Here is a 60948-nt window from a genome sequence, read left to right on the forward strand (position 1 = left end):
GCAATAAATTATTGAAAATTTATTGCATTTTCTGTTTTTTTTTTAAATTTATGGAAACTGCCCCCTACCTTAGCCACCGCTGCGTACAGTCACGGTCTAGTGACAAAGCAATGGCCTCATAACTGTGAGTCCCCAGGATCAAAACCGTGTCGATGTGCTATATTAGTGCCCTTTTGTGGGGCATTAATCCTCATTACTGTCATTTATGACTTGAGGGCATAGGTCCCCTAGTTGATAAGCATAGTAGCATACACATGCTTTAGCAGTCACGCAAAACACACATTGGCAACTTATTATTCAATAAAATCTGAGAATGTATACTATTATCTAGATCTATTATTTTTAAATTATTTTTTACATAATTCCATAAATTGGGATTAAAAAAAAATATTCCACCTTTATGAGCGAAAGTGTATATTTAAATAAAAATCACAGCAGCATGGGGAATTGCAGATGCCCACTAAATTTTTTGAAAGAGAGAAGTTTTCAGAAGTCGCAAAATCTGATTCGTCGGTTTTGTCAAACCTAGGAAATGTAGTCATGTGATACACGAAAGCGGCATTTAGGTTTCGCGCCCTTTTGTCTCGAGAACCCTCAAATATGTCATAAAGCCCACAAGGCCGACGTTGTAGGTATATTGAACTTGTTGGTTTGAAGGGTCATAATATAGTTTGTTGGTTTCACCAGCCACCTGTCAAATAGTTACTTGTCTATTGCCACAAATGAACGCACATTTATCACGTGATAAAATATAATTTACTATTAAAAACAAATGTCTGCCAGAGCGCCGAATATTTATCACTTTTTTTCCCTGGGCAGAACAGCGCATGCTCTCTTTGATATTTTCTTCCAAGGCACTATTACTCATGCTCACTGTTAATTGACAAAAAATTGTGTCAAATTCAAACGGTCAGACGACCTGCTGATCGAGTTCTTACAGGGGTTTACAGCTGATTTTTGTTTAATGCGATCTATACAAAATTAGGTATTTTCATAATTTGCAAGGCAAGATATTACACAATCAGTTGGTACCACTTCATACCTAAAATTTGGCGGATATCTGTTTTTAAAATGAAGATTTTCGAACCCTTGTCGGTAAGTCAATCATTTTTCGGAACGGACGCAAATGACTTCAAAATTTGCCGATTTGTTGTCAATATTTTCATAATTTCATTTTCACGTATATGGCGGGCTGTACACACCATTATATTGTACTTCTGTACTATTAGTCATCCTTCTACAATATGAAGTATCAGTACTGTTGGTCTTTGGTAATTCATATCCTGTTCTCGTGCATGTTTAATAAGTTTTGTGCAATGTCAACATGCAGATTTGACGTATCGGATTGGTCTTGCGCAATCCACTTGCATTCTGTATCTCTTAGTAAACATATTGCAATATCATGTAAGATTGGGACACTCATGTTAAAGATTGATGAAACTAAAATCATTAAAAATGTAGCGTTGCTAATCTTAGAAGAGAAAGATCCTTAGTGAGTGATCAGCTACTAAACTCATATTAGAAACTGTCAATCAAGGTGTCAACAATATTATATTCATTTTAAATGAGAAATAAATTCATTAGAATTGAATCATTAAAGCAGTCGATATCTTCAAAAAATAGCCTGTAACAAAATTTCAAGCGAAACCGAAACTGAACATTGCAATGTCATCATGCAGATGTGACGTGTCGGATAAGTCTTGCGCAATCCGCTGACATTCTGTATTACATAGTAAACATATTGCAATAATATATAAATTTGGGACACTCATGTTAAAGATTGATAAAACTAAAATCATTTAAAAAACTGCAGCGTTGCTAATCTTAAAAGAAAAAGTTCCTTAGTGACTGATCAGCTACTAAACTCATACTAGAAACTGTCAATCAAGGAGTCAACTTCATAGAGGTGGTTGACTTTAATAGCGCCAGTGTAAAAAAAGATATAATGGACGGGTCCAGAATTATGTATGAGAAGGTAAGGGGCATGCAGTTACGAAAAAAATGTGCAAATAAATTATAAAACATACACCCAATGGCCCTCTTCAGCCAAGCTAAAAGGTGGGGTGCAGTTGATTTTGACCCACCCATCACCCCTCCCCCTCCAAAATCCGCCCCTGCATGGGTCTAGTAAATAAGGGGCACTGCCATATTCTAGGGCCAACGGTCTGACTTAGTGAATGGAATGCGAATTAAACGTCTAGCGACTGGGAAAGGGTGCGAGAAGTGTCATATCATCTTCTTTTCACCGAACACCCCCCCCCCTTCTCTCTGTCTCTCTCTCTTCATTGCCTATGCTATTCGACTGGGATAATCCCCCCCCCCCCCCCCCCCCCCCCCTGTCTGTATACTCCTAAAGACTACGCCATCTGTTGAGTCCCCTGTTGCGCCCCCGCTCACATTATGGGACCCATTACAATAATACTATGATTTATAATGTCTCAATATTTGGAAGAATGAAAAAATTGACAGGAGTCCCCCATCCCCGGAAAAAACATGTATATACAGAGCAACTTGGAGAGAAGGTCGCGAGATATGTCACAGTGTTGCCAATTTATGTTTGATTGATCGCAATTTCACATTCATAACTTTATTATTTTCAATCGGAATTTGCTCAATTTTTCGCTGCCCTGTTTCTATAAAAATCAAATTATTATTATCAGGGAGGATTGCGCCTTTAATAATAGCTTCGCGTAAGATTCATTTCAGATAAAGTGTACCATTGTGCTGTTGAAAAGTGTATCTACAACTTGAATTTCAAACAGAATAATGCTAAATTTTCCCTAACCTGGGAAAGAGGGCTTCCCCCTCTCACCCCCGTCGCGTCGTCGAAAGAATCCTCCTTAGTTAATGTCTGCATTCCCCGCCCCCTTTTCACCACATAAATCCTAGTAACGGGCCTCTATACAAACATGTTATTTTTTATATATATGAGAATTGCTTTAATATAATGAGAAAGATATATTAACAAATGATCAAAATAAATTGTATTAACAAAATGAACAGAGATACAGTCTCATCTTGATCATTAATGTCTCGTCAAAAAAAAGACTAGACTCGTGGATACATATAAGTATTACTTCTCATACAGTATTCATACCTTATCTAGGATTTTCAAATCTGCCAACGTAGTTCAAAATGCTTTCCCACTGCAATTTCGCCGGACTGTAGATTGAACATTTCAATTTTGCCTCTGCTCTTAAAATCCCAATTTCGACAGTCGTAATTTGTATGCATAGACCTAATTCAAGATCTGAGTATGTTACGATAACGAAAGAAGTCACAATCTCGGCAATCACACTTGATAATTATTGACATTTAACAATCAGGTTATAACACGATCACGAAATCACTTTAACATGTAACAAGGGCTTGAGATACAGAGTTGACTAGTATCTTTCCAGCGCATGCGCAATAGCAAGATGGGAATTCCCAATATTTAAGGGCGTGCTTTCAGAGATTTAGTCATTGAAATACGTCATAGATATTAAACATATTCAACGTGGTGGGTGGGGGAGGCAGGCGCGAATCCAGGATTTCTTAGGGGGCCAAATTTGAAATTATGCGAGCCAAATATTGGTACGTAATGGTGACCAGCATTAACGTAATGGGGGGGGGGGGTGCAGGGAGGGGCGATCCCGCCCCCCCCCCCTCTCCGCAAAAAGCCGAAGCTTTGACGTTTCATTAAATTATTAGAGAAAGACGACGATTCGTTGTACCGTTCTCAAAAATAATCCTCGTCTGAATACAGTTTTCCCCCTCCCGCGCGAAGCGCGCAAGCTTTTGAGTTTCATTAAATCATTAAATCAACGTGGTGGGTGGGGGAGGCAGGCGCGAATCCAGGATTTCTTAGGGGGGCCAAATTTGAAATTATGCGAGCCAAATATTGGTACGTAATGGTGACCAGCATTAACGTAATGGGGGGGGGGTTGCAGGGAGGGGCGACCCCCCCCCCTCTCCGCAAAAAGCCGAAGCTTTGACGTTTCATTAAATTATTAGAGAAAGAAAACGATTCGTTGTACCGTTCTCGAAAATAATCCTCGTCTGAATTCATTTCTCCCCCCCCCCCCGTCAAGCTTTTACGTTTCATTAAATCATTAGAGAAAGAAGACAATTCGTTGTACCGTTCTCGACTCTTAATCCTCGTCTAAATTTAGTTTTCCCCTCCCCCTCCCGCGCAAATCGCGGAAGCTTTTACGTTTCATTAAATCATTAGAGAAAGAAGATGATTCGTTGTACAGTTTTTTACTCTTAATCCTCGTTTGAATTCAGTTTCCCCTCACCCCCTCCCGCGCAAAGCGCGGAAGCTTTGACGTTTCATTAAATCATTAGAGAAAGAAGACGATCCGTTGTACCGTTCTCGACTCTTAATCCTCGTCTGAATTCAGTTTTCCCCTCCCCCCTCCCGCGCGAAGCGCGAAAGCTTGCACGTTTCATTAAATCATTACAGGAAGAAGACGATTCATTGTACCGTTCTCAAAAATAATCCTCGTCTGATTTCATTTTCCCCGCGCGAAGCTTTTACGTTTCATTAAATCATTAGAGAACGAAGGCAATTCGTTGTACCTTTCTCGACTCTTAATCCTCGTCTGAATTTAGTTTTCCCTCCCCCCCCCCTCCCCCCCCCCCCCCCCTCCTGGGCAAAGCGCGGAAGCTTTTACGTTTCATTAAATCATTAGAGAAAGAAGACGATCCGTGACTGATCAGCTACTAAACTCATACTAGAAACTGTCAATCAAGGAGTCAACTTCATAGAGGTGGTTGCCTTTAATAGCGCCAGTGTGAAAAGATAGAATGGACGGGTCCAGAATTATGTATGAGAAGGTTAGGGGCATGCAGTTACGAAAAAAATGTGCAAATAAATTATAAAACATACACCCAATGGCCCTCTTCAGCCAAACTAAAAAGTGGGGTGCAGTTGATTTTGACCCATCCATCACCCCTCCCCCCTCCAAAATCCGCCCCTGCATGGGTCTAGTAAATAAGGGGCACTGCCATATTCTAGGGCCAACGGTCTGACTTAGTGAATGGAATGCGAATTAAACGTCTAGCGACTGGGAAAGGGTGCGAGAAGTGTCATATCATCTTCTTTTCACCGAACACCCCCCCCTTCTCTCTGTCTCTCTCTCTTCATTGCCTATGCTATTCGACTGGGATAATCCCCCCCCCCCTCCCCCCCCCTGTCTGTATACTCCTAAAGACTACGCCATCTGTTGAGTCCCCTGTTGCGCCCCCGCTCACATTATGGGACCCATTACAATAATACTATGATTTATAATGTCTCAATATTTGGAAGAATGAAAAAATTGACAGGAGTCCCCCATCCCCGGAAAAAACATGTATATACAGAGCAACTTGGAGAGAAGCTCGCGAGATATGTCACAGTGTTGCCAATTTATGTTTGATTGATCGCAATTTCACATTCATAACTTTATTATTTTCAATCGGAATTTGCTCAATTTTTCGCTGCCCTGTTTCTATAAAAATCAAATTATTATTATCAGGGAGGATTGCGCCTTTAATAATAGCTTCGCGTAAGATTCATTTCAGATAAAGCGTACCATTGTGCTGTTGAAAATTGTATCTACAACTTGAATTTCAAACAGAATAATGCTAAATTTTCCCTAACCTGGGAAAGAGGGCTTCCCCCTCTCACCCCCGTCGCGTCGTCGAAAGAATCCTCCCTAGTTAATGTCTGCATTCCCCGCCCCCTTTTCACCACATAAATCCTGGTAACGGGCCTCTATACAAACATGTTATTTTTTATATATATGAGAATTGCTTTAATATAATGAGAAAGATATATTAACAAATGATCAAAATAAATTGTATTAACAAAATGAACAGAGATGCAGTCTCATCTTGATCATTAATGTCTCGTCAAAAAAAGACTAGACTCGTGGATACATATAAGTATTACTTCTCATACAGTATTCATACCTTATCTAGGATTTTCAAATCTGCCAACGTAGTTCAAAATGCTTTCCCACTGCAATTTCGCCGGACTGTAGATTGAACATTTCAATTTTGCCTCTGCTCTTAAAATCCCAATTTCGACAGTCGTAATTTGTATGCATAGACCTAATTCAAGATCTGAGTATGTTACGACAACGAAAGAAGTCACAATCTCGGCAATCACACTTGATAATTATTGACATTTAACAATCAGGTTATAACACGATCACGAAATCACTTTAACATGTAACAAGGGCTTGAGATACAGAGTTGACTAGTATCTTTCCCGCGCATGCGCAATAGCAAGATGGGAATTCCCAATATTTAAGGGCGTGCTTTCAGAGATTCAGTCATTGAAATACGTCATAGATATTAAACATATTCAACGTGGTGGGTGGGGGAGGCAGGCGCGAATCCAGGATTTCTTAGGGGGGCCAAATTTGAAATTATGCGAGCCAAATATTGGTACGTAATGGTGACCAGCATTAACGTAATGGGGGGGGGGGGGGTTGCAGGGAGGGGCGATCCCGCCCCCCCCCCCCCCCCCTCTCCGCAAAAAGCCGAAGCTTTGACGTTTCATTAAACTATTAGAGGAAGACGACGATTCGTTGTACCGTTCTCAAAAATAATCCTCGTCTGATTTCATTTTCCCCGCGCGAAGCTTTTACGTTTCATTAAATCATTAGAGAAAGAAGACGATTCCTTGTACCGTTCTCGAAAATAATTCTCGTCTGAATACAGTTTTCCCGCTCCCGCGCGAAGCGCGGAAGCTTTTACGTTTCATTAAATCATTAGAGAAAGAGGACGATTCGTTGTACCGTTTTTGACTCTTAATCCTTGTCTGCATTTCAAAAATATTTTTTTGTCTGGTCCTTTTCTCTCCTCTCTTTTTTGGACCGGCGTTTTTTTTTTTTTTTTTTTTTGGAGGGGGCGCCACCACCGCCCCCTGGCTACGCGCCTGCGGTCAGATGGACAGCTTTTGATACCTTGTCCGCCCCCGGAAACTCAGGGGTTGAAGGCAAATTACGGTCAGATAAGCATTCAGGGGCCCGCCTCAGGGCCCTGGTGGGGTCCAGCGGGCGGAGCACCCAGAATATCAGGGGTTTTGGGCATTACATTACCGTCAGATAAGCATCCAGGGGGGTCCAGGGGGCAGAGCCCCCGGAAGCTGAGGGGTTTAGGCATTTGATTACGGTCAGATGAACATATTTTAATACTTTATTTGTGGCACTGACAGGACACTGATTGGCTTGAGGTCCAGCGGGCGGAGCCCCAGAAGCTCAAGGGTTTTAGGCACTAAATTGCGGTCAGATGAGTATCAAGGGGCCTGCCCAAGGGCCCTTGGTTGGGTCCAGGGGGCAGAGCCCCCGTAAGCTAGGGGGTTTAGGCATTTGATTACGGTCAGATGAACATATTTTTATTCTTTATTTGTGGCACTGACAGGACACTGATTGGCGTAAGGACCAGCGGGCGGAGCCCCCGGAAGCTCAGAGGTCTTAGGCGTTTAATTACGGTCAGATGAGCATTTTTTGATACCTTATTTTGTTGTGACACTGGCAGTTAACTATTCTTTCTTTCTTGCTCTCTTTCTTTCTATTTCTCTTTAATATTCTTTTCCAAAAAAAATTGGGGGGGGGGGGGGAGGGAGCTGGAGGCTCCCGATCCCCGCCGTTCCGCGGGCCCTGACATGTAGGTATCTTGCCTGGCTGTTAATTTACAAACGCATAAAAAAAGTATAATTTACTAAAGAATGAGGAAAAATCTCGAAAAATTATGTCATTTTTAGCATTATGTGTAAACGACCGTTATGGAATTAGAAATAAACCACGTTTAAATTTTATTTCCCCCGAGCCCCCTCCCCGATCAATAAGCCAGTGCTCCGCCCCCCCCCCTCGATCTACACTTTGTTAGCGGAAAATCGCAACTGATCTCCCCTACCTTTCTTCTTTCTCTTGTTTTCTTTCCCTTTCTCTCCTCGTTCCCTTTCCCTTCCCTTATTCTCTCTCAGTTAGGTTTGCTGTGGGAGGGGGGGAGGGGGAGGCAAGGTCATTTCGGCCCCCACCCATTATCCACACGGGTTTTTTCGGTCCCTTTTAGCTCTCCTTTTTTTCCTTTTTCTTCTTTCTCTCTTTTTTTTAGCGGGCGGGGGAGGCAAGGGCCTTTTGCCCCACCCCCACCCCGATCCACGGAAAAATTGCAACTGACACTCTTCTTTTCTTTTCTTCTTCCTCAATTTTCCTTCCCTTTATCTCCTCGTTTCCTCTTTTCTTTTCATTTCCTTCCTTCTCTCTTATTTTTTGTATGGGGGGGGGGGAGGCGACAGCTTGGGAGGCGAGGCCATTTTGCCCCCCCCCCCCCCCCGATCTCTTTTCTTCTTCCTCTTCTTTCTTTCCCTCTCTCTCCTCTTTCCCTTTTTTCCCTTCTCTCTCTCTCTCTCTCTTTTTTCCTTCTTTTTTTTTCCTTCTTTTTTTCCCTTCTCTTTTTTTCCTCCTTTTTTTCCCTTCTTTTTTTTCCCAGGGGTGGGGCCCCCCCTGGATCCCCAAGTGGGGGGAGGGGGCAGTCACGAACACTCCCTCCCCTTCAATATCGTACTCTAGATGTAAAATTAACCCAAAGTCTTTGTATTTAAACCATACAGAGCACCGTCGACCCTCCCCGCTCATTGTGAAGTATTCAATCTTTTGCATTTTATATAATTTCTTGATGATATTTGATTAGCATATCTTTCAACAACAAAAAAAATCTGTATTTCACGTTAAAATTGTACATCTGGTAGAGGGGAGAGAGGCTAACCACTTTTTGAATGCCCCCCCCCCCCCAGCGTGCCCCTATATATTATAAGTGTTATTTTGCGGATACTACCACTTTCCTTTCTAACATTCATCTCCAAAAATAGAATGTGTCAGCACCGCAGGTCTTTGGTAATTCATTCTTTTTCTCATGCATGTTTAATAAGAATTGCGCAATGTCACCATGCATGTGTGACGTGTCAGATTGGTCTTGTGCAATCCGCATATCATTCTACATCACTTAGTGAAAATATTGCAATTGTATTTCAATGTGGGGCACTCATGTTATAGATATATGAAACTAAAGGTATTTTCTTTAGATGTGGCGTTGCTGATCTTTAAAAAAAATTGTTCTTTAGTAATGAAACCTACTCAATTCATATTAGGTACTGCCTATCGCATAGTCAAAATAGAAGAGGTATGGGGTGTTAAAGGTGTAATGGGCGGTGCAAGAATTTTGTAAAAGAGGGGGACGGACAATTACGAAAAAATTGTGACAAGCAAATAACTTTAAAAACACTCAATGGTCCTGTTTAACCAAACCAAAAAGTGGAGTACAGACGCTTGTGACCCAACCATCCCCTCCCTACCCAGAATTCGCCTTCAAACGGGTCTAGTAAATAAAGACACTGTCATTGTTCGGGGGTAACGGTCTAATGGTGGGTGAAATGCGAGCTAAAACGCCTAGCAATTGAGAAAGAGTGTGGATAAGTGTCATTTCACCTTCGTTTCACCAAACACTCCCACCCCATGTCTCTCTCTCTCTCCCTCTCTCTTTATTTCCTCTACCATTCGACTATAGGCAAACTGTTGAGTCCCCTGTTGCACCCAGTTCGTCATCTTTGAACCCTATGCAATAATACTTCGAGTTATGACTGAAAGAAATCTCAATGTAAATTATATCAACTATGTTTGATAGAAGCATCCCTCTTCCCCCATAGTGTACACATTTACCATGATATGCCTTTTGTTTCCTTAAAGATAAAGGTGAGTTCTGGTCATCCGATTGCATTGTGAAAGAAAAGGTGTGGAATGGATCAGAAAAGGTTGATCATGTAGCATGTAAGTATTTCGTGTACACTGCAAAGTTCTGGAGTCATCAAAATCATAATAAATTTGTACCAGTCTTGGTAAAGGAACAAGCACTGCACACAGAAAGATGTATATAGGACTGCACAAATGGTGTCGGGGCGACCAACTTTTTATTAGCACGATGTAGATTTGGTAATTTATGATGCTAATGAGAAAGAGACTTCCTCGCTTAGTAACTATGAGGTGACAATTGACAGAATATTTCGTAGTTTCTATGTTGGAATGAGCTGAAGCATTTAAGATCCCCCCACACCAAACACACACACACAAAGACATGTTAATACATGTGTGTACAATGCCCCCTCCCCTAATGTAGATGGATCAACGCCCCTGCAAATGAGGAAAACCACCGACTCGATGATACAGTACAGATACCACAGTGGTAGAACAATGTTCGGAGATTGATTCGTTACAAGATTCTGAACAACAGCAAAAACACAAAAACTTGAGTTCATTAGTCATGTGAACGAAATCTGAAATGAATATGCAAAACATATGACTGTGCGTGAGTGATTTGCTGTGAGGTTTGAAACGATCAAAAAGAAAAGAAATTGACTGAATATTGCTGAAAATCACAAGAACCGCGTACGAAAATTAGTATATGACACTGTCTGCACACACATCTGGCATGAAAGTTTGGTCCAAACAAAAAGTAGTAAACATATTAAATTTTAAAAATACATTTGTTTCATTGTTCTATTTCATGAACACGTGTGAGTTTAAACTTAGGTTGAATAAATCTCCATCATAAAATTGAATACCAATCAACCATGCTATTATAATAAACAACCGTGAGGATATAAAGTCAGTATAATAATATAATGTCAACCTTTCTTCCCGAATTCTGACAAGAATAATTTCTCCATAATTTAGTACGTGTCACTTGTCAATATTATTCAATTTGGAAGTACATTCTTTGATCGACTTTCATCTAATACACTGTTCTTCCTTCTCAAACCTTTACAACGATAATAGTAAACTATTGGTATTAGGTGATGGAAATTTATTCAACATGTAATGAATAATTACACAAAGCCTTTAATGACAATCTTGATGTTTATACATAATATTGATGTTGTACATATTCTACCGATTCTTTCTCATATTTCAATAGATACGAGAGATAATTTTCACCAACTGCATGACCTAGAAGTATATATATCCTCTTCATTTTATCTTTATTTCTATTTGTTCCCTTTCACAGGGTTCCTTTTAATAATACATAATATCATTCAAATGTGTATAAAGGAAGAGATATATACATGCACAATTTCAAAATGATCGATTTTTGGCCATTCAAAAGATAACAAGAACATACATTTATAAATATCAGTTACAAATTGCAGTTCATTTTTAAGATACCACATATTTACTTTTAAGATTTAATTTTTTTTCAGAAGAAATAAACAATTAGAAACACTTTGTAAAAGGTAACCGCTTGTTCATGAATGTCTTTTCTTTCAAATTTGTTTTATATATATATATATATATATATAGATATATACTTTTCCATATCATAATAACACTTTATCGCTTATATTGTTTTAAAAAACCGGCAAACAATGTTTGCATTTGGCTGCAATTTTTTGTTTGCACTGTTGTTATTTCAATGAAACCCAAACAATTTATTTTGTTTTTATTAACTTAATATGTACATGATTACGAGACAGCCAATGCTCAAGTTTTAACCATATTTTGTTGGAATAAATACAGTAACATAATATCTGTATATCTTTTTCATCTTAATAGTATCATCGCTTCTAATCAAACCTATCGATTACAAAAAAAGCATGAGTAATATTCAAATAAACTTTAAACATGAAACGTGACAGTATGAATCACTGCTCTACACGAAATAGACTTCATGTACATCTTATTTTCTATTTACATCATGTGGGGTTATAATAGAAAATCGTAGTGTTTAACAATGCTTCAATTTCTGAGTAGGATGGTTGTTCATGTAATACGGACCAAGAGACAACATTCATATGTTAATTCTCAAAATTCACCTGTCACTACACGTTTAAAAGTACATGAAGTTCAACCTTATCAACATTGCATATTAAACACATGCAACAATTTTTTTCACATGTGCGTCATCTTAAAGCAGTACTGAACTGATGAACTTTCTGTCTTTTAGCAGACTGTTAATTGCACAGCGCCATCTCACGGTCAACTTGCCAACAATGTATAACCAAATAACTAATTTCCACTTCGCAGACAGAGGACTCGATGCGAAAACCAACAGCTCTGCCATATAAGCAGCGAGTTACGAGACCATACTGCTACATTTGACCAGAGTGGGCGCTAAGAGGGATATTGCGGTAGGGCTTCTAGTACAGTATGGCTTTAAAACAACTTTGAATCGTTTGGATCCGATCAATATCATTATTTTAAAAGTTCCAATTTGTTATCCAATTGTGATACTCTACTCCTACTTGATGTAAACGAATGTATACCTAAAGTGCATGTATATTGAAGATCAAGACAGTGGAGATCTATTTACAACATATTGAGACGAATTATATTCTTAATGAGACAAATATTTGTCTGTGTTCTTCTAAATTTCTACAATACTACTAAGTATTTCACAAAGAAAAGGCTTGGTAAAACATATTTTTATGCGCCGGTACGGTTGAAAAAACCCGCACTAAAAAAATACCAATTTTCTGATAGCATGGACAACAGAAAAATATCATTGTTTGATAAAGCCGAGTGATGTTTTAGTATTATGCGGGCAGCGAAGCGAAGGAATATAGAGCAAATGGTCCGATTGAGATAAAAACAGAAAATATAAAGAATATTTACATATGTTACAAAACGATTATTCATACCTCATAAAGCACATGCAAAAATCATGGTTTACATGTAATTTGACGCAGTCTCTTAAATTAGCATTTCTCTGCTCAGGCCAAATTTGTGCTCCTTTAGAGCCTAGCCAGTACTCATTTGGTCCATTCCAATTGTTTCGATTTCTTACAATTTCAATCCTTTAAATGACACATGAAATGCTTTCTTTTTTTTGCTGTGGACATTGTAGTATCGCATATTTTTCAAAAGCCCTTCAAATAAATAAGGAAAATTAATTTCGATAAAGGATATTTAAATCAATACATTCTTAACAGATTAAAAATACTTCCTCACGCGTTATTTATCTCAATGAACAATATAATAGCTTGAATCGATTACAATCTTTCAATACAGCATATCTGGATAAACATCTATGATACGAAGGTCAGTGGAATTCATAAACCATGTTTGATATTGGTTGTGTACATCTTCCTGCAAAATGTCTAGCAGTATATGATGTACGAAGATTCTGGTCGCATATTCAGGCATAACACGGGACATAGATTCTTTGATGTCCTCCTCTGCGACCACCTCTTCCACCTCGACCTCTTCTTCCACGTCCTCGTCCCCTACGCCGCTGGTCTTGCTGACCACCTAAATTTCGCTGTCCAGGTACATTATCTCTAGGGCGTCCTACAGCTGCAGAAGCCTCGGAGCGGGCTCTCTCCTGCTCATCCTTCTCCAAGTCGCAGTCCTTGCATGCGCCCTTCTTGAGATGATGATTCGAAACGGGATGTCCTTTGGCACAAGTAAACCACATGGTTACGTCGAAGGAAAGACGTGGAGTGCGTTTGAAAATATGTAGGCCACTGCCAGTATCATGACTGATTCCATTAGCAGTGCGAATTCCATTGAGGAGGTCATGTGCTAATGTCATATTCATATCCCGGCCTAGGATATTGAGAAGTTTGGGTACTTTGGTTGGTTCTGTTGCTCCGCCCCTCAGTACTTCGGCCAAGTCACACATGATCGTCACTCGATTCATCTCATTCCAGAGGTCGTTCGCGTGCTGATCTACGAGTACATTCGGCAATGACTTGGTATGCCTGTGCAGTTCCTCTGTTGATGCCTGGAGTAATTCATGAAGCTTGTCCAAAATAGATGACTTTCTACTCTCTACCAAATCTCTACCGAATCGCGATGATAGCGAGTATTTACTCAACGCTAATGGTGATTTGGGTAACAAAAGCCGAATGGTTTCTTTCGCCGACATGACGGCTGAGCTGACTTTAAGGAGGAGGTGTTTGTCATCATTGCTATTGCGAGCATCCTGTAGCTTTTCCACGATTCGCGGCTTAATCGCTAAAGATTCTCTCAGAAGATTACTGTAGCGACGACTTAACTGGATGGGTTTTTCGCATCTTGGACAGGTTTTTACCTTTAAAATGATACAAAATAAAAACCTATATTAATTTCACAGTGTCACAATGATCAATGAAGCCCAAACTGACTGATACATCAAACACTTTAAAGGTAAAGACCAGTATTGGAAACGCCCCAATTTCAAAAAATGAAATGGAAGCTCTCATTACCAATCATGTGAAAGAATATGTTTTGACTAATACATGATGATAAAAAATTTGCCGGGAAACCGCCTACTAATTCATATATTTGGTAAATTTGTTTCTCTCATGGTCTGTGAGAGATATAGGGTAGTCCCATATACATCTTTCTGTGTATAGTGCTTGTAACTTTACGAAGAATGGGCCAAATTTCTTATCATTTTGATGATTCCAGAACCTTGCAGATGCTAGATGCTAGATGATTAACCTTTTCTGATCGATTCCATAACGTTTCTTTCACAATGCATTCGCATGACCATAACTGGTCTTTACCTTTAAGGGATAAAAGAATATATTATTTTTAAATAAGTTATATGAATTATGCCAAGTTCTTTTTCTTCTACTTTTAACACATTTACACATACATCTGCTTCTTCATTTTGTCCTTCTTGATTAAGAGGTGTGTCTTTCCCTTATAAGTATATAATATCTATCTACGACAACGCGTACTAAAAGTATTGTGATATGATACGAATGATAAGAGTGAAATGACAAATTAATCGATAATTCATGAAAACAAATGTAGTATTACCGATAGTTTGGTAAATATTTCTGCACCGTCGGATTTTATGCCGAGTCCCAGGAACTTGTCAAGTCCTTCTACCTCAAAGTAATGTCCACAGTCTTCTAGTTGAATATACCTATAGACGTAGCAAAAGAATTTTAGAAATTTGTTAAATCGTGCATCTAGCTCTGCTGTTGGCATATTCTCATATAGTTTTAAGGAAATGTATTAAATGGCTCGACTTCTTTCCCAATAATTAAAATTTATCTTTCAAGGAGCATGACGAGCGCTTTAAATCTAGATGTATTATCGAAGTACGATATTTTATTCCATTGAGATCTTTTTTTTTTTACAAAGACATGTAATGGTAATGACTAAACTATGAGCAGGAAAATTCCACAGGTTAAGCTTCATATTGTATGATTTAGTTTTTTTAACATGAAGCAGAATGAGATTATTTAAAGTCGTATCTTTTCATATGTCTTGTAGGCGTCTTCCCTGATTTATCTTCTAATAGGCTGGTTCCATAAAATTCAGCCCACCTTGCCGTCTGGATATCTTCGGTCCCAAAGAAGCGTTGCTCCAAATCTTCTTTGTCGCAGATGCGACATTTATTGGGGCAGATCTCACCACACAGACCAATGCAAGGGTGACCGCATTTCCGTTTCTTTGAACAGGGCTTATTGCATGGAGGTCTGTCACAAGGTTCGCAGCACAACGTCTTGCACTCGTGATGCTCACATTTCCAGTTACAACGTTTCGTACAAACATCACATGGCTCACTGCACGGATGCTTGCACTGCGTGTGACGACAACGCCGCAGACATTTCATTTTACAGGAAAGACATGGTGCACCGCAATTGAGGGCGCATTTGTGTCCGCATACCAGCTTTTTCTTACATGTCTCAATGCAGGGGTGGTGATAACGACCTTGTGAGCATTTTCCACAGGTCCCCTTGCACTTGTGCCCACATATCAAGATCTCCTCACAGGCGATGTAGCATGCGTCGCTTTCTTCGCAGCATTTAACGGTTACCTCATGACCACATGGCCAGTCATCTCTGGTGATCATCTCTGTGCAGTTCTCAGTGCAATCCACCCCACACCTTTCCTTGCAAATGTGGCCACATAGAAGCTCCTTACTGCACCTTGCTTTGCATACTACTGTTTCTACTTCGGTCGAACAAATCATCTTCAATTTGTGACCACAAGGCAAGGTTTTCTTTACTACTTCGGAACATTTACTGTTATGACGGCACTCCTCTATGATTTCGTGTCCACATGAGCGACTTTTCAGGGTAATCGTGTTGCACCGAACATTGTCAATAATTGCGGAACAGAGAAGAGTATGCGTGTGTCCACATGGCAATGTTTTCTTAACATTTTCCTTGCATCTGATGTCCTCTGGATCTTTATGGCACGCTGCTTGGCAGGTATGGTTACATTTCAGAACTTTCAAGACTATCTCATCACATCTACCACTTCCATTACACTTCTCTGTCTTACTGTGGCCACACTGTAGTTCCTTTTTGGTAAGGACTTTGCACTTCTTTTCAAGTCCCTCAGTTGGCATGTGGCATGGGAGAAGATGGACGTGTAAGCAACTTAAAGTTTTGTCAACCTTTTCCTCGCATGTGATGGACCAAATATCGGTCTTACACTCCGTTTTACAGACATGACGGCAGGGCAGGATCTTCTCCACAATGACTGAACAAGAGGTCGAACAAAGATCTGAGCAAAGCTTTGGACATTTGTGGTTTCTCTCACAGATAACCTTGGAGCAAGGAGCCTTGCACTTGTAGATGAGATGCTTTAGATCCGTTGGGTGACACTTTAATCGACAGACGTGTCCACAATCAAGCCTGGTATCACAGTCTCTACTACATCCTCCTAGTGGTACCTTCTTGAAGTCATCGGCAGTTTTCACCGCTGTCCTCTCCTCTGAATGAATGGTGCATTGCAGCGTAAGGGAATCTCCGATAGATCCCATTGCTTCTAGATCTTTCACTATTCCCTTCCATAGCTCACTCTTTTCTGCAAAGAGGGTGAAGTTTCCAACGCAGTAGAGCCCTTTCTTTGCTCTTGACAAGGAGACACAGACTCGGTTCGAAATCCCCAAGAATCCAATGCGCCCATGATTGTTGCTCCTCACAAATGACAGAAGAATGATATCATTCTCTTCTCCCTGGTAGTTGTCTATTGAGGTAACTTTGACTCCCTCAAACTTGCTCCGATCCATCATGTGCTTGATTTTCAGTAGCTGACCTGTATAAGCTGTGAGGATTGTAATCTTATCAGGTTCATACCCCTGCTGCAGGAAGTAGTAACACAACGCTACTACGAGTCCGGCCTCGTGGAGATTGTAGTGACTCTGTGTATCTTCCATTTCATTTTCTGGTTCTGCGTGATCTAGAAAGAAGATATCCTTTTGAACTGCTTTCACACTTTCGTATCGCTTCACCGTGTCATGATCATGAAGGTTGTCGTAGAAGTGCCTTCTCATCAGACCCGAAAGCTCGATACGCATCCGATGTTGCAGCTCAAGCTGTGAGTAAGGAAATTCATTGTTGATAAGTCTTTCAAACAATGAAACGTCCAGATGATACTTCTTGGCCAGGAGGAACACGTTCGGTTTCGGACGAAGTTGTTGATGATCTCCAATGAGAATGAGCTGTTGACATGATGCATTTAATGCCGTGGTGATGTGTGCCTCCAGTACCTCAGCTGCTTCCTCTACTACTACGATCTTTGGCCGGACTCTCTGCAAAACCTGTTGGTGATTAGCTGCTCCAGTTGTAGTCATACCGATTATAGTTGCCTGTCGAAGGACATGGTATTTTTCTACGCCTTTTGCCTCATCTAGCTGACCACAAAGTTGCTTGAATTTGAGGTCATATGCTTGCAGTTTCCCTTTCAAGTGATGGAGGTAGTTTTGCAACCAAATATGGTAGAGTGCCCATCGATTATTTGGACGCATACTCCAGACATCCATAATCGATTGAAGAGCACGTGGATCGATGACATCTTTGCCAGACATCTTCCTTTGGATGAACCTCCGCAAGAAACCGTGCTCTGGTTTGTTCAGAACATTTAAGTCAAGGCCTAGGAAAGGATAGTCTTCGTCTTCCTCTTCATCAGAATCTTCCACACCATATTCGTCATCAAGCATTCTTTCAGACTCGATGGCACTTCGTTCATATTCTACCTCGACTGTTGCTTCATTTGCCACAGGAACATGCTTTGTGGTTTCTTCCTTCTCATCTTCTTGCAGGTTATCTCTCTGTTCTAGCGTATCCCGTTTCTCTTGCTGGTTCCAATCCCTGTCATTATGACGCTCACAGAGAAGCCAATCTACAAGCCAGGAGTTTGACTCTTTCAGATGGGAAAGACGCAGGAGGCTGTTGTAATGCTGCCATGACATAAAAGGGCCTAGTTCATACTCGTTGATGATCCCATTTCTTGCACCCTCTATCCTGGCTTGCGTTCTCTCCACTCGTCTCCTTGTAGCGTCAACTTCTTTCTTGACATGACGAACCCTTCGCTGAACGTACTCTTCATCGTTTATTCCCCTCCGACCGACCATCCGATTAAGGTTGAAGGACTGCAACTGCTCACTCTTGCTACGGCTTCCAACTCGAACGATGCCAGTGTCATGGAATGTTAAGATACCCTCCAGAAACTGATCCAGTGCATGATTTGTGTAGCACACAAGTAAGATTGGGCTAGGGTTTTCTTCACTTGACCAGACTTCTCTGTTGAGGAGAAGAGTCTCTACGATCTTTAGACCTATGTACGTCTTGCCGGTACCTGGTGGACCCTGTATGACAGAAAGTTCTTTGGTGAGAGCAGTCTTGGCAGCTTCATATTGTGATTGGTCGAGCTGTACATCGTCAATATCTGGCCAAGCACCATCGTGAAGCACGGTGACTATTGGAGAGCATCGTCGGTTGCCTTTCAGCAGAGGTGAGATATCGATGCTACGTGGATAGATGAACATTTCATCGTCTTCAGTTACCATCTGATCTTGGAGATACTTGGGTGGCTTTACATCATGAATCATGCTCAAAGTGTACTGGGAAAACGGCAAGCATGGGCCAGACATTCGCTGGAGACCCAGGAGAACTGGGCGATAAGCTTCAAAGAAGACAGATGACTCTGCAATCACAAAACTTTTATTTAGTAGACATGATGTATCTTCATCTTCTCGGTCGACCAATGCTATGGCTACTAACCCCTTTTCTAGATCTGCTACCTCCCGTTTGGCCACTGTAGCAAATATGTAGGACTTAAAATCATCCGTTGATAGAATGAGCAATGATCCGTACATGAGTCGTTTTGTCGATTGCCATCGGACACGAGGTAACTTCTTGAAAGACAAGTAATGTGAAATTCCGGAGAAATCACGGACAGATTTTTCGTAGTGAGCCTCCTCGTAGATTCGCACATCCTGAAGTTTGGCCCGTCTGTCAGGGTTCGCCTTCTTGAAAGTTAGGTACTCTGATATCCCATTGCGAAGAGGAAAGATGAAGTCTTCCTTCAGGAGTCTGAACTGAACATCCAGGTAGTGATCTGCATCGGCATATACACCTCTCGTCAGATGAGGGCGGAGAAACGGCTGATATCCGGGTTGCAATTCCTTGACAGTGGGAAGAATGTTTTGCTGGCGGAAGTCGTCAGGGGGTGGGTTCTTAGAAATGCGATCCATCTGTCTCTTCTTTTCCCTTTCTTTTTCAATGTCCTTAATGTGACTATTCAACGACTTTATTGACTCCATGATGTCATCACGTTTGTCGTCTTCGTCCATGTCTGCTACAGCATCGGAGATGAGAGTGACTGCAACTTTGAGATCTGAAGCACGGCTTGGCAAACTTTGCATGGCTGAGTGGAAGACAGTGATGACATTCTTCAAAAGATTTAACCGCCTTGCGTCGATGTTCTCTCTTGGACGCCTGAGATTGGTCAAAAACGTTAGTAAATGCTGACGACAGAGTTTGGAGTCGAGGGCCATTGTCAGGAGCATGATCACTGTTTGTTCTGCACCTAGAGCTCCGCAAATAAATGCTAGAGCCTTCCAAATGAGATGTTGTCGTACCTCATCCATCGAGTCTTCATTGAGACCGGCTTGAAGGTTTCCTGTCAGGGACCCAAGTTCTGTAGCGGCCTCAGAAGGGTCTTTTTCGAGTATTTCTCTGAGCAGTCTGGAACTAAGCGGTCTGAAGTTACCTTGGTTCTTGGGGTATCTACCTTGGGTCTGTCCATATCTGAAAGGGTAGAAATGAAATGGTGTGAATATATACATATTGATATATATTCCTGTCATGAGAAGCTGAAGGAAGTAGTGTATAAAACATTTACAGGGCTAATTGTGTACAATGTCTATCAAACTGATTAGTTTCTGCTTCATTACAAGTAGGCGTCGTCATTAAACAAAATATATTGACCTATTCAGTTGTTAGAGACATATTTATTGTGTAAGAGAATATTGGTCCATATCGGCCTATTGAAACAAAGTACCTAGTATTTTCCTGTGTCCGATAGCCCTCTCTTCCAGATCCAGCTACGTTTTGATCCATGTGGCCCCCTCGTTGACCACGGCCTCTAGGCCGATCGCCTCGCTGTCCGGCTTGTTGCCTGTCGTTGTAGCGCTGGCGGAATGGGCCTCCTCTGTTACCGCCTCTTTCGACTTCAACTTTCCTTCCATCTCCCCTCTCTCCATCATGTCCCCTTCCTCTCGCTCCTTCAGTGTCCCTTCCTCCTCTTGGAAAGTTATCTCCCCCGAATCTGTCAGCCATCGTGGCGTCTCCTCTATCACGACTTCCTTCCCTCCTGTTCTGTCTTCTCCCCATGACGTTATCTCCACCCGTAGCACCTCCTCTGCCTTGTCCTCTGGTCCCACCCCTTCGAAATCCTCCTCGTCTACCCCTTCCATGGTCATCTCCCGAGTTAGGACGAGACGCAAAACGGCCTCCGTTGTCATCGTCATCATCACCCCACATCTTTGTCAACTTCCAGATATCTGGAGTATACAGAGAGACATATGATTCTATAAGAATATATGGATTAGGTTTTATAACATATTTGATTTTATTTGAATTGAATTAATCTACTGGCTCATATATTAATTCAAACAAACATACCCATGCCCATTATTATGACATTGATACTACTTGTTTGGGCGTCCTCTGCGGGGATGGCAGGATATGTGTTAAAGAGTGAGTGGAGCCGCTCTTTAAAAATTGACTAAAATTGGCCTAAAATACTTCTTTTGATTTCAAGTTGACACTATATTATTTATAGTATAGTATAGTATACAAGTATATACAACCATCATGGATTTTTAGAGACATAGACAATGCAATTCGGAAGACATTCCAGAAATTGATCAATCAAGTGGAGCATATAGCCACTCACTACATGAAACTCATGAGTTACGTTCAATCATGTCAGATAACATTGAGTCTATGTTACTTGACATGTTTAGTACAGTTGCAGTGCTTGATGCTATGTGCAAGAAAGTATACATCTTTACTGAGAAAATTATAAAATTGAATCAAAACAGCCAAGGCTGTTCGTCAGCTTTGCATATATTGTCTATGAGACATATTTTGGTATATTGGTTAAAGCACTCGACTCCTATTCCGGTGACCCAGGTTTGATTCCTGGTGGGTCAATTTTGCCTTTCATTTTTTTTGTTTTGCTTTCATTTTAAGTTTGATTGTATCATCGTCTTCGACTACTATAACATATCATATATAATCACAAACAATGTGATAAAATGCCTTATTTTGGTACAACCCTATGGCTACGGTCATGCATTATGGGCACACAGATGATTTTTTTTTCTGTTGGGGATCGGGGGGAAATTCAATGAATTATTGATAATTCATTGCATGTTCTTTGTTTGTTATTTATTTGTAGGAACTGCCCCGTATTCTAGCCCCCGCTACGAACAGTCATGGTTCAGTGACAAAGCAATGGCCTCGTAACTGTGAGGCCCCAGGATCAAAACTATGTCGATGTGCTATAGTGTCCTTTTGTGGAGCATTAATCCTCATTACCGTCATTTATGACTTAAGGGCGTAGGTCCCCTAGTTGATAAGCATAGTAGCAATACACATGTTTAATCAGTGACGCAAAACAAACACTGGCAAATTATTATTCAATAAAGTTTGAGAATGTATACTAGTGAATCCATGACACATGCTCCGCCGACGATTGCTCCGCCAATAAATGCTCCGCAAAAAGCGACAATTGCTCCGCGACATTTGCTCCGACGTCAAATGCTTCGCCGACAGTTGCCCCGCCGACATTTGCTCCGCCGACAATTGCTCCGCCGACATTTGCTCCGCCGACTTTTGTTCCGCTGACATTTGCTCCGCCGACAATATTGCTCCTCCGACAGCTCCGCCAAAAAATTGCCCTGTAAAATTCAAATGCTCCAACAATGCTCCTTCCTCAAAGTACCCCGTTGAAGACAAATGCTCCGCCGCCGTAGCAGGAGTGCTCCGTAAAAGAAAAAAAGCTCCCTTTTGCAGCGAAAAAAAAGAATGGAAAATAAAAGGACAAGAAAACATGAAAAAGAAATGGTTAAGAAAAGAAAAGACTAAAGACAAGCAAAAAAGGGACACAAAATAGATAGAGGAAGATTTAATTTCAATATTTTTGCATTGGCCAACAACTTTGTGTCGGAACGGTGTCGGTATAATATAAAATGACGGTGAATTCTGCCGGCACGACGTCGCGACACGTCGGGGAAAATGATAAATAAAATGGTGTATAAAATATAGGCCTACATACTCGTGAAATAATCATTGATTAAGAAAAGGGGTGGTAGGCAGGAAGATGGTTTTCAGTTATTATGAAAAGGATGATTGCGTCTTTCGTAAAGATTTATCATTTTTTCCAATCAGTGTCTCCTGATTGGGGAATTAAAATGCACCCCTAACTTTAAATGCTTTCTACGACCCTGAATAACAACAACAAAACAAAAACAATAACACATGAAAGAAATATTGTCGGCAGAGCAAATGTCGGCGGAGCAATATTGTCGGCGGAGAAAATGTCGGCGGAGCAATTGTCTGCGGAGCAAATGTCGGTGGAGCAATTGTCGTCGGAGCAAATGTCGGCGGATCAATTGTCGGCGGAGCTGCCGGAGCAACTGTCGGCGGATTAATTGTCGCTTTTTGCGGAGCATTTGTCACCGGAGTAATCGTCGCCGGAGCAGGTGTCGGGTTACCATAATCTAGATCTATTACGAAAAAATTCATTGTCAAAATAATTCCATAAATTGGGGTAAAAAAAATATTCCAACTTTATTTGCAACAGTGTATATCTACAGTGCGTCCCAGAAAAAACGAAACCGAGAAGTATCGATGTTTTATCATAACTTAATCACAACCATAATTAATGAATGATACATATTTGGAAAGCTTAGAGTCTCCTTTTTCAGTTGATGCCACCCAGAAAATGTATCTAAATTTCAAAAAAAAAAATCATATTTCTAGAAATTCCATTTTCTGCTCTTTCATATGATACCTCAATCAAGAAAAATGAGCCAGGAATAACAAAGTTTTGTTTGTTTAAAATAGCCCTTACATTTTCATAATTTTAACAAACGAATTCGTTTTCACTGGGTGCCTGCCGTAGCAAAAAGCAGATTTGACAAAAGACAACTCCGTTTCGTTGACAATCAGCCTGAAGACTCCCTTCTACGGCTGATTGTCAACAAAACGGAGTTAAGTCTTTTGTTAATTTCGTTTATTGATACGGCAGGCAGCCAGTGAAAACGAATTCGTTTAATAAAATTATGGAAATGCAAGCACTACTTTAAACAAATAGAACTTTGTCATTCCTCTCTCATTTTTTCTGATTGAGGTATCATATGAAAGAGCAGAAACTGAACTTTCTAGAAATGTGAGTTTTTCTTCGAAATTCAGATACCGCCAGCCAAATGTCTTTTTGGTTTCCTTCCTTCAAATTGCTTTTAATCACTCATGCGTGAAATATGCATTTTCTGAGTAGCTTCACATGAAAGAGGAGACTCTAAGCTTTCCAAATATGTATCATTCATTAATTATAGTTATGTTTAAGTTATGATAGAACATCGATACTTCTCGGTTTCGTTTTTTCTGGGACGCACTGTATATGGTTGATGTCCAAAGTCTGCTACAATATCAAATCGTCCCATTTCTATGACGCTAGTCTCCTTCCGAGACGTTTATATTTGTCCCATCATTCAGCCCAGGTATGTGCAATGTTTACGTTTCTCCCACAGACCAGGGATCTCCCTGCACAGACATATAATCGTTTACACGTATATACAGTGCGTCCCAGAAAAAAACGAAACCGAGAATTATCGATGTTTTATCATAACTTAACCGCAATTATAATCAATAAATGACACATATTTGTAAAACTTCCTCCTTCTTCATTTGATGCAACTCACATGATGAATATTTCATGAATGAGTAATTGAAATTGATTTGTACAGAGGAAACCAAAAAGGCAAATGAAAACGAATTCGTTAAATCGAATTATGGAAATGCAAGCATTACTTTTTTTCAACAGAACTTTGTTATTCCTGGCTCATTTTTCCTGATTGAGGTTTCATATGAAAGGGCAGAAAATGAACTTGTTAGAAATGTGATTTTCTTTAAAATTTCAAAATTTGTTTTGCATATATTTCCAAATTCTATATTTTTAAAAAATGGAACGTTTGTGAGAAGGGAGAGAGGCCAACTGCTATTTGAATGCCTAGTATGCGGCTACGTATCAGTCGCCCCTTTTTCTCTCTCTCGTAAGTGTATTAGAACAGATGTTTATTTGAAAAACAGATGAGCCATTTCCGAAACTACTAGGATAAAGTGCATAAATAGTATTTTATGGGGTTAAAATCCGCAAAAAAATATCGTTGCTTTGCTCCCGGGCATTTTAGTATCAACATGATTAGGGGTGGGGGAGTTTTCCAAGTGCATCATGATCTCATCGGCTCTTGGTAGTGTAGGCAGACGGACTCGAGAGCTAAAGCTGGCATATATTAGTGCCATGGTTACAGAATAGTTATATTCCATTGATATGAATTATATTATTTTGGAGGGCGTGGGGAATCTTCCTATACGTGCATCAGTATTTTACTGCCGCATACAGCCTCTTTTCATCGTCATACAAAGACGAGTTTCAGTGATTAATCAAATATGCTATTATTGTATTCCTTTACTTTCAAAATTATCAAACGATTGTCTGGATTGCAAGGTGCCTCACTCCCCCCCCCCCTATCTGCCCCATATGTTGTAAGTGTTATTTTGCGGATAACACCACTTTCCGTTCTAACATTCATCTTCAAAAATAGAATGTGTCATCACCGTAGGTTTTTGGTATTAATCTATATCCTGTTCTCATGCATGTTCAGTAGGTATTGCGCAATGTCACCATCGGATGTGACGTGTCGGGATGGTCTTGCGCAATCAGCTTACATTCAGCATCACTTAGTGAACATATTGCAATTTTACGTTAATGTGGGGCACTCATGTTAAATGTAGATGAGACTAAAAACATTTTTTTTAATGTGGCGTTGCTAATCTTAAAAGAAAAAGTTCCTTAGTGAGTGAGATACTCAACTTATATTAGGTACTGTCAATCCAGTAGTCAAAAGAGAAGAGGTGGTTGAGTTTAGTGGGGTGTTAAAAATGGAATGGGTGGCTTCAGAATTTGGTAAAAGGGGGGTAGGGGCAATTACGAAATAATTATGACAAGCATATCAATTATAAAACAAACACACAATGGTCCTCTTCAGCCAAGCTTAAAAGTGGGGTAGAGATGCCTGTGACTCACCCATCCTACCTCCCCTTTTCGGAATTCGCCCTTGCTTTGGTCCAGTAAATAAGGGGCACTCCCATAATTTTGGAGCCAACGATCTTACTTGGTGGATGGAATACGAATTAAAACGTGTAACAAATGGTAAAGGATGTCGAGAAGTGTCATATCATCTTCTTTTCACCGAAGACCCCCCCCCCCTTCTCTTTGTCTCTCTCTCTTCATTGTCTATACTATTCGACTGGGATAATGCCCCCCGCCCCCGTATACTACTGCACCTGTTGAGTCCCCTGTTGCGCCCTCGCCCACATTATGGGACCCATTACAATAATACTATGATTTATAATGTCTCAAGATTTGAAAAAAAATAAAACTTAAAACAAATTCGACAGGAGCCCCCCCCCCCCCCCCTCAAGAAAAAAAGAAGAAATTGTATGTACAGAGCAAATTGGATAGAAGCTCGCGAGATATGTCACAGTGTGGCCAATTTTATGTTTGATTGATCGGAAATTCACATATTCATAACTTGATCATTTTTAATCGGAATTTGCTCAACCTTTCACTGCCCTGTTCCTTAATTTTCTGTTTCTATAAAAAATTAAATTAATATCAGGAAGGACTGCCCCTTTAGTAATAGCTTCCCGTCATTTCAATTAAAGCGTACCGTTGTGCTTTTGAAAGTTGTACCCTAAAACTTGACTTTCAAACATAATAACGCTAAATTTTCCCTACCCTGGGAAGGAGGAGACAAGGGATTAGGGATTTGAAGGGGGTATGAGAATACCATGGTTTTAATAGCACAAGTAATGCACAGAAGCAGTAGTTAAGTTATAGATAACCAAAGTTGCATAATAGTAACAAATAAAATCAGTCGAAACTCGGCCAGGCATTCAGAGAAATAATTTGTATGATTTTTTAAGCAAAGGTCCCCATTTGCATAGTTACTCAAAGATTCTTTTGAATAAAGAGAAGAAAAGAGAGGGAAAAAACGATGCATGCAGGCCAACAAAAAAGTAAAATAGTTGAATACAAAAATAAAACCAGGCATGCAGGCCAAAAAATGTTAAAAAGTCGAGTATATGTAATGTATGATAATAATTAAACTACAATGAAATAGTTGCTACTAATTTGTATTGAGCAGTCTCATTTGCATAGTTATTCGATGCTACAACAACAAATATATGAGTATTGCTTTAATGTAATGAGAACAATATATTTAACAAATATCAAAATAAAGTATATTAACAAAATGAACAGAGATGCATTCTCATCTTGATCATTTATGTCTCGTCAAAGAAAAGACCAGACTCGTGGATACATAAAAGTATTACTTCACATGCAGTATGCATACCTTATCTAGGATTCCCAAATCTGCCAACGTAGTTCAAAATGCATTCCCACTGCAATTTAGCCGGGATGTTGATTGAACATTTCAATTTCAACAGTAGTAATTTGTATGCATATACCTTGTTCAAAATGTTAGTATGTAACGAAAACGAAAAAAGTCACAATCTCGGCAATCACACTTGATAATTATTGACTTTTAACAATTAGGTTATGACACGATCACGAAATCACTTTAAAATGTAACATGGGCTTGATATACAGAGTTGACTATTATCGTTCCCGCGCATGCGCAATAGCAAGCTGGGAATTCCAAAGATATAAGGGCGTGTTTTCAGAGATTCACTCATTGAAATACGTCATAGATATTAAACATATTCAACGTGGTGGGTGGGGGAGGGGAGGGGGCAGTCACGAACACCCCCTCCCCTTCAAAACAGAGCACCGTCGACCCTCCCCGCTCATTGTGTAGTATTCTTTTGCATTTTACAAAATTTCCTGATGATATTTGATTAGCATATCTTTCAAAATTTCTGTATTTCAAATTAAAATTGAACATCTGGGAGAGGGGAGAGAGGCTAACCTCTTTTTTAATGCCTACTAGGCCCCCCCCCCTCTCTCTCTCTCTCTTACCATTACTACTACTACTACTACTAGAATAAAGTGCATGAATAACATTGGGTTGGGTTGAAATCCGAAGAAAAAAATCTTGTTGCTTTGCTTCCAAGCATAATTCAACATGATCTCATCAGCTCTTCGTCTTGTGGGTACTGGCTCGAGAGCTATAGCTGGCATAGTTGATATGTCTTACAACATAATTATATGCGATAGGTATAAATTTATCATATTTTTTTCTTATTTTTTAAGGAGGATGGGGTGTCTTCTCACGTGCATCGGTATGTTACTTGCCGCATTCAGCATATTGTCACCGTCATACAAAGACCACTATACGAGTGACTTCCTGAGGTAATACACCCTCGCAGTGGCGTATCCAGACATTGATTACAATTGCCCATGCTTTAGGACGAAAGGTGAAATATGTGCACCATTTCCACCGTTTGTCCACTGCTTCCTATACATTGGGGGTGTTAATTGATTTTCTGAGCATGATAAACGAGGGCTGCGTACCCAAATTCAACATGCACCCTTGTTTCCGTGATGAATCAAATATTGTGTTATTGTCTTGCTTTACACTCAAAATTACCATAAGATCGTCTGGGGTGCAAGGTGTCTCCCCCCCCCCCCCTCGCCATGCTCCATATATATTTTAAGTGTTATTTTGCGGAAGATACCACTTTCCGTTCTAACATTCATCTTCAACAATATAATGTGTCAGCACCGTAGGTCTTTGGTAATTCATTTCCTGTGTTCATGCATGTTCAATAAGTATTGCGCAATGTCGTCATGCAGATGTGACGAGTCGGATTGGTCTTGCGCAATCCGCTTACATTCTGTATCACATAGAGAACATATTGCAATATTTTGTTAATATAATGTGATGCACTTATGTTACAGATAAATGACAAATAAAGTAAAAGCATCAAGGCGTTGCTGATCTTAAAAGAAAATGTTCTTTAGTGAGTAAGTTTCTCAACTCATAATAGGTACTGTCAATCCAGTAGTCAAACTAGAATAGGTGGTTCAGTTTAGTGGGGTGTTAAAGGTGGAATGGGCGGCTCCAGAATTTTGTAAAAGAGGGGGAGGGGCAATTAAGATACATGTATAATTGTGATAGCCAAATAAATGTTAAAAACACCCGGCCAATGGTCCACTTCAGCCAAACCGAAAAGTGGAGTACAGACATATCCGGGCTTTCTCTCCTCCCTAGAATTTGACCCTGGATGGGTCTATTCATAAGGGGTACTGTCATTTTTCGGGGCCAATGGCCAATGGTCCCTAGCTACTGGGAAAGGGTGTGGAGAAGTGTGATAACACCTTCCAAGTTCACCCAACCCCTCCCCCTTTTCTCTCTCTCTCTTTCTCTTTATGTTTACAAACACTCGACTGGATAAGTCCATCGTACACCTCTAAAAACCACCCAACCTGATATGCCCTTTTTCCTTTAATTTCTAGTACTGCATTTGTGTTTTATTTTGTTGTAATACATCTGTCATTATTTTCATTATCACGCCTATCACGACTTATTTACCGAAAAGATATTAATTATTATGTCAGATCAGGGGTGTTTCACAAAGACTACATTGCCTTTAAGTTGGATTTAACTATGGCAGGCTGTTCTTGCCACTGTTTGCTCTCACCGTTATAGATATGTCACCTTTAGATGTTAAATTTTCCTTTTATAATAATGAATTATTTTAATTTAAAAAAATCTGTAGATTGTGACCATGATTTGTAAGTCCTTTGAGAGACCAATACCAGTTAATGGTGATAGCACACAGTGGTATGAATTGCCTGCCATGATTACGTCCAACTTAAAGTCGATCTTAGTCAATGTAGATTTGTTCTGAAAGGTAGAATTGGTAATCCATGATGCAAAAGAGAACGAGACCACCTCACTTCTATTCGTGAATATAAGATGACAGTTGACAGAATATGTGGAAGTTTCCATGTTGGAATGAGGTGAGGCCTCTAAGATTCCCTGCCCCAAACACACCCACACACACGCGCACACACAGAGATAAAGTCATGTATTGCCTCGTATGTATAATGCTTCCCCCCCCCCCCCGCTACTGTAGATGGATCAACGCCCCTGCAAATGAGGACAACCACTGACTCGATAAAACAGTACAGATACCATGTGGTAAAACAATGTTCGGAGATAATAAGCATAACAAGTTTATTTATATTGTGATTCGTTACATGAATCTGAACAACAGCAAAAAAACACAAACTTGAGTTCTGTAGTCATGTTATACCATTCTATAGTATTGTGAATAAAACCTGAAATGATTATGCAGCACATATGACTTGATATATGCTGTGAGTTTTGAAACGATAACAATGAAAATAAATTGACTGAATATATTGTTGAAAATCACAAGAACCGCGTACTAAAAGGAGTATATGACACTGCATACACATCTGGCATAAAAGTTTGGTCGAAACGAAAAGTAGAAAACATAACAAATTTAAAAACTTTTTTTTTCTTTTTTTTTTCTATTGTTCTTTTTCATAACTATTGAATTAATCTCCATCATAAAATTGAACACCAATTAATCATGCTATTATAATAAACGACCGTGAGGATATAAAGTCAGTATTATAATATAATGTCTACCTTTCTTCCAGAATTCTGAAAAGAGTAATTTCTTCATAATTTAATACGTGGCACTTATTCAATTCGGAAGTACATTCTTTGATCGACTTTCATCTAATAAACTACTCTTCCTCTTCAAACCGTAACAACGTTACTAGTAGATTATTGGTATTTTATGATGAAAATTGATTCTACATGTAATGAAGAATTCCACAAAACCTTGAATGAAAATCTTGATATTTATACATAATAGAAATATTTTATTGTATATATTTTGTAGTGCTTATATCCACCAATACAATTCCTTAAATAACTACATATGTATCCCTATTCTATCTCGTATTTCAACGGATACGATATATATTTTTCACAAACTGGATGACTTAGAGTACATATATATCTTTTTTTATTTTATCTTTGTTTTTATGTTTTCCCCTTCCACAGGGTTCCTTTATAAAATAACATAATTCCTATATGTATACAAGAAGTTATATATACATGCAGTATTTCAAAATGATATTCTTGGCCTTTCAAAAGAACATACCTTTATAGATATCAGTTGCAAAATGCAGTTCAGTATAAAATATCACAGATTTACTCGACAAAAAGATTTAGGTAACCACTTTTTCATAAATTTCTTTTTTTTTCCAGATTGTTTTACATATATACTTTTCCATATCATAATAACACTTTATCGCTGACATTATGTGTTCAAAAACTGGCAAACACTGTTTGCATTTGGCTGCAAAAATTGCTTTCCTTACTTTAATCATAATACAATTGAGGACACTGTTGTTATTTCCATAAAACACAAACAATTTATTTTGATTTTCAAACTTAGTGGCCCGAATTCACAAAGGAGGTTTGTCGACAAACCTAGGTTTATGTGCGTCATATGACGCGTTTCGACGCGTTTCAAACCAAGGTACTTCGGGCCAATAATATGTACATAATACGGGACAGCCAATGCTCGAGTTATCGATTAAAAAAATGCATGAGTCCTATTCCAATAAACTTTAAACATGAAACGTGACTGCATGAAGCAATGATCTACACGAAATAATCTTCATGTACATCTACTTTTCTATTTACATCTTGGGGGTATGATAGGAAAATCGTAAATTTTAACAATGCTTCATTTTCTGAGTAGGATGGTGGGTCATGTAATACCAAGCAAGAAACAACATGCATATGCTAATTCTCCTAATTTGCCTTTCACTACACAGTTAAGAGTACAAACTGTTCAACCATATCAACATTGCATATTAAAATATGCAACAACATTTTCACATGTGTGCCAACTTAAAGTGATACTGAACTGATGAACTTTCTGTCTTTTAGCATACTGTTAATTGCACAGCACCATCTCACGGTCAACTTGCCAACACTGTATAACCAAATAACTAATTTCCACTTCGCAGACAGAGGACTCGATGCGAAAACCAACAGCTCTGCCATATAAGCAGCGAGTTACGAGACCATACTGCTACATTTGACCTGAGTGGGCGCTAAGAGGGATATTGCGGTAGGGCTTCTAGTACAGTATTGCTTTAAAACAACTTTGAATCGTTTGGATCCGATCAATATCATTATTTTAAAAGTTCCAATTTGTTATCCAATTGTGATACTCTACTCCTGCTTGATGTAAACGAATGTATACCTAAAGTGCATGTATATTGAAGATCAAGACAGTGGAGATCTATTTACAACAAATTGATACGAATTATTATTCTTAACAAGATATATATTTTTGCTTTGTTCTTCTATACTTTTACAGTACTATTCAAGTAATGAACAAGGAAAGTGCGCAGTAAAACAGATTATTCTGCGCCGGTAGGATTGACAAAATCCGCACATAAAAAGTACTGATTGTCTAATAGCATAGACAGCGGAAGAATATCATTGTTTGATAAAATTGGGTGATGTGTTAGTATATTTGTCGGGCAGCGAAGCGAAGGGTTATAGAGCAAATGATCCGATTGAAAGACAAACAGAAATATAAAGAATATTTACATACGTTACGAAACGATTATTTATACTTCACAAAGCACATGACATAATGATGATTGACATGACTTGATGCAGTCTCAGGCCAATGTTATGCTCCGTCAGAGTAGCCAGTGCTCATTTCGTCAATACAAATTGTATCGATATCTTACAATTTCAATCCTGTAAATGACACATCAAATACTTTCTCTTTTTGTAGTGCAAATTGTAGTCTTTCATAAGTCCTTAAAATAATTCAGGAAAAATAATTTCAAAAAAGAATACTGAAACCAATACATTCTAAACAGATCAAAAAGACTAAGGCAAATCAGTGTACTACGAATTCGTTATCAATTTATACTCCGCGCGTTATTCATCTCATTGAACAATATAATAGCTTGGATCAATTAACAATCTTTCAATACAGCATATCTGGATAAAGATCTATGATACGAAGGTCAGTGGAATTCATAGACCGTGTTTAATATTGATTGTTTACATCTTCCTGCAAAATGTCTAGCAATATCTTATGTAAGAATATTATGATCGCATATTCAGGCATAAAACGGGATATAGTTTCTTTGGTGTCCTCCTCTGCGACCACCCCTTCTACCTCGACCTCTTCTTCCACGTCCTCGTCCCCTACCCCGCTGGCCTTGCTGACCACCAACACGTCGATGACTGGGCACATTCTGTATATGGTCACCTGGTTGTCCTACAGCTGCAGAAGCCTCGGAGCGGACTCTCTCCTGCTCAGCCAAGACGCAGTCCTCGCACGCGCCCTTCTTGAGCTGTTGCTTGAAAACAGGATGTCCTTTGGCACAAGTAAACCACATGGATACTTCTAAAGAAAGAAGTGGAGTGCGTTTGAAAGTCGGTAGGTCACTGCCAGTATGACTGATTCCATTAGCATTGCGAATTCCATTGAGGAGGACATGTGCTAATGTCATATTCCTATTCTGGCCCAGGATTTTGAGAAGTCTGGGTACTTCGGTTGTTTCTGTTGCTCCGCCCCTCACTACTTTGGCCAAGTCGCACATGATTGTCACTCGATCCAACTCATTCCAGAGGTCGTTCGCGTGCTGATCTACGAGCTCATTCGGTGGTGACTTGCTATGTCTGGCCAGTTCCTCTATTGATGCCCGGAGTAGTTCATAAAGCTTTTTCAAATATGGCCGGTTCACCGTTGACGTTCTACTCTCTACCAATGACCCTTTTCGTGATAGTCGACAGTATCTAAGCAACGCTAGTGGTGACAAAAGCCGAATGGTTTCTTTCGCCGACATGACGGCTGAGTTGACTTTAAGGAGGAGGTGTTTGCCTTCATTGCTATTGCGAGCATCCTGTAGCTTTTCCACGATTCGCGGCTTAATCCTTGAAGATTCTCTCAGAAGATTACTGTAGCGACGACATAACTGGATGGGTTTTTCGCATCTAGGACAGGTTTTTACCTTAAAAATGATACAAAATAAATACCTATATTAATTTCACAGTGATCAATGAAGCCCAAATTGACTGATACATCAAACACTTTAGGTGTCAAAAGAATGTATCATTTTTACATGAGTTATATGAATTATGCCAAGTTCTTTTTCTTCAACTGTTAACGCATTTACACATACATCTACTTCTTGATTTAGAGGTTTGTCTTTTATTTGTTATGAGTATATAATATTTATCTACGATAAAGCGTGCTAAAAGTATTGTGATATGATATGAGTGATAAGAGTGAAAGAACAAATCAATTAATATTTAATGAAAACAAATGTTGTAGTATTACCGATAATTTGGTAAATATTTCTGCACCGTCGGATTTTGTGCCGAGTCCAAGGAACTTGTCAAGCCCTTCTACCTCAAAGTAATGGCCACAGTCTTCTAGTTGAATATACCTATAGACGTAGCAAAACAAAAATGAAATTTGTTAAATCATGCATCTAGCTCTTCTGTTGGCTTATTATCATATAGTTTTAAGGAAAGTAATTAAATCGCTCGGCTTCTTTCCTAATAATTAAAGTTTATCTTTCAAGGAGCATGATGAGCGATATCAATCTAGATGTATTATCGAAGTACTAAAACGATATTTTATTCCATTGATATCTTTTTTTTTACATAGACATGAATGGTAAAGACAAAATATAAGCATGAAAATTCCACAGGTTAAGCTTCATATTGTATAATTTAGTTTTCTAATATAACGCAGAATGAGATTATTCAAAGTCATCTCTTTTCATATGTCTTGTAGGCGTCTTCCCTGATTTATTTTCTAAAAGGGTGGTTCCATAAAATTCAGCTCACCTTGCTGTCTGGATATCTTCAGTCCCAAAGAAGCGTTGCTCCAAATCTTCTTTGTCGCAGATGCGACATTTATTGGGGCAGGTCTCACCACACAGACCGATGCAAGGGTGACCGCATTTCCGTTTCTTTGAACAGGGCTTGTTGCATGGGGGTATGTTACAAGGTTCGCAGCACAACCTCTTGCAATCGTGATGCTCACATTTCCAGTTGCAACGATACGTACAAACATCACATGGCTCACTGCACGGATGCTTGCACTGCGAGTGACGACAACGCCGCGGACATTTCTTTTTACAGGAAAGACATGGTGCACCGCAAGTGAGGGCGCATTCGTGTCCGCACACCAGCTTTTTCTTACATGTCTTAATGCAGGGGTGGTGATAACGACCTTGTGAGCATTTTCCACAGGTCCCTTTGCACTTGTGCCCACATATCAAGATCTCCTCACAGGCGATGTAGCATGCGTCGCTTTCTTCGCAGCATTTAACTGTTACCTTATGACCACATGGCCAGTCATCTCTGGTGATCATCTCTGTACAGTACTCAGTGCAATCCAACCCACACCTTTCCTTGCAAATGTGGCCACATGGAAGCTCTTTACTGCACCTTGCTTTGCATTCTACTGTTTCTACTTCGGTCGAACAAATCATCTTCAATTTGTGACCGCAAGGCAAGGTTTTCTTAACATTTTCCTTGCATCTGTGGCCACACTGCAGTTCCTTGTTGATGATGACTTCACACTCATTTTCTAGATCTGAGCAGAACATTGGACATTTGTGGTTTCTCTCACAGATAACCTTGGAGCAAGGAACCTTGCACTTGTACACGAGATGCTTAAGATCCGTTGGGTGACACTTTAATCGACAAACGTGTCCACAGTCTAGCCTGGTATCACAGTCTCTACTACATCCTCCTAGTGGTACCTTCTTGAAGTCATCGGCAGTTTTCACCGCTGTCTTCTCTTCTGGATGATTGGTACATTGCAGCGTAAGGGAATCTCCGATTGATCCCATTGCTTCTAGATCTTTTACTATTCCCTTCCATAGCTCACTCTTTTCTGAAAAGAGGGTGAAGTTTCCAACGCAGTAGAGCCCTTTCCTTGCTCTTGACAAGGAGACACAGACTCGGTTTGAAATCCCCAAGAATCCAATACGCCCATGATTGTTGCTCCTCACAAAGGACAAAAGAATGATATCATTCTCTTCTCCCTGGTAGTTGTCTATTGAGGTAACTTTGACTCCCTCAAACTTGCTACGATCCATCATTTGCTTGATTTTCAGTAGCTGACCTGTATAAGCTGTGAGGATTGTAACCTTATCAGGTTCATACCCTTGCTGTAGGAAGTAGTAACACATCGCTACTACGAGTCTGGCCTCATGGAGATTGTAGTGACTCTGTGTATCATCTATTTCATCTTCTGGTTCTGCGTGATCTAGAAAGAAGATATCCTTTTGAACTGCTTTCACACTTTCGTATCGCTTCACTGTGTCATGGTCTTGGAGGTTGTCGTAGAAGTGCCTTCTTATCAGATTCGACAGTTCGATACGCATCCGATGTTGCAGCTCAAGCTGTGAGTAAGGAAATTCATTGTTGATAAGTCTTTCAAACAATGAAACGTCCAGATGATACTTCTTGGCCAGGAGGAACACGTTCGGTTTCGGACGACGTTGTTGATGATCTCCAATGAGAATGAGCTGTTGACATGATGCATTTAATGCCGTGATGATGTGTGCCTCCAGTACCTCAGCTGCTTCCTCTACTACTACGATCTTTGGCCGGACTCTCTGCAAAACCTGCTGGTGATTAGCTGCTCCAGTTGTAGTCATACCGATTATAGTTGCCTGTCGAAGGACGTGGTATTTCTCTATGTCTTTAGCCTCATCTAGCTGACCACAAAGCTGCTTGAATTTGAGGTCATATGCTGGCAGTTTTCCTTTCAACTGTTGAAGGTAGTTCTGCAACCAAATATGGTAGAGGGCCCATCGGTCATTTGGATGCATACGCCAAACATCCATAATTGATCGAAGAGCACGTGGATCGAGAACATCCTTGCCAGACATCTTGCATTGGATAAACCTCCGCAAGATACCGTTCTCTGCTTTGTCCAGATCATGAAGGTCAAAGCCTAGGAAAGGGTAGTCCTTGTCTTCCTCTTCATCGGAATCTTCCTCACCAAATTCGTCATCAATCATTCTTTCAGACTCGATGGCACCTCGTTCAAATTCTACTTCGACTGTTGCCTCAATCGCTACAGGATCATTCTTTGTACCTTTCTCCATCTTTTCTTCATGCAGGTTATCCCTCTGTTCTAGTGTATCCTGTTTCTCTTGCTGGTTCCAATCCCTGTCATATTGACATTCACTGAGAAGCCACTCTACGAGCCAGGAGTTTAACTGTTTCAAATGAGAAAGACGCATGAGGCTGTTGTAATGCTGCCATGACATGAACGGGCCTAGTTCGTACTCGTTGATGATCCCATTTTTTGCACCCTCTATTCTGGCTTGCGTTCTCTCCACACGTCTCTTTGTAGCGTCAACTTCTTTCTTGACATGGCGAACTCTTCGTTGAACGTACTCTTCATCGTGTATTCCCCTCTGACCAACCATCCGATTAAGGTTGAAGGACTGCAACTGCTCACTCTTGTTACGGCTTCCAACTCGTACGATGCCAGTGCGATGGAATGTTAAGATCCCCTCCAGAAATTGATCCAGTGCATGATTTGTGTAGCACACAAGTAAGATTGGGCTAGGGTTTTCTTCACTTGACCAGACTTCTCTGTTAAGAAGAAGAGTCTCTACTATCTTCAGACCTATGTACGTCTTGCCGGTACCTGGTGGACCCTGTATAACAGAGAATTCTTTGGTGAAAGCTGTCTTGGCAGCTTCATATTGTGATTGGTCGAGCTGTATAGCGTCAATATCGGGCCAAGCACTATCGTCAAGTACGTTGATTATCGGAGAGCATCGTCGTGTACCCTTCAGCAGAGGTGAGATATCAATACTACATGGATTGATGAACATTTCACCGTCTTCAGTTACCATCCGATCTTGAAGATACCTGGGTGGCTTTACATCATGAAACATGCTCAAGGTATATCGGGAAAACGGCAAGCATGGGCCAGACATTCGCTGGAGACCCAGGAGAACTGGGCGATAAGCTTCAAAGAAAACAGATGACTCTGCCATCACAAAACTCTTATTCTGTAGACATGATGCATCTTCTCGGTCGACCAATGCTATGGCTACCATTCCCTTTTCTAGATCTTCTACGTCCTGTTTGGCCACTGTAGCAAATATGTAGGACTTGAAATCATCCGTTGATAGGATGAGCAATGATCCGTAGATGAGTCGTTTTGTCGAATGCCATCGGACATGAGGTAACATCTTGAAAGCCATGTAATGTGAAATTCCGGAGAAATCACGGACAGATCCATCGTAGAGAACTTCCTCGTAGATTCGCACATCCTGAACTTTGGCCTTTCTGTCAGGGTTGGCCTTCTTGAAAGTTAGGTACTCTGATATCCCATTGCGAAGAGGAAAGATGAAGTCTTCCTTAAGGAGTCTGAACTGAACATCCAGGTAGTGATCTGCATCGGCATATACACCTCTCGTCAGATGAGGACGGAGAAACGGCTGATATCCGGGTTGCAATTCCTTGACAGTGGGAAGAATGTCTTGCTGGCGGAAGTCGTCAGGGGTTGGTTCTTAGAAATGCGGTCCATCTGTCTTTTTCCTTCCCTTTCTTTTTCAATGTCCTCGATGTGACTACTCAATGACTTTATGGACTCCATGATGTCGTCACGTTTGTCGTCTTCATCAATGTCTGCTACTGCATCGGAGATGAGAGTGACTGCAACTTTGAGATCTGAAGCACGGCTTGGCAAACTTTGCATGGCTGAGTGGAAAACAGTGATGACATTCTTCAAAAGATTAAATCGCCTTTCGCCGATATTCTCTCCTGGACGCCTGAGATTGGTCAAAACCGTGAGCAAATGCTGACGACAGAGTTTGGAGTCCAGTGTCATTGTCAGGAGCATGATCACTGTTTGTTCTGCACCTAGAGCTCCGCAAATAAATGCTAGAGCCTTCCAAATGAGATGTTGTCGTACCTCATCCATCGAGTCTTCATTGAGACCGGCTTGAAGGTTTCCTGTCAGGGACCCAAGTTCTGTAGCGGCCTCGGAAGGGTCTTTATCAAGTATTTCGATGAGAAGTCTGGAACTTAGTGGTCTAAAGTTACCTTGGTTCTTCTGGTATTTGCCTTGGGTCTGTCCATATCTGAAATGGTAGCAATGAAATAATGTGAATTTATTCGTATTGATTCATATTCAAGACATGGAAATCTTGTACCTACTCAATTTCATAAATTTCAAGATTGATACAAACTGTAATTTTCTTCTGTTTTAAGTCACCGTTATGTCAACTCGCTGTAAAAGTAGAGTATACAACATTTACGGGGCTAATCATGTACAATTTCTATTTTATAACAGGTAGGTGTCATCATAAAAAAGATATACCTCTCTTTAGTATGTTGAACAAAATCTAGTCATCTGATTGGTCGAAAATGGAAGGTCGTGATTTTAGCTATGCCCGCCTACCAGTCAATAGTTTTTTTTTAAGATGCCCGTTGTCCCGGGTAACGGGCCGCATCAATAAATTTTGCTAAGATCCCCATTTGTTTACGTGTAAAGAGTTTCTTTGTGCGAGCGCGGATACCATACAGTGCTTTGTGTCTGCGATTCCCGAATGATCGTAACATTCAGGCAATTTTCCAGCGAAGGTTTACAGTCATTGTCTCAGATTTTCTGCCACTTGTTTACCAGTCTTTACTCATGAAAAGGATAAGGTAAGAATTCTTTGCAGATTTGTTTTTAAATTTGATATATCGACTGCTTTAATATTCGAAGCATAGCTTTTTCTATACCGGCTCTCGGGGAAGTTAAATCCGGATACGACCCCTCAGCGCGCCGAGGCGCAGGATGTAACGTCCCCTTGAGCCTACAGAAACAGCGATGCCTCTCATAGCAGTCAATATATCTATAATATTGACCTATTCAGCTGTGAGAGACATATTTATTGCGACGCATTATCATGTGTAAGAGAATATCGGTTCATATCGGCATATGGAAACAAAACATTCAAAGCGGTCTATCATGAGATAGTGTGTCCATTTTCAGCAATGGTACTCACTCCTTCATGGTTTGGTACTATACCCAGTATTTTCCTGTGTCCGATAGCCCTCTCTTGTTGATCTACCTACGTCCTGATCCATGTGGCCTCCTCTTTGACCGCGGCCTCTTGCCAGAACGCCTTGCTGTCCGTCTTGTTGCCTGTCGTTGTAGCGCTGGCGGAATGGGCCTCCTCTGTTACCGCCTCTTTCGCCTCCAACTTTCCTTCCACCTCCCCTCTCTCCATCATGTCCCCTTCCTCTCGCTCCTTCTGTGTCCCTTCCTTCTCTGTCAGCCATCATAGCGTCTCCTCTATCACGACTTCCTTCCCTCCTGTTCTCTCTTCTCCACATGACGTTATCTCCACCCGTAGCACCTCCTCTGCCTTGTCCTCTGGTCCCACCCCTTCGAAATCCTCTTCGTCTACCCCTCCCACGGTCATCTCTCGAGTTAGGACGAGACGCAAAACGTCCTCCGTTGTATTCATCATCATCATCACCCCACATCTTTGTCAACTTCCAGATATCTAGAGTATACAGAGAAACATATGATTAAGTTCCTTAAGAAAATATGAATTTGGTTATATAAACCTATTAGATTTTTCGTAACTGAATTAATTTCTTGGCTTATATATATATTCAAACATACATACTCGTACCCGTTAATGTGATATTGACGCTACCTTTTGTTCGTGGCAATATAGACTGCAGCGTAAGCTTAATTTCATTTCGGCCCTAACTTTAAATTGAAAAGCAAGGAAGCGAGTGACTGGCAAAGTAAGATTGATAAAGGAGGAGAGCGCTGGTATTTTAATACTATAATCTCCATACTTGTCGATATGACGTGGCAGATGTTCATTAGTTATGATGGCAAGTCCTAGAAATTACTACATAAATGGACATGCATGTAAATAATGAATAGGCAGTGCGTATCAAAGAAAAAGTGTACCCAACTTTGAAAGCTAATAATTAAAAAGTAATTGAAGGAAGAGAATATAACAAATTTTGCTTGTAAATGAGTCTTTATTTTAGTTTGAGTTGACATTATATAACTTTTCTATTCAAGGGCTCAAAATCAATGTGAATAATTCTTTTGTGTTTTGTTTTACACTACATCGATTGTAAACCCACAGAAAATAAAATTGAATCGTCAGGGGTGAATCAAGGGTACGTGGGGGCGTGGGCTGTGCTGACGTATTGGTGCTAGCACACCCCCTTTTTTTCCTTTCGAAAAAAAAATCAGGATACAGAGCTCTACGGAAAGAGGGACTCAAATAGTGAAGAAAAAAGAGAGAGAGGCATAATAAATAGTCAGACCGTAGCCTACTAGGATTAGATGCACATTCTGTTGATCGACGGACGTGCTGTCGTAGGGTCTTGTTTCTTGTCTCTGATTGGTCAGTGGTGGCTTTTACGAATCGCACCCTCTGGCCACAACTTGCCTTTACCATTTTACTGCTTGGTACATTTAACGGCCGCCCCCCCCCCCTTTAATTTGAAAAAAAATGTTCAGACTTCGCCATTGCTGAATTTGTCATTTTTATTGATTTTTTGGAGAAATGCTTGAAAAAAAGCTCAATATTCACACAGGGAAAAAACTAAATATTCACATAAATGCCTCAGAATGTACCATAGAGCATCTCAAGGTTCAACATTTTCCAGGGGCTGTAAAGCAGGCCCCGGACCCCACGACTTTTACCACGATTTCGTAATTTTCACGCCCCCTACCCCTTGGAAAATCCATGATCCGCCACTGATATGATGACTGGCACGTGATTATTGTTTGACCTCACGTTCTCATTAAGTGGTTATGAAGCTGATTATGTTTCTGGGTATAAAGGTCAATTACATCGGGTAACTACATACAAGCTACTATATGAGCTGCGCACGGAGGGCCGGGCTTCAGGATAAAAAATAAATAAAACGAACTTGATTATTTCTTCATACAATAATATCAATTCAATGGTTTGCACACACAAAAATAGTCAACTTGCAATAGTTTTGCACAACCTCAAACATTTCCCATCTCATTAAAATATGGTATTCTACAAAAAACAGTCAATATTGAGATGACGAAAAAGACAAAAAGACGTTATTATTATTTTTTTTTTTAAAGTGAATACCATACAGTAGGCTTTCGATGAAGTGAATACTAGTTATCGATTTTGAACTATATAATCAACAAATCTCCAGTGACTTCCTTAACACCATCGAGACAGTACATCAGACAGAAGGAGAACAAGTAAAGTGCATACAGTGGCGGATCCAGGGGGAGGCCCCGGGGCCCGACACCCCCCCCCCCCCCCTCGCGGAAAAAAAAAGGTAAAAACACGTTAGTTTTACCTTTTTTTGGAGATGGGCCCCCCCCCCCGACGCCCAAGGGGGGGATGGGTGCGATTTTTCAAATTTTCGAGGGCCGAAAAAAAAATAGTGCTCACTGTCTCCCCCCCCCCCCCCTCCACTGAGCGAATTATCAACCGCCTTATTTTCAAATTTCTGCACACTAAATTTCAAATTGATTTCAAATATGGGCACCCCCCCCCCCTAAGAAATCCTGGATCCGCGCCTGACATAATCCCGAGTATCAATTTTTTGAATAACCGGTTATGTTGGTTGATTTGGGGTTGATTGTGAATGGGTCATTAATAATGTTTCCGGTTGGGATTCCCACATCCATGAAATCCTATCATAATATGTTGTTATAGTGATTCTAGGGGGCGTTACTAGGATAACCGACACCCACACTCCTCCGTTTAAAATGTAAAAGTACATATTGACTGTGTGCGCAAGATATACTCTGTAAACACTGAAGGTTGTGTTAATGATTAAAAACCGAGAAAAGCAAATGGTTCCAAAACAAATTGTTTCATATGCCACCCCTTCAAATGGCTAAATCAGAATCAGAAAGAGAGAGTTAGTGATAGTGATGGTGATTTTTTTACCTGACTGCTTAGAAAGCATGAATGCTTGTTAGTAAGCAACCAGACGGCCGACGGCTTTAGTTCCTCTCCGAGGGACCTGGTAATGAGGATTAATGCCTTATCAAAGGGCACTAGCGCATCGACTTGGTTTCGAACCCGGGTCACCGGATTACGAGACCATTGTTCTACGGATTGAGCTATCGCGCCTCCTCAGAGATGGTAAAAAGAGGGTGAATGGAACATGAAAAAGAGACGGCAAAGAACCCCATATCCTCCGTTTAATCAATGGCATTGGATTCCGCATTTCATCCATCAATATGATATTTAGCAGTTTTCCCTACTAACCTTGACTTTTTAACAGACAAAGAAACTTTTTATGAAAATTCAGACAATGATAAAGAGTCGAAAACGATAAAATGGAATCGTCTTCTTTCTCTAAAAATTCAATGAACCGCCCCCCCCCCTAAAATAAAATCCTAGCCACGCGCCTGATAGTTCGTAGGAAATATAATTTAGCCCCCGCCACCGGGTTTATAGGGTTAAATTTGTAGACATTGGGACATTGGCATTAATATAGGTGTCGGTAATTGGTGGCTAGTTTTGTCGGCAATCGGTAGGCTCTACATCCCCCCCCCCCCACTGGAAGAGGTCTAGCGACGCCCCTGCTCATCAGTACTGCTAAAAAAAATCATAGTATTACCCAGTACATTTCGCTCCAGTATTTGTTTTTGTTTTGTTAATTCCTTCACACTTTTCCTCAATAATATTCGAGAATACAGTTGATTACTGATTAAAATCTGTTCCGTTCATTTAGCAAATCGGTCTTAATCCTTAGAGAAAAATATTAAAAGCAATATTATTATACGCTCTCGGGAAGGTTACAATTGGGCTATTGCCCTCGGCATGCCTCGGGCAATAGCACAATTGTAACCTTCCCTTGAGCGAAAGAACTATTTCTCTCAAAGCAGTCATTAATACTATACTATCATACTCACCAATCACCAATACTCTGATGACATCAGGAGTATGCTCCCTTCTGATTCCACACTGGCATCAGGGGAAATATCGAGCATCAGTTCAAGCGGCGATTTCCGTAGCCCCGTGATTCACAGTTAGGGCTATAACTCTGAAAACCGATGTTACTCGCTCCTTATATAACAGCTTTTTCGGTCAAACGAATATTCTGTAGTCATTAAATTAAAGATATTAGAAGCCTACAGTTAATCAGAGTAGGTGAGTTATACGTACTGTTGGACATATGGACGAAGTGGTGTGACATGAGAATAGGAGTGTAACCGTTTGTCTGATCTGTGCCGTGTCTAGCGTATCAAAGACACGCTTTATTATTAGACTTGGGGAATTCCACGTCTCAAGTCCCCGGTGTATGTAGGCCTATGTCAATACCAGTAGTCATCACGAAATAATCTTTAAGCATAAAGGCTGTTCACAATAAAAATTTCACATAATATCATGTCAGTATGTCTAAATATAGTTTGGTCTTGTCAATTCCACTTGCAATTAATCAAATATGACTAACACAAATAATGATAAAATAAGTAATGAATGAGAATAACAAAGAAGAGGATTTTTTTTTTAAATATTGTACCCATTTACCCCTAGGTTTAAGAGTGGCATGTGTGGATTAATATCTAGCCAAAGGACGTTAGTGCTGGGCTGGGATTCGAACCCTAGGACTGAGAGCCGAGTGAATGAACCATTATACCACAACACCTCCACAGTATATGGAGGTGACGTAATTTAAAAAGAAATGATAGTAGCCTATAAAGATCAATTCAATAGGCCAAACATGATTTATATATTATGAATGATGTAATAACTTCTTTGTCACCCCAACTTCTCTTTGTTCTTGAAAGTGTACTTATTCTACTTTTGCGTTTTCAAAGGTTTTACTTTTGTATTGATATTTCTTTATTTTAAATGCAATACAGATGTGTATACATTCCGCTTAGTATTTACTGTTATGAAATTTGTATTTTCTTGGAAATGAACATAACTGAATGAATTGAATATGAAATTATGTACCACTAGTGAAGCAAAGACGTAACTTAATTTACATAATGCATATGTTTTTAATATATGATTTGTTCCAAACACCGTGAGGTCCTTCTGTTTCCACCGTCCGAGAAATCTTTTAATCTTGCTTAAAATCTCCTAATAATTCAACTCCTCTCTTATTCTGACGTCAAACGCAAAATGCACTGCCAAAGTCTTAATTTCTTTAACCAAATTCTCGAAGGGCATTTTTATGCCTCCGCCACCGAAGGTGGTGCCGGAGGCATCATGTTTTCGGGTTGTCCGTCCGTACGTCCGTCCGTCCGTACGTCCCGTTTGACCGTTATCACAATATCTCAAGAACCATTTAAGATTTAAACTTAAGACTCGGGAATAGTATTTATCACCATAGGAAGACGATCTGATTAGATTTTGGAGTACGTAGGTCAAAGGTCACAGGTCACAGAGGTCAACTTATGAAATTCCTTGTATTGAGTTTGTTAGCGCGATATCTCAACAACCATTTGAGATTTAAACTTCAAACTTAAGGATAGTATGTATCACCATAGGAAAACGATCTGAATAGATTTTGGAGCACGTATGTCAAAGGTAAAGGGTCACAGAGGTCAACTTATGAAATTCCATACATTGAGATTGTTATCATGATATCTCAAGAACCACTGGAGATTTAGACTTCAAACTTAGTGATAGTGTGTATCACTATAGGAAAACAATCTGATTACATTTTGGAGCACGTAGGTCAAAGGTCAAAGGTCACAGGGCTCATTATATATGCAAAAACAGCTTGTGATCGCATTATCATTAGAACCGATTGATGGATTCCTGCCAAACTTTGGTCATGTATGTATCTTGCAGAGCTGATGAACTGATTAGATTTTGGGGTCACGAGGTCAAAGGTCAAAGGTCACAGGGCTCATTATGTATGCAAAAACAGCTTGTGATCGCGTTATCTGAAGAACCGATTGATGGATTCCTGCCAAATTTTGGTCATGTATGTATCTTGCAAAGCCAATGAACTGATTAGATTTTGGGGTCACGAGGTCAAAGGTCACAGCGCACATTGTGTATGCAAAAACAGCTCGTGATCGCCTTATCTCAAGAACCGATTGATGGATTCCTGCCAAACTTAGGTCATGTATGTTACTTGCAGAGCTGATGAACTGATTAGATTTTGGGGTCATGAGGTAAAGGTCAAGGTCATGCGGCTCATTATGTATGCAAAAATAGCTTGTGATCGTATTATCATTAGAACAGATTGATGGATTCCTGCCAAACTTAGATCATTTATGTATCTTGCAGAGCCAATGAATGGTTCATAAGATCAAAGGTCATGGGCTCATTATCATTAGGAAAACATCTCATTTGAGCTCTGCTCACCAGTTCACCACTTTTCCTGGAGCTACCATAATCTGATAGGAGCACTGACCACTGATAAAGGGATTACCAGTAGGGTCCATGGGGAGAGAGACAGTGGTCAATCATAGCCTAGTTACTGATAAAGGGATTACCAGCTGGTATCTGATATCCAGTCCAGATTCATAGTCTTCTCATCGCAGACCCTACACCTATATTTATAATAGGCCTGGATTCAGTGTGTCTAAAGTCTCACTTCATATTGTTTTTTTTAGCAAGTACTAGCTATTTAAGTTTCTTTTACGTATAAAAGAGAACATTGATGTGCTTGGCAATGGAAAAATGCAGAAGGAAAATATAAAGGGAGGATAAAATAGGGAAAGACGGGTGATAATAAGGAAAGATGGAAATGGAGGGAAAGAAGGAAGAGAAAATAAAGAATAGCATAAGGAAAGATGGAAAAGGAAGATAAAAAGTTTAAAAAGAAATACATAAGGAAAGATGGAAACAGAAGATAAAGAAGTTTAGAAAAAAAAAATACATGAGAAAAGATAGAGAGAATAAAACAAGGTGAAAATAGAGGAATACATAAGGAAAGATGAAAAAGATAAAATTAGGAGAAAATAAAGAATAACATAAGGAAAGATGGAAAAGGAAGATAAAAGAAGGTTTAAAAAGAAATACACAGGGAAAGATGGAAACAGAAGATAATGAAGGTTAGACATAAAGAAATACATGAGAAAAGATAGAGAGAATAAAACAAGGTGAAAATAGAGGAATACATAAGGAAAGATGAAAATTAGAAAGACGGAGAAAATAAAGAAGGGCATAAGGAAAGATGGCTAAAGAAGATAAAATTAGAAAATGAAAATTAGAAAAGAGATGCTGAAAGAAGGAGAAAAATAAAGAATAATATCAGCCGAAAGGTATATAGAACAAAGGTGATAATAGTGAAAAACATGAGGAAAGATGGAAAGGAAACATTGAGAAGATATAGAAGTTAATTGGACAAATAAACTTTAAAAAAACCACCAACCAACAAGCGTTAACTGGACCAAACTTTGATTGGTCATGTTGCTGCATAATAACCTAAAAAGGGCGACTTGAAATAATCGCACTGTCACAAGTATTTTAGTTTTTCTGCATAAATATAATCATTACCTTAAAACATAAAGGTTAGATGGCGTATGTATTGAACCAAATCATTAATAGGCAAGCTTGCCCAGTACCTCTTTGATCAAACGACACGGCAAATTTTTAAGAACACTAAAAGAAAATACACTGAAAAACGGCCGCTCAGAGTGCCGGGCGCATTCACGATACTGCATGTGGCAAGCTGTTCCGAATTGGGTGGTGGAGTAACGCCTTTAACCGAGGCTATATTTGTCGACCTTACCCGACTTTCAAATGGAGAATCTCACTTTTCGGTGAACGGGGACCGAAATACCCCACTTGCGTGTCTGGTATTACAGACCGCTTTCTTTCCCGATATCTTCGCGTACACCAAGCTTCGTGAGAATGAGCAATCTCAGAATCTGGATGAATGTTGTCCTTGTAGTGTGAGGTTCATGAGTAATTATTGTTATAAACTACAGTACGACATATAGTATGGATGATAATGTTTGTCAAGTTTATTGCGGACTATGTCATCCTCATAAAAGTATTAGATCAAGTAAAAAGGCTTCAATTAAAATAGTTAAACATGACCAGAAATCATTTCGATGTTAAGATATTTTTGACGCACTTCTCGTCATGATATTAAATTTATAACATACAACGAAACGAGGACATCATAATCATAAAGACGTTCGTTGTGCAGATATGTATTTGCTTATTAATACATACAGTGACAAAAAGAATAATGCGCTATATAATCATGAGCAAAAAACCAAGAGGTTTCGGAGAAAGGTAAAAAATCATCCGAGCAGTCAATTAGGCAATTCTTCAACAATCTTTAGTATCAAAAAGTGAAAAGGTTTAACTGTCGTGATAAAAATGAGCTTGTCATAGAGATTTATTATACAAGTGAGCATCGAAATGTTTCTTTAACGAACTGCTATAAAATTTTGAAACCAAATACACTTGTGCTGAAATTTCATATCCTCGGTATCGAGAAGCATTATGTTCCATTATGGTTGCATCAACTATTGTAAAATAGATTAAGTCCTTCGATGTCTTGTAATGCCCTAATTACTCGGCTAATTATTATCTTTCTAAAGGATTGTAGATTTGAGAGTTTCTGTTTCTTTCGTGATACATGCAATGGACATTCAATCATCACGGCTTGATGTGTTGTGGGGAAATAAATATTGTATCCTATACGTATACAGATCATATTAAATCGAATAAAAGTTTGATGAAATTCAATTCTTATCTTGCCAGAATCATCATTTTTTTAAAATACCGTCTTTATAACGAATTCCAAGAAATATGCTGTCTGCCTAAACAACCACCCCCCCCCCCCTATTTCAAATTTGACGTCTGAGCCCCGGCCACTCCCTATTTTCAAATCCTTGATCTGCCGTTTGGGGGGGGGGGCAAGAAATAGGCAAAGAAAGTTGAGTAGACCTTGAGATTACGCACAGAATAAATGTAACGAAAACAATATTTACAACATTCTATTCTTGCTTTAATACCTCAAAAATATTTAACGGTCAAACCAACAAAATGTATGTTTTCCCGGCCTTTCCTTATAGGCCTAGGCCTACACCATTTTTCTAAACGCGTTCGAGATTATTTCGTCTATGCGAATAAATTTGGTGGCGGAGTAACGCCTTTAACAGAGGCTATATTTGTCGACCTTACCCGACTTTCAAATGGAGAATCTCACTTTTCGGTGAACGGGGACCGAAATACCCCACTTGCGTGTCTGGTATTACAGACCGCTTTCTTTCCCGATATCTTCGCGTACACCAAGCTTCGTGAGAATGAGCAATCTCAGAATCTGGATGAATGTTGTCCTTGTAGTGTGAGGTTCATGAGTAATTATTGTTATAAACTACGACATATAGTATGGATGATAATGTTTGTCAAGTTTATTGCGGACTATGTCATCCTCATAAAAGTATTAGATCAAGTAAAAAGGCTTCAATTAAAATAGTTAAACATGACCAGAAATCATTTCGATGTTAAGATATTTTTGACGCACTTCTCGTCGATCGTCATGATATTAAATTTATAACATACAACGAAACGAGGACATCATAATCATAAAGACGTTCGTTGTGCAGATATGTATTTGCTTATTAATACATACCGTGACAAGAAGAATAATGCGCTATAATCATGAGCAAAAAACCAAGAGGTTTCGGAGAAAGGTAAAAAATCATCCGAGCAGTCAATTAGGCAATTCTTCAACAATCTTTAGTATCAAAAAGTGAAAAGGTTTAACTGTCGTGATAAAAATGAGCTTGTCATAGAGATTTATTATACAAGTGAGCATCGAAATGTTTCTTTAACGAACTGCTATAAAATTTTGAAACCAAATACACTTGTGCTGAAATTTCATATCCTCAGTATCGAGAAGCATAATGTTCCATTATGGTTGCATCAACTATTGTAAAATAGATTAAGTCCTTCGATGTCTTGTAATGCCCTAATTACTCGGCTAATTATTATCTTTCTAAAGGATTGTAGATTTGAGAGTTTCTGTTTCTTTCGTGATACATGCAATGGACATTCAATCATCACGGCTTGATGTGTTGTGGGGAAATAAATATTGTATCCTATACGTATACAGATCATATTAAATCGAATAAAAGTTTGATGAAATTCAATTCTTATCTTGCCAGAATCATCATTTTTTTTAAATACCGTCTTTATAACGAATTCCAAGAAATATGCCGTCTGCCTAAACAACCACCCCCCCCCCCCCTATTTCAAATTTGACGTCTGAGCCCCGGCCACTCCCTATTTTCAAATCCTTGATCTGCCGTTTGGGGGGGGGGGGCAAGAAATAGGCAAAGAAAGTTGAGTAGACCTTGAGATTACGCACAGAATAAATGTAACGAAAACAATATTTACAACATTCTATTCTTGCTTTAATACCTCAAAAATATTTAACGGTCAAACCAACAAAATGTATGTTTTCCCGGCCTTTCCTTATAGGCCTAGGCCTACACCATTTTTCTAAACGCGTTCGAGATTATTTCGTCTATGCGAATAAATTTGGTGGCGGAGTAACGCCTTTAACAGAGGCTATATTTGTCGACCTTACCCGACTTTCAAATGGAGAATCTTACTTTTCGGTGAACGGGGACCGAAATACCCCACTTGCGTGTCTGGTATTACAGACCGCTTTCTTTCCCGATATCTTCGCGTACACCAAGCTTCGTGAGAATGAGCAATCTCAGAATCTGGATGAATGTTGTCCTTGTAGTGTGAGGTTCATGAGTAATTATTGTTATAAACTACGACATATAGTATGGATGATAATGTTTGTCAAGTTTATTGCAGACTATGTCATCCTCATAAAAGTATTAGAGGCTTCAATTAAAATAGTTAAACATGACCAGAAATCATTTCGATGTTAAGATATTTTTGACAATTTTAGACAATATCATATTTAATTGTGTCCATGTACTATATCGAACTAGACAATTATGATGAAACTTGAAAGGAACATAATTATAACCAGGAAGTTCCTGATATAAAGTGAAGCAAGGAAGATGAAACTGGCATCTCCCATGTATACCGGTAGCTATGAGAATGGACATAATCCGAACCTATATGAGACTGCGAATAAGACTAGAACATCATGGAGGAGTTCCAAGCAGTACTTATCAAGGTTGGGCTGGCGATGTCCTGGCAAAGTTTGTTTATACTGCAGATTAGGGACTCTACCTCTCTCTTGCTCTGTGGTGAGCTTACCACCAAAATGCACCCCACTTTCGGGTCCAAAGTGGGGTGAAGTTTAAATGGACTGTTTTCGTCATGGTATGCAAAAATAGCTTGTGGACGCATTCTCATTAGAACTGACAGATGGATTACTATTAAACTCAGGAAATCTTGCAGAGCCAATGAACTGAGTAGATTTTAGGGTCATGAGGTCAAAGATCAAAGGGTCATATATGTATATGAGAAATTGCTTGTAATCACGATATTCTGAGAACATGTTAATGGATTACATTTGAACTTGAATTTGAAAAATTTCTTCCGTTTCGGTTTGTAAAATTGCTCTATGACGGAGGCATCATTTTCGACTGCGCGCAGTCGAATTCCATCTAGTTTCTGATTAGTCTCTGTTTTGCCCAGTTTCATGATATTAGTTTTTTTCGCATTATCCCGTAAACCACTTATTTTCTTGAATAACATAAAAATGTCATTTTACTCATTCTACAGATTCTTCCCTTACAAAAAAAATCTATGATATTCCTATGGTACGGCTCTATGGTGAATGGTATTTCTATGATATATTATATGGTAGAATATATTTCTATGGTATACCACACAATTTCTGAATGGTGGAGTTCTATGGTCAATGGTATATCATTGATGCCGTCCTATGGTGTATGGTATTTCTATGATATATTTTATGGTAGACTATATTTCTATGGTATTTCTGTTGAATGGTATCCCTATGGTGGAGGATATTTCAGTGGTAGCTCTATGGTGGATGATGACTTTATGGTATATCTATGGTGGTTATGTGACTCTATGGTGGCTCTAAAGTGAATGGTAGATCTATGATAGCTCTATGGTGGCTGTATGGTGTATGGTATTTCTACGGTATGTTATATGGTAGAATATATTTCTATGGTATTTCTGTTGAATGGTATCCCTATGGTGGAGGATATTTCAGTGGTAGCTCTATGGTGGATGATGACTTTATGGTATATCTATGGTGGTTATGTGACTCTATGGTAGCTCTAAAGTGAATGGTAGATCTATGGTAGCTCTATGGTGGCTGTATGGTGTATGGTATTTCTACGGTATGTTATATGGTAGAATATATTTCTATGGTATTTCTGTTGAATGGTATCCCTATGGTGGAGGATATTTCAGTGGTAGCTCTATGGTGGATGATGACTTTATGGTATATCTATGGTAGTTATGTGACTCTATGTCAGCTCTAAAGTGAATGGTAGATCTATGGTAGCTCTATGGTGGCTGTATGGTGTATGGTATTTCTACGGTATGTTATATGGTAGAATATATTTCTATGGTATTTCTGTTGAATGGTATCCCTATGGTGGAGGATATTTCAGTGGTAGCTCTATGGTGGATGATGACTTTATGGTATATCTATGGTGGTTATGTGACTCTATGGTGGCTCTAAAGTGAATGGTAGATCTATGGTAGCTCTATGGTGGCTGTATGGTGTATGGTATTTCTACGGTATGTTATATGGTTGAATATATTTCTATGGTATTTCTGTTGAATAGTATCCCTATGGTGGAGGATATTTCATTGGTAGCTCTATGGTGGATGATGACTTTATGGTATATTAATGGTGGTTAGTGACTCTATGGTGGCTCTAAAGTGAATGGTAGATCTATGGTAGCTCTATGGTGGCTGTATGGTGCCCGGCCCCCACTCAGGGGTCGGAATGACCGCATGCGTGTTGCCAAAATGTCCGGTAAAGGGGTACTTTTCGTGCGACAAAGTCCGGCCCGAGAATAGTAAAAAAAAGTGGTGTATTTGACTTTTCACCCGGAGATTTCTTTAAAAAGGGGGTGTTTTTTCTTTTTTTTCTCTTATCTCTTTGGACTCCTGAGAAATTATTCCGAATTTAGGGGGGTACTTTGAGCATTTTTCCTGATTTAGGGGGGTCTCCAAGGCAGGAAAAGCCCGCGAAAAGCCCGCGAAAAGCCCGCGAAAAGCCCGCGAAAGGGGGGTTCGAAAATGTTGGCAGTCCTCAGATAGGGGGTGCTTTCAAAAAGAGGGAACGAGCATATGCGTACCCTAAATAACACTGAGTGGGGGGGGGGCCGGCGTATGGTGTATGGTATTTCTACGGCATGATATATGGTAGAGTATATTATATGGTATTTCCGTTGAATGGTATATCCCTGTGGTGTAAGATATTTTAGCAGTAGCTCTATGGTGGATGATGATTTTATGATATATTTCTAGTGGTTAGTGACTCCATGATGGCTCTAGCGTGGCACTTTTTACATAAAAAGGGCCCCTTTACTTTAAAAAGTGCCCCTTTTATTTTTTTTAAAGTGCCCCTTTTCCTTCGATAAGTTCCGGTTTTCCTTTGCAATAAGTGTCCATTTTCCATTCTCATAAGTGCCCTTTTTCCATCTCTAGTAAGTGCCCCTTTTCAGATACGAGAAGTGCCCCTTTTCACTTTTGATAAGTGCCCCATTCACCTCTGATAATTTCCCTATTCAAATCTGAGAGGGGCCTTTCCCCTTTTAATAACTACCCCTTGTTTAACTCGGATAAGCGCACCTTATATTTTCACATGTGCCCCCTTTCCTTTCTAACAAGTGCCCCCATTTAAAAGAGAGCCCCTTCCCTTTATCATAAATGCCCCCTTTTCATCTATGAAAACAGTTACTTTTCATTCTTAAGTCCCTCTTCATTCTCATAGTCCCGTTCCATCTCTGGTAAATGACCCTATTAAATTCTGAGAGGTACTCGTTTTATTTTGACAAGTGTCCCTTTTCCTCCTGATAAGTGCTCTTTTCATCTTCAATAACTGCCCCTTTTATTTTGCCCCATTTAAAAGAGAGCCCCTTCCCTTTATCATAAATGCCCCCTTTCCTTCCTAATAAATGCTCTTTTTCCTACTTTTAATGCCCCATCCCCTTCCCATAATTACCCCCTTTTCATCTCTCATAAGTGCCCCGTTTATCTTGACATGTGCCTCTTTTCTTTTTAATAATAGCCTGCACTTCCCCCTTCTCATAAATCCCCCCTTCCCCTCGTATTAAATGCCCCTATTAAAAACTGATCATAAGTGCCCCTTTTCTTTTCACCTCGGATAATTACCCTTTAACAATGATACGTGCCCCATTTTCACCTTCTGATAATTATCCGTTGTAATTTGACATGTGCTCCTTTTTTTTCTTCTAATAAGTGTCACCCTTTTCGATAAGTGTCCCCTTTTCCTCTCATCACGTGCCCCTAATTTCCAGCTACTAAGAGCAATATCACCCAAAGCACACTCGCATTTCTAGATGTTATAATTATGGTACTTATCAAAGGTCTTTTCAGTCTTCTGTTATGATAATGTAATAAACCCATCAGGATTGGTTTTTTCTTCTTTATAATTGATGTAATTTTTCGCACTGCGACCTCACAAATCTTATTTATAAAGATAAAAAAATATTGAAATCATCCCTGATAATGTAATCACAATATAGGGGGTATATACAATTTTTTTTTTTTTTAAATATATATTTTCGCTTTGAGATTTCCCTTTGTAGGTGCCCTATTTATTTTCTCCAGAAAGTGCCCTTTTTTGTTGGTGCCCCCCCCCCCACTTTGGAAGTCGCTCCACTGCCTCTGTTTGCACTCAATTAGTCTCAATCAATTAAAGAAATCATTAAATAAAAAATTCTAAACCAAATTGTAACAAGTAATGTATATCAGCAGAAAGTAGATAACAAGGGCTGTTTGCTGCCACCTTGTGCCCAAGATTTGAATAACTCTTCTAGCCGTTGGTCTCCAATTTCTACTCACTGAAAATGCTTCGCAAAACTCCAAAATATGTGAGGAAGAGGAAGGTGTTCAAAGGAGATCAATACCAGATATTACAGAAGAGTAACATGAATGCTGGAGAGGTGCCAGAAGAACTAACAGCTAATTCAGAGATCGAGGAAGCTTTCCCTGAATAAGTGTTAGGACAGCCCTATTTTTGGCCCTGGTCCCACATGTGAAGATCCGCGTCATTAGTGGCCCACAACTTGCAGCTGCTTTGCAAAAGGCTCACGTGTGTCTGGGAGGTATGTACTTACTATCAGACAATATTTTTAGTTTGCAAACTGTTACTTTGAGATTGTATTGCATGCTCAAGGGGTGAATGGCTTAAAAAGCCAAATCAAATGATTAAGAATAGAGTAAAGGAGGGGGTAATCGACCATCACCAATTTTCGGCCGATCCGTTGGATGCATGGTAAAAATCCCTTTAAAATCCATCGCATAACAGCATATCATATATCCCACACATACCATACCATGCCAGAGTCACTGAAGAACCACATTTGCAATGGAAAATATATCCTAAAATATCACATTTTAGCGATGTAATTGGCGGTCCCGCTCCCCGAATCTGAAAAATTAAGTATTCTTACGCGTGTAAGAAATATGGGTACCATAAAATGAGCTTTATTTCAAGTATTTTTCAGATTTAGAGTCCGATTTTGTGTGAGTCCAAGCTCAAAAGTATCTCATCGCATGTATTTAATCAATGCAGCCGGATACCGCAGCGCACACACGATATCTCTGTCCGATTCAGATTCCAATTTCTGATCACCGCAGAGGTAGTTTTCGGCACGGGAAGCTCCGGCTTGGGATACCTGCTCCGGCCGCTAGTGCTATAGATCAGTGGGGAAACGCATGACGCGCTTGCTTGCTTCCTATTGACTTTGTAAATGCGGCCGAAAACTGCCTCGCTAGGCCGAAAACTACCTCCGAAACAGTGAAAATGGAAATGAATGTTGTCATGGCAATTCATGATTTTTTTTCTGGGATTCTTTCTTTGTTTAAATAATAGTATTTGCTTCATGATTTGAACAAGGAATGATACTAAATAGAAAGTAAAGAGTCCAAAAAATAGGATTTTGTCTTAAGTGGCCGAAAAACCCCTCCTTTACTCTATGGTGAATCGAAGTGGGGGCATCGGAATTGTCGTGAAATCTGTGAAAATGTGTATTTGTGTAATATACTACATGTATGTCATAACTAGCACTTTGTTATTATTTGGGGATTGTGCTTTTCAAAATATTTTCCCTGTTCCATAAAGTGTTTTGGATATCTTTTACAGGGCATCTCATTCCTCTGGAGAATTTGTCAAAGAGGAATGGGTTGAACTGCGCCATGGTCCTTGGTTGCTTCATTTGCAAGAAGGAGAAGGACATTCTCTTCATCAGAAAATGAATGCGAAGGACGTGGAAAGTCTGCAGAAAAAAACCGCAGAGCTACTCTGGCAGCAACGGAGGTTGGTTTGGCACGGGATAGCTTGTGCGACTTGCTGACCATCCTCGGAACAGCCCCACTAGTCGAAGCCCCTAGCTACAACAGGCACATAGCCACTTTATCTTCCTTATCCCAAGAGGTTAGTCACCAGCCTTGTGTTTTCTTCATTACATTATCTTAGCTGTACGTACATTTAATCCAAACATATTTTTATTTCTTAGTTATGGTCGATAGACAGTATAATACATGTACATCAATATCCCTTCTTATCAAATCGAGGGATGAAAATTAATCAAATCTAAATATTTGTAATAGGGTCTAATAAGTAAGGGGCCTGAGGGAACTTGAAATTTACTTGTTATCTATTACAAACTCTTTTTTTTTCTGCAGACCAGTAAGGATCAGAAGAAGAAGGTGGCAGCATGCCTACGTCAAAGGGCCATGGACAAGGATCTGACCATCAGGGAAAATTATGTGGACGTGGCAGTGCCCTACGATGAAACATGGCATAGACGAGGTTACACATCGAATCATGGGGTGGGGGTAGTGATACCGATCGATACAGGGGAGATTGTTTTACACAGAGGGTCTATCAAAATCATGTAAACAGTTTGAGTATAGAAAGGGTTGGGTCTTCAGTGTTCTCAGCCAGAGGGACCTTGATCGCCTTCAGAGACTCCAAAAATGAGCAGCAAGGCTTGTCTTTTCTGCTCCTCTTCGAACTCACATACAACCTCTTTGACTTGAACTTCATTGTACATGTTTATACAATGTTTTAGAACATTTCTGTGCTGCAACTCAGTGCCTTAGTTTTTATTGTACATGTTTATATATTTTTAACTTGCCTTTCATTTTAGTCATGTTTACATACACACTATATATGACATTTTAGATATTTAGAGGAACTAGGGTGATATATATGTGGGTATTTATTACACCTTAGTAGAATAAGTCCAAGTAATATGTGTTGCAATTATGAACTTGCCTTTCATTTGAGTTTTTATTGTACATGTTTATACAATGTTTTAGAACAATCCTGTGCTGCAACTCAGTGCCTTAGTTTTTATTGTACATGTTTATATATTTTCAACTTGCCTTTCATTTTAGTCATGTTTACGTACACACTGTATATGACATATTAGTTGTTTCTTTTTAACTTGCCGATTATTTAGAGGAACTAGGGTGATATATATGTGGGTATTTATTACATCTTAGTAGAATAAGTCCAAGTAATATGTGTTGCAATTACGAACTTGCCTTTCATTTTAGTTTGTAGTATGTGATATATTTTTTACTTGCCTTTTATTTTAGTTTTTAGCATATGTACATGCATACAACTTTTGATATAAACCAAATACATCCTGCCACTTTCATTCAATTCATTTTTTTAATAAGCATCATGTGTGTATTGTAAGTTAACATTTAAGTTTAGATTTCTCAAAAATTCAATATATTATAGTCACCATTCTGTGTACTATAGAACGCACTACAGCCACCATTCTGCTTAAACCATAGATCAAGATCCAAACTACCATTCTGAATATACCATTTCAAAATGCTACAATTAAGCGTAACATTTTGTTGCATATTTTGAATGGTAGTGAATGGTAAATGAATGGTGGCTCTATGGTAGATGAATGGTGGCTCTATGGTAGATGAATGGTGGCTCTATGGTAGATGAATGGTGGCTCTATGGTAGATAAATGGTGGCTCTATGGTAGATGAATGGTGACTCTATGGTAGATGAATGGTGGCTCTATGGTAGATGAATGGTGGCTCTATGGTAGATGAATGGTGGCTCTATGGTAGATGAATGGTGGCTCTATGGTAGATGAATGGTGGCTCTATGGTAGATGAATGGTGGCTCTATGGTAGATGAATGGTGGCTCTATGGTAGATGAGTGGTGACTCTATGGTAGATGAATGGTGGCTCTATGGTAGATAAATGGTGGCTCTATGGTAGATGAATGGTGACTCTATGGTAGATGAATGGTGGCTCTATGGTAGATGAATGATGGCTCTATGGTAGATGAATGGTGGCTCTATGGTAGATGAATGGTGGCTCTGTGGTAGATGAATGGTGGTTCTATGGTAGATGAATGGTGGCTCTATGGTAGATGAATGATGGCTCTATGGTAGATGAATGATGACTCTATGGTGGCTCTATAGTATATGAATGGTGGCTCTATGGTAGAATATGTAGGTGTGGCCTAATTTGAATAAATGAATAAATTTGTCCCAATTATTTTAATTAGTTCTATGGTAAATGAATGGTAGATCTATGGTAGATTTGCTATGGTGTTTGTATGGTAATCTATGGTAGATTTGCTATGGTGTTTGTATGGTGTACCATAGAGATTTTTTTTTGTAAGGGTTTATTTCTATCAAATATTTTCAAATCATCTTCATATAAAACTTGTTTGACTTCAATTCCTCCAATATTAAATATACTATGTCCCTTTAAGCAGCCAACATCAAATTCTGTAGAACTGTGCATGAATTATGAATATGTCATGTATGTCCTATCTGTGAATTTAAATGTTAGCAGTGTCCTGATATTCAAATTATGCAAGGAAACCCGTTTACTTGTTAGACTACTGTCAGACACTATTGAGTGACTGACTGGCTTTTGTCTTCTTTGGTAATAACATACATAAAATGAGCATTAAAGGGTACATGAGCATTTGTCTACATCAATAACATGAGAGTAATTTTAATAGTTTCATACTATTAATTAAATGTATTGTTAACTGTAACTGTATAATTGTTTTAAATGGGGGCACGCTACAAGAGTCCTATCTCGCACCCCGGGGCAACGTGTCTGACACGGCCGGTTGTAGCAACTACTCCGAAGATCAAGATTACAGTAATCTTGATCTAAGGAGACACGAACGAACGAATAACCCACTTCTTGTACTGACCAAAATTAAACTGATTGAATCTTTGCGCAGCTCAAAACGTAGGACCTTTCGGTACAATGAAAATCAGACTATTACTTACTGGCTCTTATGTCGATTCGACAACAAATAGTCGTTATTTTCCCACTTAAAGACACTTTCAAGCCCCCTTTTTTTACGGAAGTTCTAAATTAGTATATCTTTCAAATGCCGTTGGAATTTAACGTTTCCTTCTTTTTTTGGCCTGCAAATGGGACATAGTACCTTTAACGCCTTTAATAACCTCATCATTCCTCACTACTGTTGCTATTTTAATAGCGAGAAAAAATAGGGCGAGAGTGGATCTTCTTGCCTCAAAACCTCGCTTAATATCAAAATAACCTGTAGCAAAACCCCCATTCATGACACAATTGCTTATGCCTAGGTCATATTTGCCGCGGCGGCCGTGCGGTCTTAAATATCTACAGTCTATAGCAATTATAGGGCCGACACAGCATTCCCACGGTCACATATGTAAGGGTAGCCGCACGGCGAATTTGAATTTGTGGAGACCAAAGATCTGCGGCTGCCATACGGCCTTTGAAGTGCTGACGCACGGTCGCCTTAGGGCGTCCCTGCGGCAGCCGTAGGTTTTTGACAAATGATAAGGCAGACGCAAGGTACCCGCAAGGTACCCGCAAGCCGGCCGAATGGGGACCATACGGCCAGACTGATGCTACTGCTTCACCCCTTGCAGGCGCGTACAAAGGGGGGGGGGGGGGTTGAACCCCCCCCCCCCCCTTTGGTATTTTTATGTGTGTATTTTTAGGAAAACCCCCCTAAACCTGCCCCCCCCCCCCCAACGAAGAAAAATTTCAAATTTCAAATTTCGAGACCCCCCCCCCCCCCCCCAAAAGTGACCTCTTACCCCCCCCCCCCCCCCTCCCCCCCCCCCCCTCCCCCCCCCCCCCCCCCGCTTATTCAGCGGCTGACTGAGTCGTTGCGAAATTTTCGGCCCGATTTCAAAATGTTAAACCCCCCCCCCCCCCCCTTGAAAAAATCATGCGTACGCTACTGACCCCTTGAGTATATAAAACGAAGGCCACCGTACGCTCGACGTACGGTCGCCGTGGGACCGCTTTATGGCATGGCTTCGGCGTGTCTAATCGCTACGGAGAACCTAGAAATGAAAATAATAATAATAATAAACAATATTTATAAGGCGCTTAATACTGGTGTCTCTAAGCGCACCATATTCTGACTAAACAATTATTTACCAAAACGTATAATAAACACACAACTTATACATCTGTTCTTTATTCAATAAATCATGCATATATAATAATAAAAAATAAGATAAGAGTGAGATCAAACATACATACAAGAGGTCAAACATAGGATCAAACATAGGATCGAACAAACAAAAAATAAGACGGTGTGCACCTCCTTTAACCGACTCACAACTGCAGAATATTATTTATGAATTAAAAAGGTGCGTTTTCAGCAAGGACTTGAATTGGTCGAGAGAATGAATATTATGAAAGTGCGCTGGTAATTTGTTCCAAAGGATAGGGGCATTTACTGAGAAAGCTCGATCGCCATATTTTGTAACGGTACGAGGTCCGAGGGTTAGGCGCCTTGGATCAATTCGAGTGGCAGTCATCACGCGGCTTTATGCAACGCGGCCTAGTTTGCGTGAAAGCCACAACTGTCCGAAACTCTCTATTGAGAAGACGCCATGCGAAATTCCGCACAAAAGGGCGTACGGTCCAACGACTTTAGAACAGTGTGCGACGTTCTCATATTGCTTCCAACTCATACCAGTCGACCGCCCTCTATAGGCCATGTAACTCTCAAACTATGCAGGGGCCGCGGAGGCGGGTGGCTGAGTTTTTTTTTTTTAGTAGACACGTTTCATAAAAGCTCCGAAAAAGGGGTTTATAGATTGTTCGCATGCTCAGACCTCCCCCCCCCCCCCCTACTCTCAAAAACGCTCCGCGGTCCCTGTTATTTATGGTCAGAATTCAGATTCGTTTCCTCAAAGGGATAACTTATTAAGAAAAATTATTTATCACACATTTATACAAGTCATACATTAATGCTTT

General features: G+C 39.8%; 3 protein-coding genes and 1 long non-coding RNA gene across 4 annotated transcripts; 1 reads left to right on the top strand and 3 right to left on the bottom strand.

Annotated features, from left to right (window-relative positions):
• Positions 1–12389: 12389 nt before the first annotated feature.
• On the bottom strand, positions 12390–15674 carry LOC115920322 (NFX1-type zinc finger-containing protein 1-like). The gene is made up of 3 exons (XM_030975892.1): positions 15293–15674; positions 14778–14886; positions 12390–14061 (listed from the first exon to the last, which is right to left on the bottom strand). Exons 1-3 carry the CDS (start codon positions 15580–15582, stop codon positions 13165–13167), a joined length of 1296 nt encoding a protein of 431 aa, XP_030831752.1. The 5' UTR covers positions 15583–15674; the 3' UTR covers positions 12390–13164.
• A 161-nt stretch (positions 15675–15835) lies between these two features.
• LOC105443640 (NFX1-type zinc finger-containing protein 1-like) lies at positions 15836–20727 on the bottom strand. Its single transcript, XM_030975703.1, has 3 exons — positions 20312–20727; positions 16257–20011; positions 15836–15861 (listed from the first exon to the last, which is right to left on the bottom strand). The coding sequence occupies exons 1-3, from the start codon at positions 20725–20727 to the stop codon at positions 15836–15838; spliced, it is 4197 nt and encodes a 1398-aa protein (XP_030831563.1).
• An 11936-nt stretch (positions 20728–32663) lies between these two features.
• On the bottom strand, positions 32664–40077 carry LOC115920271 (NFX1-type zinc finger-containing protein 1-like). The gene is made up of 5 exons (XM_030975704.1): positions 39617–40077; positions 38064–38681; positions 34405–38010; positions 33890–33998; positions 32664–33560 (listed from the first exon to the last, which is right to left on the bottom strand). Exons 1-5 carry the CDS (start codon positions 40075–40077, stop codon positions 32664–32666), a joined length of 5691 nt encoding a protein of 1896 aa, XP_030831564.1.
• Positions 40078–54309: 14232 nt separating this feature from the next.
• On the top strand, positions 54310–57345 carry LOC115920341. The gene is made up of 3 exons (XR_004062353.1): positions 54310–54775; positions 55816–56106; positions 56358–57345. It is a non-coding gene; the product is annotated as an uncharacterized LOC115920341 (long non-coding RNA).
• The last annotated feature ends 3603 nt before the right edge of the window (positions 57346–60948 follow it).

Source organism: Strongylocentrotus purpuratus, unplaced genomic scaffold (genome assembly GCF_000002235.5).
Source record: "Strongylocentrotus purpuratus isolate Spur 01 unplaced genomic scaffold, Spur_5.0 spur5_scaffold_8, whole genome shotgun sequence".
In the NCBI taxonomy this organism is placed as follows: domain Eukaryota; kingdom Metazoa; phylum Echinodermata; class Echinoidea; order Camarodonta; family Strongylocentrotidae; genus Strongylocentrotus; species Strongylocentrotus purpuratus.

Bases quoted from the DNA above. Each gene is read 5' to 3' on its own strand.
- LOC105443640 (XM_030975703.1), bottom strand. From the start codon at position 20,727: ATGACAACGGAGGCCGTTTTGCGTCTCGTCCTAACTCGGGAGATGACC. The intron at 20,012-20,311 runs GTAGCTGGATCT...CTACCCTTTCAG, and splicing joins GGGGCCACATGGATCAAAAC to ATATGGACAGACCCAAGGTA. The intron at 15,862-16,256 runs GTAAGACAGAGA...CACATTTGCAAG, and splicing joins GGAACTACAGTGTGGCCACA to GAAAGGTGTGGGGTGGATTG.
- LOC115920271 (XM_030975704.1), bottom strand. From the start codon at position 40,077: ATGTGGGGTGATGATGATGATGAATACAACGGAGGACGTTTTGCGTCT. The intron at 33,999-34,404 runs GTGAGCTGAATT...CTACGTCTATAG, and splicing joins GAAGATATCCAGACAGCAAG to GTATATTCAACTAGAAGACT. The intron at 33,561-33,889 runs GTAATACTACAA...ATCATTTTTAAG, and splicing joins AAATATTTACCAAATTATCG to GTAAAAACCTGTCCTAGATG.
- LOC115920322 (XM_030975892.1), bottom strand. From the start codon at position 15,582: ATGAAATGTCTGCGGCGTTGTCGTCACACGCAGTGCAAGCATCCGTGC. The intron at 14,887-15,292 runs GTGGGCTGAATT...CTACGTCTATAG, and splicing joins GAAGATATCCAGACGGCAAG to GTATATTCAACTAGAAGACT. The intron at 14,062-14,777 runs GTAATACTACAT...ATCATTTTAAAG, and splicing joins AAATATTTACCAAACTATCG to GTAAAAACCTGTCCAAGATG.